General features: G+C 43.2%; 1 protein-coding gene across 1 annotated transcript; it reads right to left on the minus strand.

The window, feature by feature from the left end:
* Positions 1–1,109: 1,109 nt before the first annotated feature.
* Positions 1,110–56,535, minus strand: LOC120999918 (aminopeptidase NAALADL1-like). Its single transcript, XM_040430965.1, has 19 exons — positions 56,339–56,535; positions 42,943–43,115; positions 37,447–37,568; positions 35,896–36,015; positions 34,554–34,743; positions 34,072–34,165; positions 32,070–32,168; positions 21,125–21,210; positions 20,932–21,051; positions 20,762–20,847; positions 19,389–19,452; positions 17,154–17,221; positions 16,623–16,711; positions 14,382–14,472; positions 12,826–12,907; positions 10,867–11,037; positions 5,588–5,675; positions 3,811–3,903; positions 1,110–2,047 (listed from the first exon to the last, which is right to left on the minus strand). The coding sequence occupies exons 1-19, from the start codon at positions 56,533–56,535 to the stop codon at positions 1,861–1,863; spliced, it is 2,220 nt and encodes a 739-aa protein (XP_040286899.1). The 3' UTR covers positions 1,110–1,860.
* Positions 56,536–72,089: the final 15,554 nt, after the last annotated feature.

A 72,089-nucleotide genomic window follows, 5' to 3' on the forward strand; every position in this document is an offset into this window, starting at 1 on the left:
TCATTGGCCCACAAGCTAGAAGCAGGGAGGGATCATGACTTCAGATGGAAAAAAAGACGAATATTCAAAAAAGCGAATATATTCGATATAGTGCTATATATTTGTTTTTTAGAATATTCGTAATATTCTAAAACAAGAATATATAGCAATATAGCAAATATTCGAGATTTTTTTAAAATCAGTACACATGATCCCTCCCTGCTTCTAGCTTGTGGGCCAATGAGAAGGCTGCAATATCTTTGACTTTAGGAGTAGTGCTGATTGCGAACTTTCGTAATGCGAATTTTCATAATGAGAATTTTCGTAATGAGAATTTTCCGAATATTATAATTTTCTATATTGCTATATATTCTTAGTTTAGAATATTACGAATATTCTAAAAAATGAATATATAGCAATATAGCGAATATTCGGAAAAAAACCGAATATAGATCAATTTAGCTAATATAGTGCTATAATCTTTGTCTAATAGTTGTAATTTTTTTCTCATCTGAAGTTCAGATTGGAAAAAAATTACAACTATTAAAAAAAAGATTATAGCACTATATTAGCTAAATTGTTCTACATTTGTTTTTGGTTATTTTTTTGAATATTCGCTATATTGCTATATATTCTTGTTTTAGAATATTACAAATATTCCAAAAAACGAATATATTCGTTTTTTAGAATATTCGCCTTTTTTTTTTTTATCTGTACAGTTGTTCCACTTTGGCATACTCCTCCCCGACAAGCGTCCCTGTCACCATGGGAATGCCTGGGGGTTAGAATATACCATCAGATCTGGGTTTTCACAATCTCATTGATTCTCATTACAATAGCAGAGAGGGATCATGTGTACTGTGTACTGATTTAAAAAAAATCTCGAATATTCAAAATTACGAATATATATCACTATATTCTAAATATTCGCGAATTCTCAAAGTGCCGATATTCGCAATAAAAATTAGCAATTTGAATATTCGTGATCAACACTAATTATCACCACATACTGAAAGCAAAGGTTCACATACTTTTACCACTCACAGATATTGGATTATTTTCCTCATTAAATATTCTAATATTTTTTTATTCATTTGTTTTATTTGGTTAGCTTTATCTATTTTTGGGACTTGTGTGAAAATGTGATGTAGATTTAGGTCAAAAAAGGTCAGTCAGCCTCTTGTGGAATCAGAATGCTTAAAAGGGTTCAACAAGAAGTCACCCCTTTTGATACTGCCAGGCAGGTTGCTGGGGTTAAAAAAAACCTCACTTGTCACCAATAATCTGGTTTCAGCGCCAAGCTCCATTCTTCTCCACTTCCGATCCCCGCTGGAATGGAATGTGATGTGATCTTGGGACTGAAAACAGAGTGCCGGTGAGTCTTTTTCAGTTAAAACCCTGTACCCTGCATGTGCATATGAAAAAGGGTGCCTGGTCTTGAAAAAACCCTTTAAGCCCTTAAAGAAAAGTTCTTCATTTTTAGGTCCAAAATTTTATGAAGATTGATTTCTTAGTAGATTTTTAAAGCACTTGGAGTTCTGTGTTTCTGATATAGAGCTCCTAACCTCCTTTACAGATATACAGTAAAGCTTTCTGCCTAAAGTCACCACTAGGGGGCGCTTAGGGGATTACTGCATACAGAGTTCAATGTATAACCAGTTTGCAGTAAGCTCCTTCTATTGGTGGCTGCAGAAAGCCAGAATTGTCATGTAACCCCATGTGTTAGCAATCTCTACCAGAAAAATTATGCACTACCCTAAAAGACAAAGGATATTTATATTTAAAATGTGCATTTAAGGAAGTCTATATATGTATCAAACCAAATCAGAAATCAAAATGTGGGAGGAGAGGGTTTTCAGTTGTACTAGATCCTTTCCCATATTATAGTTTGGTGACAGTCTCAAGGGTTGATGCAGCGTTTTCCACAGCCTGGATGGCGATGGTTAACTGGTGATGGACAAGATCCCAGTCATGTTTGTGGTTGCTTTCGATGGCTGTCTGATAGGCATCTGCAAGACCTGGGAAGGTTGCCACAGAAGAAGAAATCCGGGTGGCCCAGAGGACATGGCTACATATGAAAGACAAACAGGGAACTTTTGTGATTATTACAGTCAGGGAAAACAGATGAAAGACATGCATGTAGAGCCTTGGTCACAAATTAAAAAAATCCTATCAGGTTCATTACAGTAAGTTTTCAGGACTGGGTCGCCATTGTGCGGCATAATGTTAGGTACACGGAAACCTACTGTATCACTGGAGCGAAACACACTATGAAAGCATGGTGAGGAATGAGGAGTATTGTTGAACCAAACCAAAAAGCCTGGTGATGTCAATCAGGATCCATGGAAACGGCATGGTGGAAAGACATCTTAACCAGGTTTTGTGAGTCCTTTACCAGGAGTTATGGTGGTCTCAAACTGTAGGCATGGTGAGCTCAATCCAATCTTATGATAAGATTAACCACAATTCATGGAGATCTCAATCAGTTTAATGGTGATTTTAGTTCAAACACATGGTCTACTCTACTACAAATGAAAAGAGAGATGCTCACTTTAAACAAGCCCTAAAACTCTTTATGTAGCTAGGATCAGGTTGAGGGACGTAACTTGAGATATGCCGCAGTTGTTGTTGGAGGTGACAACAAGCAGCACGTTTTTGGATGGGTATATAGATACAGACCTAGAGCAGCAAACTGAATCCACATGGCTGCTATGTGACCTGTAGAGAGGGCTCTTGGTTGGTTGCATGTCCTTTGCTCCCGAATTAGGAACTTCAGAGGAACTACAGTATTTCAAACAAAGGAATGGGATACTGCCCCAAGGGGGAAAAACTTTCAACTCTTCTGTAAAACTAGAATTGGGCCAATTTAGATTTTTGCTATGGGAGCACATTACTTATGTATGACACAGAAGAAAGCCTAGTTACAACTAACCCCTGGCAATTAGCCTGCGGCCGACCATATACCACCAAGGGAACCCATGGCTGTCCACATACCACCAGGGGAACCTGCAGCCATCGACATACCACCAAGGGAACCTGCAGCCATCCACATATCACAAAGAGAACCTGCTGCTGTTCACATACCACCAAGGCAACCCGCGGCAGTCCACATACCAACAAGGAAACCTGAAGCTGTCCACATACCACGAAGGGAACCTATATCCATCCAGATATCACAAAGGGAACCTCCGGCCATCCGCATACCACCAAGGAAACCTGTGGCTGTCCACATCTCACCAAGGGAACTTGTGGCCGTCCACATCCCACAAGGGAACCTGCTGATACCCACATACCACCAAGGGAACCTGCATCTGTCCACATACCACCAAGGGAACATGCTGCCATCAACATAGCATCAAGGGAACCTATGGCTATCCACATACCACCAAGGTATCCTGCAGCTGTCCCCATACCACCAATGGAATCTTAGGCCATCCACCTGCCGGGGGGGGGGGGGGGGGTATGTATTATGGCACCCAATATAATCAACTGCCAGCATGTGACAAAAAAAATTATAATGTACTTACCAACATTTAAAAAGTAAAAATTGGACCATTCAAGTCCCCTGAACCCCTAAAACACCCCAGAACGCCAACTTACATAGGCCCTCACCTTTTTTCAAGGCCCAATTCTAAGAATTGTCCTAGGAAAATCAGGACTATTGGCAATTGTGTTATAGTAATATAGTAATAGTAACTTTAAGCCATAAAAAGCCATAAAATGATGTAATGTCTAGGTAGAAGTGCTAGTGAATTAGAAATAATATATTTATATATAAATAAGGACAATTAATTAGTTCACATGCAGCAGCAGTTGGATAAAGCGATCTACCTGAAGTACAGCCGGTCTGGAAAAGCAAACTGGTTTAAGAAGGCTCTGTCCAAGAGCATAAGCTGGTCATTAATCATCCGAATCTTCAGTGGCCTGGAAATCCAGAGAAAGCAGATAGATCACGTGTACATTAATATATACATGTTATACAGCTCCAAAAGCCCAAAAATTCCATTTCACAGGTCAACCTTGAACATGAATCGACTATCAGTGTCTAATAGTGGGTGTGTGACCCCTGAGGACCACCACGAACAGCCGCCAGCTTCCGATTTATTGTTTACACGGGCACAGCGGTACATAAAGCTGCGCCTGGTACTGCAGCTCAGTCCTATCCAAGTGAAAGGGACTGAGAAGTAGTACCAGGAACAGCCACACTGGTATGTGCACTACTGTGCTTGTGTAATCAATGAAGGTGGCATGGCCAGGGGGGGACATACATAGAAATCATACACAGATTATACATACATTGTACTGGTATAGATGGTGTATCTGTAGAGACCAGTACATTATGAATGGAAAAAATATTATTGAGGCTTTTAGAAAAAATCCTTCCATGGACTATAGTTAAGCCTGTTGCTTAACTGGTACGGCTTCTGCTTCCTTATACAGTTTGAGACTGGGTTGTGACAATCTGGGAAACAAGATCATGAAAGTTTAATATACAAGGGTATCCTGAAGGCCTATCCCCCTTTAAGTCAGAGCTCCAAGGCTCCATAGAGCAGCCTCAGAAATGGAGAGGGGCTGAATGGTCATTCTCTATAGAAGAGCAGGGGCTCCTCCTTGTCCCAGGTGGGCTCTACAGCAACTGTGTGGTCTGTCTCCATTGACAGTATGGCACAGTGCAGCCTCTCCATACAATGATTGGTAAGGTTAGACTGATGGTCTAAGGATAGGACATCTGTGTTTAAAGGGGTTGTCCACCTTTGAAATCCTTTTGTGCAACCTCCCTACCAGACATGTGGAGCAAGGTATGCTTCCCTCCTTTGGCTGCCCAAAAGGGTTATGATAGGGAATAAGGGTCTAATTGGCAGGGGTCCGATGGCTGGTGCCCTTGCTCATCATGAGGACTGGGTTCTCCTGCTTGAATGGAGTGATGGACACATGAGCATGCTGCTGCTTCATTTAACTTTGTGGGGCTATCGAAGATAGCCGAGCTCTTGTACTCGGTCCCATAGTCCTGAATGAAACGGAAACATGCATGTCTACCACTCTTCAATCAAAGGGAGGAACACATCCCCCATTCTCTTGTCAGGTGGTCCTGTAGTCAGACTCCCACCCCTATCTTGTAATGGGACAATCCCTTTAAGTGAATTGGATTGAACTGCAATCCCAAGCACGGCCACTATACAATAGATAGTGCTGTGCTTGTTATAGTAGGAAGAAGCTAAAGCTCTCTTCCCAGCACCGGCGGACCCTTCAAACAGCTGATCGTGGGGGCCCTCACCAATCAGATATTGTGACTTATCCTAAGAATAAGTAATTAATAGTTAGACCCCCTTTAATTTTGTATATATTTCCATTGCAAAACTGATAAAATAAGAGCCCTTACCGTGGTAACACAGTGCCCCTAGTGGCCACCGGAAATGAGTTCTGTGTGTAAATGAAATCTTAATACTCGGTATTTCCGTCAATGTGCATTTAGTGACGGTCTAACCCCCAACAAAAAGAAAAAAGGACATAAATATTTATTCCCAGATTGTCCCTTTAAAAATAATTCACGTTTATTTAAAGGAAAGGACTCATATAAATCAACGCATTACATTCATATGACACTTACATCTTATCTACATCTGCTAGATTTTTAATGGACTCTTCCAAAGACTCGGCTGCGGCCTTAAATCGATTAATGGCCCGCTTTAACGGCTCTGTAAAACATAATGAATCGTGTAATACACATTTACCAATACTGTAGTTGATACAGTCAGAACATTTAAGCCCCACTCTGGGAAAACACCCAAAACACACACAGAACCGCCCACTTGTATGTGGAGCTTTAAGGGGTTCTCTGGGAATTAAGAAAATGAAAATACATAAATATTACCTTATTATAAATATATTCCCAAATACCTTTCATTAGCTATAATGGCTTGTTTTGTCTAGGGAGCAATGATTAGGAGAAACAAAATGGCCGCTGCCCTATTAACACACACAAAACCTGTCCTAATCACACAGCAGGACAAGTTACAACACTGAGGTAAAGAGCTGCCTCATCCTCCTCTCTGCTCTGACTGTCAGGGATTATGATCCTGAATACAGTTTAATATGACATTTATCTGAATCTTTGTGGGAATAGAGTTCATCAGGAGACATGAAGTACAGAGAGGACAGACTGTGGTAATGGAGACTGCATACAAGTGCTGCTGCTTATTAGCCACATCTGCTCATGAACTCAATTCCAACAGAGATTCAGCTAAAGATCTTATCAGCTGTATTCAGGATCATAATCCCCGACAGGTAGAGCAGAGAGGAGGATGAGGCAGCTCTTTAGCTCAGAGTTGTGAAGTAACTTGTCCCGCTGCGTGATTAGGACAGGTTTTGTATGTACTAATAGGACAGCGGCCATTTTATTTCTCCTAATGCTCTCTAGACAAAACTAGCCATTATAACTAATGTAAAGTATTTGGGAATATATTTATAATGAAGTCATATTTAAGTATTTTCATTTTCTTAATTCCTGGAGAACCCCTTTAAATAAGCCCCGCCCATTTCTAAAAATTAGGCACAGTATCTGCAAATTTGGGTCTGTTGGTAAACGATGGTAATACAGGCCGCCATTTAGAAAGGAGCTATAAGTCATGTGATATGTATAGAGGGGTTATATTGGTTGCCATTATTGGTATGCAGCAGGTAGTTTTTGACCCATGGTATAGGCAAACAATAAAGACAGTATGTCTCTAAAAAAAACTGATATAGACTAGTCCCTCAGTATAGTACAATAAAATTATTGAAGTTTCATTTTTACTGTGCTCCATGCATCAGTATGTTACAGTGACATAACATTTATAGTTTATGTTCTAATTATAGTTTACAGTTTATGTTCTACTAATTTTTCACAATAAGAACATTAAAAGAGTTCAACTAAAAAGTTTTTGGTTTTCCATGCTCAAAGACCCATAACGTTTTCATTTTCCTGTTGATGGAGCTGTGTGAACACTTGTTTTTTGAGGGATGAGTTGATGTTTTCTTTAGTACCTTTATGATGTACATATGACTTTTTGATCACTTTTAATCCCTTTTTTTTAGAGGGGGATGAACATAAAAAATAGCAACACTCACATTTTTTATTTTGGTTTTTTAACACTTTCATGCGGGTTATACAATGTGATAATTTCATAGTTTGGGTGCAGAGATACTAATTATGTGTAGTATTTATTAAAAAAAATCTTTTTTCAATAAAAAAAAAACATTTGGTAAGAGAAAAAAATGTTTTACTTTTCTACAAACTTTATTGATTTGTTTTACAATTATTTTTCATTTCATTACAGGACTTAAACATGTGATAGTTTAAACCCTTCTATAGTACCCTAACATACTTCTCCATTGCAGTGTAATAGGCCTGTCAGTGCTTTACTGACAAGCAGCTTATTGGGTCCTACCTTAGGTAGGACCTAAAAGGCTCCAGTACATAGCAGACAGTGGCTTTTCTTAGTCTCTGATGACAACCTATTAGCATTAGAGATTAGCAAATTTCTTGAAATTCATTTCGGGTCTTATTCTAACGGATCAGTTAGAAAATTTGACGACAAAGACATTAAATGCAAAGACAGCAATAGTATATATAGCTATGGGTAAACGAGTGGTTGACTTTGAAAACACTGCTTCATCAGATTTATGCTTTTTCAAATTAAAAAACATTCCAAAAATGGTTCCTTATTCAGGGCAGGTGCCTGCCCATGTTTAACCCCTTAATGACCGAGCGATTTTCCATTTTTTTTATTTTTTTTTTTTCATTTTCATTTTTTACTCCCATCCTTCCTAAATCTGGGAGTAAAACTTTTTTATTTTTCCATTTACAAAGGGGGACTTGTTTTTTTCAGGACAAGTTGTATTTTCTAATGGTACCATTTACGGTTGCACACAATGTAGTGGGACGCAGGAAAAAAATTCTAAATGGGAAGGAATTATTTAAAAAAACACAATTCCATCAAGTTTTATGGGTTTTGTTTTTACAGCGTTTCCTATGCGGTAAAACTGACGTGTATTTTCATTATATGGGTCAGTATGATTACGATTAGAGATGAGCGAATTTCATATTTTGAAATTCGTTCACACTTCGTTTGGTGGTAAAAGGTGAATTGCGTTATGGATTCCGTTACCACCGAGTCCTCTCCTGCATAACGGAAACGGGACGGATCCGTTTTGCAGCCCATAGACTTCTATTATGGCGGAATGAATAACGGAATGCCTCTAAAGGCATTACGTTATGCATTCCGTCATAGAATTGCGTTATGGTCCGTGGTAACGGAATCCATAATGCAATTCACCTTTTACCACCAAACGAAGTGTGAACGAATTTCATAAGAGGAAATTCGCTCATTTCTAATCACAATGATACCACATATATATCGTTTTTCTTGTGTTTTAATACTGAAAAAAAATAAAAACTGGAAAAAAAATGTTTTCTTTACATCGCCATGATCTTACTCTGACGCCCTAAATGTTTATTTTTTAATTGTTTATGTATTTTATTTTAATGTTGGGGAAAGGGGGCTGATTTGAATTTTTATATTTTTTTTTATATTTTTCAAAACATTTTTAACTTTTTTATAGGGAACTATAACAAGCAATCATTAGATTGCTTCTCTCATAGACTCCAATGCTAATGCATTGGAGTCTATGAGAACTGCACCAAGTTCCTATGGACACATGGCACACAGGCAGGCTTTACGTAGGAACTAATGTGTGGCAGCCTCGTTTCACTCAGGAGGACTGAGGCTGCCGCACACTACATCCAGCTACCCCGATCCTAGGGGGAGCCGGTGCATGGCCAGATGTGCACGTTCCTGGTTTTTATCCTCACAGATGTCGTGGTCACATTTGACCACGACATCTCAGGGGTTAAATGTGTGCAATCATCGTAATTGTTGATCGCATACATTAGCTCCGAGTGCCTGCTGTCTAAATACATACACAGTGGTATGGGAAAAAAAACTGTGACTTGTTTTGAAAAAAACTATCCCAAAAAAATACCTTAACGGGGCAGATGCCTACCTCTTTTTATACACATGGTAGTATCGGAGGAAACTTTTTAACCCCTTAGATGCCACTGTCAATAGCGATCACGGCATCTAAGCTGTGGCTTCCAATTGGCATCTGTCCCCCATTGGCACCCCATGAATGAGATTGCGGGGTGCCGATGTCTGTACACGGCAGCATGGGGTCTAATGAAGGTCCCGTGCCTGCCTATAGGGTTTCCCATCAGGCTGCGACTCTCTGGCGCACCCTTATGGTGCCTGTCTGTATAACACAGACAGTGTAATGCATTCGACAGCATAAGAGTACAATGCCAACGCCGCAAAAGTTATAATGTTAAAAACTCAGTGGCAGTATTGCTGTTTTTTTCCTTCCCCCAGAAACAGTTATTAAAAGTTAATCAGTAAGTTATGTGTACCCTAAAATGATGCCATTAAAAATCGACTGAAAAATAAAAGTGTTATAGCTCATGGAAGGCGACAATGAAAAAAAATCTCTTGGTCATTAAAAGTGTTTTTCCTAAAAAATGTATTGATGACCTTGCTCAGGATAGGTCATCAATAGAGATGAGCGAATCGACTTCGGATGAAACATCCGAAGTCGGTTTGCATAAAACTTCGTTCTAATACTTTACGGAGCAGGAGCTCCGTACAGTATTAGAATGTTTTGGCTAAGATGAGCCGAAGTTATTGCTTTGCGAAGTCTCGCAAGACTTCGCGAAATAACTTCATAAATTAATTTGTACTGTAAAAAAACATTTCCAGAACTCGGGTTCGGTTCCAAGTGCTACCTCCAAGTGGTTCGAAGCAATAACTTTAGCTCATCAGAGCCAATACATTCTAATACTGTTCGGAGCTCCTGCGAATCGACTTGTTTTATGCGAATCGACTTCGGATGTTTCATCCGAAGTCGATTCGCTCATCCCTAGTCATCAATATCAGATCGGTGGGGTTCTGACTCCCGGAACCTCTGCCGATCAGCTGTTGGGAGAGGCCGGGCATTCTGTAAATGCTACAGCCTCTTTCTGTCACCATACATCGGTCACGTGGCCTAGTTGCAGCTCACCCCATTGAAGCGATGCAATACCAAGCACAGCCACTATAAAATGTACAGAGCTGTGCTTCGAAAGCTTCCGGGGAGCCAGCTACACTCACCAGAGCTCAGTTGAGAGTGGCGGTTCCCTGTAACAGCTGATCAGGACTGTCGGGACTCAGACCACCGCCAATAATGACGACCTATCCTGATGATAGGACATTATTATCCATTCCTGGATAACCCCTTTAAGACCCAAAACAGGCTGGTCACTAAGGGGTTAAAATAGTTGTCTTGTGTCTTATTACTGTGTCACATTAGTGGCTAAGCTCACAATGGCGGTTCTCCTTCACAGCTAGCACACAGCCTGATAGACCTGCCAATATCCTCCCTTCTGATTGGATGTTGGGCTCACTGCAAAGCATTATGGGCAAGACCGCCGGCCAGGGTCCCGCCGGGGGTCATGTGATCCTCCCTGCCCTGTTTTCCTCACCAGTGTACTGAATTTTAAATGTAAAATGGCGGGAGCTGTTTTGCTCAATTCATCAGAAGCCAAAACTTGAGATTCATTTTGGAAGAAGAATTTTTGTGAAATAGATGACGGATCCATTTTGGATCACAGGGGACCAGTGGGCTTACAGAGGGAGCTCTGTGTGTACTGGAACTGATAAAATATAAAAGCCATCATGGGATCACATGGGTAAGGTCTGGGACTTTGGACCACCATTGACTTTCGGAATAAGGCTAAGTTCACATGGGATGTAGATCTTGTGTACTGACACATATGGTAGTAATGATAATGTGAGTATTATAGGAGTATTAGAACCTTACCTAGAGACATGCCATGCATGTGGAGATTGGCCTGGAAGCTCTCCGCTTGCCTATAAAACTCATCCAGAGTTTCACCATAGTCTCTCGCCCCCAGTGGCAGGATGAGGCTGTCTGACAGCCGCAGCAGGATGTTCCCGGCAGTACGTGCCACTGTCTGATGGCTGGTAAAACCTACAAGTGAAAACCAGACATACGTGGTGACATTTTCCATAGATTTGGATGTAAATGATGATGTCTCACGTAAAATATTCTACAGTTTTCAAACCAGCACCTAGATCTGAATACTATTTTAATTGCATGTATTTAAAACTGAGATGGCCGCACATTTTCAGTTTCATCGTCAGGTCTTTAAAGGCTATGGACACCTTCTTAGGATTTTATTCATTTTGGGCTAAAAACATTTTTTCAAGTAGTCTTTATTTAATATATTCAGCCATTTCTGAGTTACATGGGTTAAACATCAGTTTGTTTGCAAGCTGTGTAGCTCTTATCTCTGGTCTCCAGACCTCATAAACACTCATTATAGCTAATTTCTTATCAAACTAAGAATATAACGGAAATAAGTGCTTATGAGGTCAGGAGATCAGAGATCTGAGCTACACATAGGTTGTCAGATAGAAGAAAACAGACTGTGACAGCTTGAAAACAAACTCATTTTTAAACCCTGTATCTCAGAAACGGCTGAACATTTTTAACAAAGACCAATTGAAACTGTACAGACAATCCTTTGATTCCAGTCAGACCCATGTAGTGAACTACCTGTGGCAACCCCTTTAAGAGGCTCTGTAAAAATGAAAGCTGCACTTTGGTTGCTATGGGTAGAAATACCATTATGGCTACATGGCTGTGACATCCAATGACACTGCCTGCATCACAACCGATGAAAGTGAATGTAATCGCATGGTGACACACAACACAACAGTCGCCACAGCTCCAAGCCTGCTGGTCACAACAAACATGACCATGTTTACTTGCATCAGCTACACTGCAGGCAGCATCGCTGGAGCTTAAAGGGGTTGTGTCATCTCAGACAATGGAGGCATATCGCTAGGATATGCCCCCGCTGTCCTATAGGTGCGGGTCCCACTGTCGGGCCCTGCAAAGTGGTGGCTGGAGGACTCCGGTTCGGCCAACATCAAACGCTCTCCCCATAGAATTAAATAGCAGCGCGCCACGCATGACTGGCTGCCGCTCCCATTCACTTCTATGGGCCCGATGGAAATACCCGAGCCAACGCTCTGCTATTTTCGGCAGCCCCATAGAAAACGAATGGAGGGTGGCTGCGCATGCACAGTGCACCCTCCGCCACTTTCGGGGCTCCGTTCTCAATATAGGTGTGGGTCCCAGCGGTGGGACCTGCACCTATCAGACAATGAGGACATATCCTAGCGATATACCCCCATTATCTGAGATGACACAACCCCTTTAAGGAGTACTCTTCGCTTCTAGTTGGGCACTGGGAAGTGACAACCCAACTAGGGGACACAAAATGGTTATCACTTTTTGGCCTAAAGGTTTTTAAGGATTATGCACTTCAGTGTATTAAAGGAGTTGTCCAGAACAAATTATTATAATTTTTTTTTTTAAAGGTGCCAAAATTACCTCATTAATCCCTGCCTCTGCCATTCTGACACTGCAACCTCAGCCAATCAATGGCAGGACACCTCGCAGGAAGGTGACAGCCTGTGCAGCCATTTCTAAACATTTCATGTGTAGAGCCAGGACCAGGAAGAGGACAGCAGTGAAAAATGTAGCAGCCTCAGAACAACCCTGTGTCTATGCTGAACCGAACACTGAACTAAACTATAGTGACCTACCTACAGACCCACTGTAGTGCCGAGGGTGGTCCAGGGTATGCAGTCATAACACCAATACCAAAATGTGGTGTATTATGGCTGTATAGCTTTAATTATGATATTTCACTGTATTATGTAATTAATAAGGAATGTATAAATTTACCTGGGTCTATAAATTTAGATGCATAATCAAAAGTGTCGAAAGCTGTGTGGTAGGCAGGATATATACGAGCTGACGTCACCCTCTGTAGGTTTAGGAGAGAAAAAAATATAAACTAGTGCAAAATATCCCCAGAAACAGACAGTATTATAGTAGTTATATTCTTGTACAGTACAGATCAAAAGTTTAGACACACCTTCTCATTCAAAGAGTTTTCTTTATTTTCATGACTATAAAAATTGTAGATTCACACTGAAGGCATCAAAACTATGAATTAACACATGTGGAATTATATACATAACAAACAAGTGTGAAACAACTGAAAATATGTCATATTCTAGGTTCTTCAAAGTAGCCACCTTTTGCTTTGATTACTGCTTTGCACACTCTTGGCATTCTCTTGATGAGCTTCAAGAGGTAGTCCCCTGAAATGGTCTTCCAACAGTCTTGAAGGAGTTCCCAGAGATGCTTAGCACTTGTTGGCCCTTTTGCCTTCACTCTGCGGTCCAGCTCACCCAAAACCATCTCGATTGGGTTCAGGTCCGGTGACTGTGGAGGCCAGGTCATCTGGCGCAGCACCCCATCACTCTCCTTCATGGTCAAATAGCCCTTACTTTCAAAGTTTTCCCAATTTTTCGGCTGACTGACTGACCTTCATTTCTTAAAGTAATGATGGCCACTCGTTTTTCTTTACTTAGCTGATTTTTTCTTGCCATAATACAAATTCTAACAGTCTATTCAGTAGGACTATCAGCTGTGTATCCACCTGACTTCTCCTCAACGCAACTGATGGTCCCAACCCCATTTATAAGGCAAGAAATCCCACTTATTAAACCTGACAGGGCACACCTGTGAAGTGAAAACCATGAAGCTCATCAAGAGAATGCCAAGAGTGTGCAAAGCAGTAATCAAAGCAAAAGGTGGCTACTTTGAAGAACCTAGAATATGACATATTTTCAGTTGTTTCACACTTGTTTGTTATGTATATAATTCCACATGTGTTAATTCATAGTTTTGATGCCTTCAGTGTGAATCTACAATTTTCATAGTCATGAAAATAAAGAAAACTCTTTGAATGAGAAGGTGTGTCCAAACTTTTGGTCTGTACTGTACATCGGAGGCAGTATTATAGTATTTATATTCTTGTACATAGGAGCAGTATTATAGTATTTATATTCTTGTACATAGGATGCAGTATTATAGCAGTTATATTCTTGTACATAGGAGCAGTATTATAGTAGTTATATTCTTGTACATAGGAGCAGTATTATAGTAGTAATATTCTTGTACATAGGAGCAGTATTATAGTAGTTATATTCTTGTACATAGGAGCAGTATTATAGTAGTTATATTCTTGTATATAGGAGGCAGTATTATAGTAGTTATATTCTTGTACATAGGAGGCAGTATTATAGTAGTTATATTCTTGTACATTATATTATAGTAAGTATATTCGTGTATTATATCAGTTACATTTTTGTACACAGCATATACATAACACATATCAGAAATTGTCTACAAATTGTTAACACTTGTCTTGGTTTAACTTGCATATTTACCCTGTCATAGGTGTATGACATGTCCATGCATGTAATCCCCAGATAATGTACAAACGGAGCATAGTCGCTGCCAATTCCCAGTGTTCCAACTCTAAAGTGAAAGTAATATAAATGTAAATAATAATAAAAACATTGCATGTTATCTCCGACCCTGGCAGTGAGAACTGAATGCCAGTTATATAATACAATAGCTCTCAATCGTCCCAGATCTGGTCGGACAGTCCAGAATTTCTGTGGCTCTCCCTTGTCATTGTAAATAAATAATAATGATAACATTGCATAAGAAAAATGAACCCCCTTTCTCCCGTATGCATTTTGGGCCTTAGTGATCAAGCCGATTTTTTATTATTCTGTAATGTAGCTGTTTGGGTGCTTTTGCTTTTTTGTTGCAGGACAAGTTGTAGTTTTTAATGGCATCATTTTAGGGTACACAGCAATAACACCATTGTCTTTTTATGTAATAAATTTTGCTACGTTCACTTTGTGGCACAACTAGCATGATGACTTTACTCTTTAGGTATTTATATATTTGTATTTGTTTTACTTTGTTTTTCTATCTCGTGATTTGGTACTATGATTTCCGTCTGGTTCTGACTACGGTTTGGCTTTTCTGAGTACCCTCTGTATTCTGATTTTGTACTGTTTTGTCTGCCCGGACTACCACATTTTCTGTCTTCTATGTCGCTTGCGTGTCTGCTTTTCCCTTAGCAGCGCAAGGAACGTCGACCAGATGCAGATTTGCCACTTAGGGCTTGCACTGCAAGTAGGCAGGGAAAGCTGGTTAGGTGTCAGTCAGGGCTCACTGTCTGTGTGTTTTCCAGCCTACTGTGCTGACATTATAATCTTGCCGTACATTTTTCCAGATGACTTAGTGTGATGGATCCTTTGGCAGCACTAGTCATCCAGATGGAGGGTATTGTCCAGCTAGCTCAGGACTTGGCGGACAGGGTACAGCAGCCGAAATCCCATCTCCCTCTCAGTTCAGCTCACTCAACTGTAGAGCCCAAGGTACAGCTCCATGACCAGTTTTCTGGGGACCGTAAATGTTTTACCATCTTTAAGGAGCACTAGTCATGGACCTATCAGGTTCTGATCCTGTCACTTGATGCTCTATTTAAATTGCTTGCTGGCAATTCACCTTTATCATCTTTTCTCATCGGAGCAGTGAGAATATGATGTTTTATTCTGCCATATTCTTCTCTCCGCATTGTGGTTCTTAGCAGCCTCTCCCCTTTATTTTGAGTGACAATTGTAGTGGTCTCCTAGTTGGCTACAGCTGTCACACAGAACAGAGGGGAGGGGCTGTAAAGCAGGTCAATGCAGAGAGCACTTCCCAGTGAAGCTCCACCTCCTGGGCCCATGTAAGAGGAGAATCTGACAGATTAAAACTTCATATTTACACTACTTCTGATGATATAAATTTTTTAAAAAAAATGTTGTTCTGCTCTTTCCAGCCTTTTCCTCGTGCTGGCAGCGGGTTTGTATGATCAAAAATGCTGACTGGCTCCATTTAAATAGTTGCAAAGCAAATACAGTGGAATAAATTTATGAAGTCACTTATGCCATTTTCTGTTGAGACTTTTTTTCTTTTTTAACGCCACTTTTGCCTTTTTACAAAAATTGGGTTGTGCTCAGCAAAGGGCACATGGCCAGCCACAGCCTGATAGATTTACTATAATTCACTCCAGTATCTGGTTTAAATTGTAGCTCAGCTCTATGCCGTCTGGTGTAGATTTTATTTTTTGGTGCACGGGCTGGCAATAGATGTACCAAATACGGCGTATCTTATGCCATCTGAAATTTGACTAAGGCCTCTTGCACACGATCGTGTGTCCCCAGTGGCTGTTTTGCGGCCAGCATATGGCAGGTCCGGAATACACGGGACCCCAGCCGTGTGCATTCCGTATCACGGATGCGGACCCATTCACTTCACTTCAAGATGCGGTGCGGAACGGAAGCGCTACGGAGTGCTTCTGTGGTGTTCCGTTCCGTGCTTCCGTTCCGCAAAAAGATAGAATTTGTCCTATCTTTTTGCGGAACGGACGGATCGCGGACCCCATTTAGGTGAATGGGGTCGCGATCCGCACGTGGCTGGCCCGCAGAACGGGCACAGGCAGCACACGTTGTTGTGCAAGAGGCCTAAGACTGACATGTGAAAGCCAACCTTTGTAATTCTGCCCCATTAAGGTTCTCAATGAAACAATTCTTCATGTCAGAGATGCACGAGGATGGAGAACTCACTGGGGGATGACGCCGTACTGTGAACTGGTGCGGTTGAAGTGACTTATCCAATTGTCGTACACTGTGAGGTCATTCATTGGGGTTTTTACCTGGGGCAAAGAAAAATATAAGACATAAATGACGTTACAATACTGTAGGAGGCTATAAATCACTACATTTTGTTATTAAAGTGTGGGCATTATACATTATAATTTATGAGTCACCGCTATATGGTCTCCACGTGGCACTGCTTTGCCAATACCACAAAGCATTTTTGTCTTTTGTACTAATTTTTGGGTCATGTCTTTCTCTTTATATTAAAAGATGCTTTCAAAATGTTGTTGGTTGCCCCCGGAAACAGACATCGGTCAGCTCCACTCTGCTGACAGTCATGTGACTTAACAGCTCTTCTCACTGCGCAAGGTTTTGTTCTCATTGCTTTCCCTTACTAACTGAAACAAGAGCCTAGCTGTCACCTGACCTCCCACAATGCACTGCACAGCAAAATTCTTAATTTAGGTTTAGGCGCCTTTCATTAAATAATGGAGTTACCTGCTTCGATGCAGCAAAGACTACACCTTGTGCCGGAGGAGTCCCCTGAACCCTCAATGTTGCGTTGGCTGAAAGAAGAAAATTATTTGTCACATTTCTGCGTAGTAAAACCAAATCCTATACAACAAAATCATGCGCTCACTGGCCGCCGTGGACAGGCAGAACTTAGCGGCCGTGCCGTGTGGTCTTACCAGGGTTGCCAACCGTCCAGAAATTTCTGGACAGTCCATAAATATAGGCAACTTTTTTCCCGGTAATGAATTATTAGCAGTATATTGAGCTATAGACATGTATTACTCACAATCTTTATCATTCATTATGGTTTTCCAATTTGTCCGTAAAAATGTTGGCTGTACATGATTTTGGGATAAGTTGTCCAGAAAAAAAGAAAAATTCTGGTTGGCAACCCTGGCTCTATCAATAAATTATCTGACAGATTTTCTGACCAATCATTGGCCAGATGGCCGTTTACACAGACAGATCTTTTGTTATACACGCCAGCCATTGGTCTGATTGGACAGAAATTGGTCAGATAATCTGTTGGTGTAATACAGGCCTTACCCTAATTGCTGATTATCTTCTTTTATTATTAGATATTACTCTTGTAGAAGATGGCTGATGTGTTGTATTAGAGAACATATGGCGCATTTAGGGTGCTACTACACGGTCATTAGTGGCTGGGGTTCGTTTTTGAAATTTACTGTTGATTGCCAGGGAGGGACCTGAAACAACAGCAAATTTTGCAGCCAGTAATGAACGCATGTAATAACACGTAACATAAAATAGGCTCAAAGCTCTCTATTAATTAAAATGCTGATAAATCTGCTGCAAAATTTGTTGCCGATTTTGCTGCAGGTTTGCCGTGGATTTCACCTTGTGCATTGCGAAGAGTGAAATCCACTATGAAAATTGTAGACACAAATTTACATGCTGTCGATATAGAAATCCACCCCACAGGTCAATTGTTACTAGTGATCAATGCAAGAGGTCTGAGGGCCACATGGCTTCTGAGCTACTGATTGTTTAATGGGATGGCCATATGGCGTGGCCTTGCTGTGGATGGGAAGCAGCCGTCCTTGTGATCTTTAGGTGCAAGGCAACCGCAGGAGCTGCTGGATATTAGTGTAGTGATCACACTGCTAAAAAAAAAAAAAGGGTTAAAATGTGTGGGTTTTAGGATATGTTTGCATTTGTTTCCTTCATGTTAGATTGTCCTTAGATTCAGTTGCTAGGTGGGGCTGCTACCCCCTACCCCCCAGGAAGGAGCTGGGACAGCGAGGTAAAAGGAAGCAGCAGAGAGCACCGCTGGGGAAATTATGCAGCCAGCTTGGGGGACAGAGCATTATACCACCTGCCTCTGAGGAAGCAAATAAGGATTTATTCTGAAGGTAGAGCAACCTTTAAAAGGAATAGAACTTAGTCTGATATAAAGGGGGGAATAGAATGTCCCGGTCTTGAACTGGGTAAAAAAAAAAAAAAAAAGTGACAGATCCTTCTATAGGTTACGACCACACAACACGGCCAAATACAGAGTGGCTGTACAAGCTGCAGCGGGATCATATTAACTAATTGTAACCGAATTCTTTCTTTATTGCTCATTCTTAATGGCCACATGGTTTTGGGGGTCAGTGTGTGGCTATTAACAATGAGTAATATGATCCTGCTGAAGCTTGTACGGCCGCTCGGTATTCAGACATGTGGCCATATCCTATAGAAGAATGCAGGTTCTTTAACCATTTAAAGTTTGATTAAAAACATTTTTTATTTGGTCAAATTATTTTTGCATCCTTTTTTTAGCAGTACGTGGTACAGTCTGTTTTTCATTTTTTTTGTACTTTTTTTTAGAAGCACAACATGCTTATTAAAATACTTTTTTTAAATTGTGTCCCCTTTCAATTACGGTCATTTTTATATAGGAGATATATAGTTTTCGGTCATTGTGGGCAGGACTAGAAGCTGCCGTGTGCGCTAGTTGGATCTTTCTTTCCTTACTCCCTCCCTCTCTCACTACAGAGCAGATCTGGGCCTGCTAAGATCCAACAGCTCCTGCAGTTACAAGGCACTCAGTGATTACATAATCGCCAGGATGGGAGCAGAACTGTATACATCACATGTGTATACAGCAATGGGATAGGCAGGGATGGTAATAAATTCCGGAACCTTGTTTGTCTTTATACTGAGGAGATGTACAGATGACCCTTTTGCCCCAAAAGTTCGGATTATTGTTAAACTCACCAAACACAGCGATGTCTACATTGATATAAGCCACAGTTCTGTCCCTTAGTTTGCTGTAGTAATCCTTAAATACATAAAAAGGGAAACATTGTAATTATACGTGATATATTATAGTGAAATTGTGCAGTTTAAGGCTAGTTTCACACTAGCAATATAGACTTTATCAGGCTGATCTTTCTACATTCCCACATTGTCGAAAGCATAAATGTCTCTGTCCAACCTCATTAACTATAATAGGGACCGGCAGAGATTCCGCCGCAACGTGACAAATATGCCGGACGGAGACTTTCAAGCTTCTAATAATGCCAGAATGCAGCCTGCCGGATCCCTAACGCTAGTGTGAAACTAGCCTAAGGCTCCATTCACATCTGTGCCAGTTTTACTGTTTATTATTTTGTTTCATTTTAAGAATAAAATGCCAGCGCCAGATCCATCATATAACAGAAATTAATGGTAGACCCCATTGACCATGTTGCTGTATTTTGTCTGAACTGTTTAGCGGAATCTCCAACAGATGCCCGAAAGCAGATATTAACATAGCCTTATATAAAAAAATTAAATAATAAAAATATACTCATTGAAAAGTAATGCAACTTCCCTACTATACTTTGGGGGAATTTATCATGAAGGGAATCTTTAAATTGTCACTAACTTTTCACATAACTTTGCATAAATCAATCTCTGTAGGAGGATAAAATTATACATGTCAATGCAAGTCTATTGAGAGGGGAAGGAGGAGTGAACACGAGCTGAGGAGACAGGCACAGACAAGCGATACTGTGCAGCCATGGGCAGACTGGCCATAGACCTTACAGGGAAATTTCCCGGTGGGCCGATGCTCAAGGGGCTGCCCAAGCCCACCTCTCTGCTGCTGGCCAGGTACATAATGAGCTCTCAGGGGTAATTAATGCTGTAAGAATCAGGTACTCATGTACCCAGCCAGTGACCACACATGCCCTCTGAATTCAACTGCTGTGGCCCACATCTCATCTCCTAAGCCCCATGCTTCATATCTTAATCAGAGACAACTGGAGGATGACAGAAAATGGCAGATATTGATGGCCACAACAGAGGGACAGCTTTTGGTAAATATATTGTGGTATTTGGTTCTGCTGGGACGGTATTTTGCACTAGTGTGTTGCCCTGCCTTCTGTCAATTTTTACCCCCTACAATATGTGGTCACGTTTAGTTTTTTTTTCCCAGGGCCATTTTAAATTGCCAGTCCGCCCCTGTGTGCAGCTACATAGAAAGTTTATAGCTCAGCACAAGTGCTTTATCCACAAGCATACAGGTCAATATTTCTCTGTAATGTCCTCCATTATCCTAGGACTGCTTCTGAGTGACTTTGAGACAGTTATTACCATTAAATTACCTCAGCAAACTCAGTTGAGCCAACAAGTCCAAACTCTTCTGCTCCCCAGCTGCCAAAAATGATGGTTCTTCGAGGACGCCATGTACCTAAAACATGTCATAGTATCAACACAGGACCACTATTATTATTAAGAAGTCAATACTCATTGAGCTACACTTGAAAAAACCTACCATTTTTTAGCTTGGTGCCCAAAATTCTGGTTACCTCCAGCATCACTGCAGTTCCACTACTTGGATCGATGGCACCATGTACCCAGCTATCCCTGTGGTTGCCATACATAATGTACCTGTCTGTATACAGAGAAGTTGCATTCATAGCAGAAGTTGTTATCACCAATCTAACATATCCACATTATGACCTCACCCGGCTCTACGGCTCCTCTGATAAGCCCCATCACGTTTGCTGAAGATCGTATTGTTCGCTTGTTGTAAACATTAACTTGAACTTCACTGAAACAGAAGTTCAAAGGTGATGAAATTATTATATTGATGTTATGTAACATGTTTTTTTTGCCTCAAAGAAAAGTGTCTCCCATCTTATAGCATGATGGTTTATTGCTATGCCTCGAAAATCCCTTTCTGAATGAATCAGTAGTGGGTATGTCAGTCCACCATTCTACTCACTTCTGTGGGACAGGCATAGACTGTTCACCTTCGGTCTCATAGAAATCAATAAAGTGGTGGACCAACGAGCACTACAGATCCATTCAGTCAGGAAATTTTGGGACTCTAGTTTTTGGGATCAATTGGGTCCAAGGGGTCGGACCCCCAGTGATCTAGCATTTATCACCTACCCATTGCATAGGTAATAAATACTGTTTACGGGATAACTCTTTTTCCCATTTCTGTCTCGTCACACACCAGGGAGAATGCTTACTTGTGCCAATGCTGCTGTGATCACAGGACTTACAGACATACATATAGCTTCCAAATTAGGTTACCACATGTAAGTTATTTTAGCTAGAAGTTTCTCAATATCTCTTAACAGTGAGGAAGTAAAGTGATGTAGTAAGTCTTCTCTACACTGCCCAATATAGAAATGAATGGAACATGCAGCCTGCAAATTAGTAAAGCTAATAAACAGTATGGAGCACCCATTTCTTAACAGTAGGATTAGAAACCTGAATTTACAAACTAAAATGCAGATCCTAAAAGAGGTTTTTAAGTTAACTGAAGTTAAACTTTAATTGACGTTAAACTTTAATTGTTTAACCTTAAAGCCAATATGGTGACAAGCTATTACCACAGTTGGTGACAAGCTATTACCACAGTAAGCTGCAGGGAAACATAGTAATACTTTGTATACAGGGCCCATTCTAATGAATGTGTGAAAACGGTTATGCAAAGTCAGAAGCCAACCGCTAATAGAGGGGCATCCAATATGGGTGACTCCCCTCTATGATGTCCATTAACTTTAAAAGCAATATGAACAGCAGTTTTCCAGGTGGGACAACCCCTTTAAAGGCCAAGTTATATGAAGACAATTGCAGATATTAGAGGTTTGTGATGTGATGCCCCTTTAGTTCCTTCTTTGGTCATCTCATGGTGTTGCACAGTTAATTTTTCAAAGTTTTTATTTTTTTGTTATTTGTTTACATAACAGGAAATCATACAATTTTTAAAATTCTGAATACATATAAATAAGGCAGTTGACCACTATATGTACAATAGAATTGTAGAGCCCATGGATCAATCCTGTGTAATGTATACATGGTCTATATGAAACATGGCATCATATGACACTCTTCTCCTAACATTCGGTAAGCAACAGTATTACATGACACATGTAACATAACTAACTATGACTAATGGTGGAATAATTTGTATTGTGGCCATTACAATAAAGTACAGTCGTGGCCAAAAGTTTTGAGAATTACATAAATATTGGAAATTGGAAAAGTTGCTGCTTAAGTTTTTATAATAGCAATTTGCTTATACTCCAGAATGTTATGAAGAGTGATCAGATGAATTGCATAGTCCTTCTTTGCCATGAAAATTAACTTAATCCCAAAGTAACCTTTCCACTGCATTCCATTGCTGTCATTAAAGGACCTGCTGAGATCATTTCAGTAATCGTCTTATTAACTCAGGTGAAAATGTTGACGAGCACAAGGCTGGAGATCATTATGTCAGGCTGATTGGGTTAAAATGGCAGACTTGACATGTTAAAAGGAGGGTGATGCTTGAAATCATTGTTCTTCCATTGTTAACCATGGTGACCTGCAAAGAAACGCGTGCAGCCATCATTGCGTTGCATAAAAATGGCTTCACAGGCAAGGATATTGTGGCTACTAAGATTGCACCTCAATCAACAATTTATAGGATCATCAAGAACTTCAAGGAAAGAGATTTGATTCTTGTTAAGAAGGCTTCAGGGCGTCCAAGAAAGTCCAGCAAGCGCCAGGATCATCTGCTAAAGAGGATTCAGCTGCGGGATCGGAGTGCCACCAGTGCAGAGCTTGCTTAGGAATGGCAGCAGGCAGGTGTGAGCGAATCTGCATGCACAGTGAGGCGAAGACTTTTGGAAGATGGCCTGGTGTCAAGAAGGGCAGCAAAAAAGCCACTTCTCTCCAAAAAAACCATCAGGGACAGATTGATCTTCTGCAGAAAGTTTGGTGAATGGACTGCTGAGGACTGGGGCAAAGTCATATTCTCCGATGAAGCCTCTTTACGATTGTTTGGGGCATCTGGAAAAAGGCTTGTCCGGAGAAGAAAAGGTGAGCGCTACCATCAGTCCTGTGTCATGCCAACAGTAAAGCATCCTGAAACCATTCATGTGTGGGGTTGCTTCTCATACAAGGGAGTGGGCTCACTCACAATTTTGCCCAAAAACACAGCCATGAATAAAGAATGGTACCAAAACACCCTCCAACAGCAACTTCTTCCAACAATCCAACAACAGTTTGGTGAAGAACAATGCATTTTCCAGCACGATGGAGCACTGTGCCATAAGGCAAAAGTGATAACTAAGTGGCTCGGGGAACAAAACGTTGACATTTTGGGTCCATGGCCTGGAAACTCCCCAGATCTTAATATCATTTAGAACTTGTGGTAGGTTGTGGTGGCTCACTAGCAAGTAGTTAAGGTATGGTGCTGCAAGCTCATATAGAGGGAATCACCCCACCCTCTCTTAAAGGCAAATGTAGTAATAGAGTAATGAGCGAGCACTCATACACTTGGCAACCAAATTGACATGTGCAGAAAATATTTATTATATCCCCATAAAATACAAGTAATAAAATTTATAAGAACAATGTAGCAATAATATACAACATTACAATCACATATTGTGGTAGATATGATCAACACTATATTCATATGACTCAATAGTGTCGATAAATTCAATAATATATATCACACCAAGAAACTTCAAGTATATGCTGTTATTTGGGAAAGAGGGGGTATTATCTTCTAGCGCTCTATCCCAATTTGGGAAACTGAATGTCACTGAAAATGTTGTAGGTGTATTCACTGGGAGCGCAATATGTTCATAAAGTGTCCACAGGAATCCTGAGAATGTGAAAAGTCTCTTATAGCATATCCTTTTAAGGTCGATATGAGCTTTGGATTGGAGAAAACTTTAAATCGATGTTTGGCTTACCGTCTAGCGTCTGCTGTCTCCCTATTGCTTCAATGGAGCTTTAAATATTTGCCGGCTTATTCAGTCGCTCCATACAGCAAGCTGGTTTAAATTTCGCAGGAGTTCCAAAGATCGCAGGAGTTGCCACTCTGTTCCGCAATTTCCTTTGGTGCAGCTTTCGACGATAAGAATAGTTAATCCTTTACTGTAGAGATTTTCTTCTGTATGGCCATACAGTATTATCGGAGGCTTTTCAATGCAGGTACATCACTTGTTTCACCATACGCGTTACGGGTAGATTCACTCTCCCTTCCTCAGTGGTCAAGTGTCTGCCTGCTCTGCCTCCATTTTTATCCATTCCTTTGATTGCTTCCCAAATCTCGGACACCTGTTGTTCATGCTACTCCCAGTTTGCAAGGGAATCCTCCCACATAATCAAGGGATAATTCTATACAGCCTTGATTTAAAAAAAAAAAATCCTCTTGCAGTTTCCATGCGTTTTTTATGCGTTTTTTGGGGACACATGCGTTTTTTGGCCCAGATGTCCCAATTGGTGTGATATATCATTATGTGAAATATAAACTTGATATCTGATTGCCAACACTTATAAAATGACTTTTTATAATAAAATATTATTAAACAAATTTTCAAGATTAAAATATCAATATAAGAATATAAAACAATAAATAATAAATGTGAGGAATCTTGAAAGTTTCATAGGAATCCTAGAGTTTGATACAATTATTCGGATTTGATAGAGAAAGAAGGGTGGGTATCTCGGAGCCAAGGACACGTCGCAGCGCCGATAGACGGCCTAGCATGCGACGTGCCGTCGGCCTCGAGACATCCAACCTACATAAATCCAAAAATTTCCAACTCCGAATTAAGGCCTTTCGGTTGTAGAGATCCAAATTCATAAATGCGTCTGGATTCTATCCTAGACATTTGTCTGATAAAATCACCGCCTCTCCAGTGTTTCTCCACCTTCTCCAGTGCCGTAAACACCAGACTTGATGGATCCTGATTATGCATCTCTTTATAATGTTTAGATAGGGAATGTAAAAATGCAATTAATAAGAGATGGCTCGTATGGAGCAATAAAAAAAGAGTTTATAACGAAAGGAATAGAGTATATCCTGAGCCACAACTACTTCTTTTTTGAGGGGGAATTCTTCCTGCAGAAGCGGGGTACCGCCATGGGGACCAGATTCGCCCCCAGCTATGCTAACTTTCAAGATTCCTCACATTTATTATTTATTGTTTTATATTCTTATATTGATATTTTAATCTTGAAAATTTGTTTAATAATATTTTATTATAAAAAGTCATTTTATAAGTGTTGGCAATCAGATATCAAGTTTATATTTCACATAATGATATATCACACCAATTGGGACATCTGGGCCAAAAAACGCATGTGTCCCCAAAAAACGCATAAAAAAACGCATGGAAACTGCAAGAGGAAAAAATTAAAAATAAAAAATAAAAAAATTTTTTTTTTTTTTTTTTAAATCAAGGCTGTATAGAATTATCCCTTGATAATGTGGGAGGATTCCCTTGCAAACTGGGAGTAGCATGAACAACAGGTGTCCGAGATTTGGGAAGCAATCAAAGGTATGGATAAAAATGGAGGCAGAGCAGGCAGACACTTGACCACTGAGGAAGGGAGAGTGAATCTACCCGTAACGCGTATGGTGAAACAAGTGATGTACCTGCATTGAAAAGCCTCCGATAATACTGTATGGCCATACAGAAGAAAATCTCTACAGTAAAGAATTAACTATTCTTATCATCGAAAGCTGCACCAAAGGAAATTGCGGAACAGAGTGGCAACTCCCGCGATCTTTGGAACTCCCGCGAAATTTAAACCAGCTTGCTGTATGGAGCGACTGAATAAGCCGGCAAATATTTAAAGCTCCATTGAAGCAATAGGGAGACAGCAGACGCTAGACGGTAAGCCAAATATCGATTTAAAGTTTTCTCCAATCCAAAGCTCATATCGAGCTTAAAAGGATATGCTATAAGAGACTTTTCACATTATCAGGATTCCTGTGGACACTTTATGAACATGTTGCGCTCCCAGTGAATACACCTACAGCATTTTCAGTGACATTCAGTTTCCCAAATTGGGATAGAGCGCTAGAAGATAATACCCCCTCTTCCCAAATAACAGCATATACTTGAAGTTTCTTGGTGTGATATATATTATTGAATTTATCGACACTATTGAGTCATATGAATATAGTGTTGATCATATCTACCACAATATGTGACTGTAATGTTGTATATTATTGCTACATTGTTCTTATAAATTTTATTACTTGTATTTTATGGGGATATAATAAATATTTTCTGCACATGTCAATTTGGTTGCCAAGTGTATGAGTGCTCGCTCATTACTCTATTACATCATTTAGAACTTGTGGTCAATCCTCAAGAGGCGGGTGGACAAACAAAAACCCACTAATTCTGACAAACTCCAAGAAGTGATTATGAAAGAATGGGTTGCTATCAGTCAGGAATTGGCCCAGAAGTTGATTGAGAGCATGCCCAGTCGAATTGCAGAGGTCCTGAAAAAGAAGGGCCAACACTGCAAATACTGACTCTTTGCATAAATGCCATGCAATTGTCGATAAAAGCCTTTAACCACCTCCGGACCGCCTAACGCAGGATCGCGTTCCAGAGGTGGCAGTGCTGCGCAGAGTCACGCATATACGCGTGATTTCCTGTGAACGCGCGCACACAGGCGAGCGCGTTCACAGGATCGGAAGGTAAGCGAGTGGATCTCCAGCCTGCCAGCGGCGATCGTTCGCTGGCAGGCTGGAGATGTGATTTTTTTAACCCCTAAAAGGTATATTAGACGCTGTTTTGATAACAGCGTCTAATATACCTGCTACCTGGTCCTCTGGTGGTCCCTTTTGTTTGGATCGACCACCAGAGGACATAGGCAGCTCTGTAATAAGTAGCACCAAGCACCACACTACACTACACCCCCCCTGTCACTTATTAACCCCTTATTCACCCCTGATCACCCCATATAGACTCCCTGATCACCCCCCTGTCATTGATCACCCCCTTGTAAGGTTCCATTCAGACGTCCGTATGATTTTTACGGATCCACTGATACATGGATCGGATCCGCAAAACACATACGGACGTCTGAATGGAGCCTTACAGGGGCGTGATCAATGACAGGGGGGTGATCACCCCATATAGACTCCCTGATCACCCCCCTGTCATTGATCACCCCCCTGTCATTGATCACCCCCCTGTAAGGCTCCATTCAGACATTTTTTTGGCCCAAGTTAGAGGAATTTTTTTTTTTTCTTACAAAGTTTTATATTCCACTAACTTGTGTCAAAAAATTAAATCTCACATGAACTCACCATACCCCTCACGGAATCCAAATGCGTAAAATTTTTTTGACATTTATATTCCAGACTTCTTCTCACGCTTTAGGGCCCCTAGAATGCCAGGGCAGTATAAACACCCCACATGTGACCCCATTTCGGAAAGAAGACACCCCAAGGTATTCGCTGAGGGGCATATTGAGTCCATGAAAGATTGAAATTTTTGTCCCAAGTTAGCGGAAAGGGAGACTTTGTGAGAAAAAAAAAAATAATCAATTTCCGCTAACTTGTGCCAAAAAAAAAAATAATTCTATGAACTCGCCATGCCCCTCATTGAATACGTTGGGGTGTCTTCTTTCCAAAATGGGGTCACATGTGGGGTATTTATACTGCCCTGGCATTTTAGGGGCCCTAAAGCGTGAGAAGAAGTCTGGGATCCAAATGTCTAAAAATGCCCTCATAAAAGGAATGTGGGCCCCTTTGTGCATCTAGGCTGCAAAAAAGTGTCACACATCTGGTATCGCCGTACTCAGGAGAAGTTGGGTAATGTGTTTTGGGGTGTCATTTTACATATACCCATGCTGGGTGAGATAAATATCTTGGTCAAATGCCAACTTTGTATAAAAAATGGGAAAAGTTGTCTTTTGCCGAGATATTTATCTCACCCAGCATAGGTATATGTAAAAAGACACCCCAAAACACATTGCCCAACTTCTCCTGAATACGGCGATACCACATGTGTGACACTTTTTTGCAGCCTAGGTGGGCAAAGGGGCCCACATTCCAAAGAGCACCTTTCGGATTTCACCGGCCATTTTTTACAGATTTTGATTTCAAACTACTTACCACACATTAGGGCCCCTAGAATGCCAGGGCAGTATAACTACCGCACAAGTGACCCCATTTTGGAAAGAAGACACCCCAAGGTATTCGCTGATGGGCATAGTGAGTTCATAGAAGTTTTTATTTTTTGTCACAAGTTAGTGGAATATGAGACTTTGTAAGAAAAAAATTAATAAAAAAAATCATAATTTTCCGCTAACTTGTGACAAAAAATAAAAAGTTCTATGAACTCACTATGCCCATCAGCGAATACCTTAGGGTGTCTACTTTCCGAAATGGGGTCATTTGTGGGGTGTTTGTACTGTCTGGCCATTGTAGAACCTCAGGAAACATGACAGGTGCTCAGAAAGTCAGAGCTGCTTCAAAAAGTGGAAATTCACATTTTTGTACCATAGTTTGTAAACGCTATAACTTTTACCCAAACCATTTTTTTTTTTTACCCAAACATTTTTTTTTTTATCAAAGACATGTAGAACAATATATTTAGAGAAAAATTTATATATGGATGTCGTTTTATTTGCAAAATTTTACAACTGAAAATGAAAAATGTAATTTTTTTGCAAAAAAATCGTTAAATTTCGATTAATAACAAAAAAAGTTAAAATGTCAGCAGCAACGAAATACCACCAAATGAAAGCTCTATTAGTGAGAAGAAAAGGAGGTAAAATTCATTTGGGTGGTAAGTTGCATGACCGAGCAATAAACGGTGAAAGTAGGGTAGGTCAGAAGTGTAAAAAGTGGCCTGGTTATTAAGGGTGTTTAAGCTAGGGGGGCTGAAGTCGTTAAAAACGTATGAAGTGCGTGTAATTATATTTCACTACATCACAGAAACAACTGAAACAAAGATCTAAAAGCAGTTTAGCAGCAAACTTTGTGAAAACTAATATTTGTGTCATTCTCAAAACTTTTGGCCACGACTGTACATCGCTGTGTCTATTGACATGGCTGCCTGTCTCTAGGAGAGTTGTAAAATGGCTGCATGTCTCTAGGTGATGTCATGTTAATAAAGTTAAGTGTAAAAAGCAAACACATTCACACATTCAGGAGACACAGGGAGAAAAATGTTTGATCTGTTTGTACACAGATATTAACAGACATGATGGAAGCTGTAGGCAGTAATACTGTATATACTGTATATGTTTTGCTCCTCAATACACTACTGTTCACCTGTTAGATGCCTGGATAGTTAACTGAATACTGGAGGTCACATGACAGGTGTGAAGGTCACATGACTAATGCCGTGTTTAGTTCTATCCAGCTCTCAAATGGCTGTGTCACACAGGACTAAAATGGGCCATACTATTTTTTTTTCTTTAAAGAAAGGATACTGCACAGATATAATAAAGGTCTGTGAGCAAAGTTTAAATAAATATATATTAGAAAATTGTTCGACGTCCTATTCTCTAAACATTAAAACTGGAATACCCCTTTAAAGGGCATCTGTAGGCAGACTTGTACCTACACTGCGTGCAGAATTATTAGGCAAATGAGTATTTTGACCACATCATCCTCTTTATGCATGTTGTCTTACTTCAAGCTGTATAGGCTCGAAAGCCTACTACCAATTAAGCATATTAGGTGATGTGCATCTCTGTAATGAGAAGGGGTGTGGTCTAATGACATCAACACCCTATATTAGGTGTGCATAATTATTAGGCAACTTCCTTTCCTTTGGCAAAATGGGTCAAAAGAAGGACTTGACAGGCTCAGAAAAGTCAAAAATAGTGAGATATCTTGCAGAGGGATGCAGCACTCTTAAAATTGCAAAGCTTCTGAAGCGTGATCATCGAACAATCAAGCGTTTCATTCAAAATAGTCAACAGGGTCGCAAGAAGCGTGTGGAAAAACCAAGGCGCAAAATAACTGCCCATGAACTGAGAAAGGTCAAGCGTGCAGCTGCCAAGATGCCACTTGCCACCAGTTTGGCCATATTTCAGAGCTGCAACATCACTGGAGTGCCCAAAAGCACAAGGTATGCAATAGTCAGAGACATGGCCAAGGTAAGAAAGGCTGAAAGACGACCACCACTGAACAAGACACACAAGCTGAAACGTCAAGACTGGGCCAAGAAATATCTCAAGACTGATTTTTCTAAGGTTTTATGGACTGATGAAATGAGAGTGAGTCTTGATGGGCCAGATGGATGGGCCCGTGGCTGAATTGGTAAAGGGCAGAGAGCTCCAGTCCGACTCAGACGCCAGCAAGGTGGAGGTGGAGTACTGGTTTGGGCTGGTATCATCAAAGATGAGCTTGTGGGGCCTTTTCGGGTTGAGGATGGAGTCAAGCTCAACTCCCAGTCCTACTGCCAGTTTCTGGAAGACACCTTCTTCAAGCAGTGGTACAGGAAGAAGTCTGCATCCTTCAAGAAAAACATGATTTTCATGCAGGACAATGCTCCATCACACGCGTCCAAGTACTCCACAGCGTGGCTGGCAAGAAAGGGTATAAAAGAAGAAAATCTAATGACATGGCCTCCTTGTTCACCTGATCAGAACCCCATTGAGAACCTGTGGTCCATCATCAAATGTGAGATTTACAAGGAGGGAAAACAGTACACCTCTCTGAATAGTGTCTGGGAGGCTGTGGTTGCTGCTGCACGCAATGTTGATGGTGAACAGATCAAAACACTGACAGAATCCATGGATGGCAGGCTTTTGAGTGTCCTTGCAAAGAAAGGTGGCTATATTGGTCACTGATTTGTTTTTGTTTTGTTTTTGAATGTCAGAAATGTATATTTGTGAATGTTGAGATGTTATATTGGTTTCACTGGTAAAAATAAATAATTTAAATGGGTATATATTTGTTTTTTGTTAAGTTGCCTAATAATTATGCACAGTAATAGTCACCTGCACACACAGATATCCCCCGAAAATAGCTAAAACTAAAAACAAACTAAAAACTACTTCCAAAAATATTCAGCTTTGATATTAATGAGTTTTTTGGGTTCATTGAGAACATGGTTGTTGTTCAATAATAAAATTAATCCTCAAAAATACAACTTGCCTAATAATTCTGCACTCCCTATATGCCGCTGGCTGACCTGTTACATGTGCACTTGGCAGCTGAAGACATCTGTGTTGGTCCCATTTTCATACGTGCCCACATTGCTGAGAAATATGATGTTTTAATATATGCAAATGAGCCTCTAGGAGCAACGGGGGCGTTACACCTAGAGGCTCCCCTTTCTCTGCAACTGCCGCATCCTCTCCAATTTGAGTGACAGGGCCAGGCAGTGTAAACGTCATCATACCTGGCCTTATCAATCAAAGTGGAGAGGATGCGGCAGTTGCAGAGAAAGGGGAGCCTCTTTGTGTAATGGCAACGCCCCCGTCGCTGCTAGAAGCTTATTTGCATATAGTAAAACATCATTTTTCTTAGCAATGCGGGCACATATGAACATGAGACCAACACAGATGCCTTCAGCTGCCAACAGGTCCGCCAGTTTCATACGTACAAATCTGCTAACAGATGCCCTTTAAGGATAAAGGGTCAAGTGTTTGAATGACTTGGATCACTATTATTACAATGTGTAATACCTGTTATTGAATTCACCTGTCCTGAAGCCAGGTCCTACTTTGTAGGGACATCCGAGAGCTCCTTGCCAGTTGGTCGGTGCATCTGGTCCACCCAGTTCACTAAGGAAAGTATAATAAAAACAGAATGATAATGAGTGGTCACAGTACTGAAGCATACTAAGGGCTCATGCACACAAACGTGCGCCGGACAGACCCTTATTTTTGCCTGCAAACAGCGGTTCCATAATATATGGGCCCCATTCACCTGAATGGGTCCACAATCCGGAAGGAGCGGTGCGGAACAGAGGCACGGAACCCCATGGAAGCATTACAAACTGCTTCCGGGGGGTTTCTTTTCATGCCTTCACACCGCAAAAAAAATAGAACAGATCACGGAACACGGATCACGGAACAGCCGGCACATGTTCGTGTGCATGAGCCCTTACTTCTATAAAAGCCAATGGAGGCTCCAAGGACTCACCAACGGTGGATGACTGTTTCAGGGAAATATCGCAAGTTCATAGAATGGCCTGCTCTTACCCAAGAGACTACTACCCACTAAACCCCCCCCCCCTAGTGGCACTGGACCCTTTTCCAGTCCTGTGATGCCTTCTGCACTCTAACAGGATAACCCAATCCTAGTTGCCCTACTAGAGGTATATCTTTAAAGAAAACTTGTCACTGCTTTTGACATGCCTGTTTTAATAGCTTCATGCATTCCCCACATACTAACAACTCTGGAGCATCTATTCTTATGACTCTATGTTGTGCCATTCTGTCCACATCTCTCTTGTGACAGGGGTCAGAAGATCTAAGAGACTGGCTGCACGTGATGTGATCTGACAACCTCTTCGGTTTCACTTGTTTCTGTGTTGTTGCTGGGTATGACCACACCTCTGGTCTTAGGTGTAGCTTGAGTGGTCATTCCAACTCCTCTATTTAGTCTGGCCTAACCCATCATGCTATGCGGTTGATAGCTCATTTCTGGTTTTGAAGAGCTGGTGTCTGGTTCTCCTCTGAGTTCCTGCTCGTCTGCGTACCTTGGAGTTAAGTGTCTTTTCCCTATTTCTTGTTCATTGTATTCCCCTACCTTTTGTTATTAGGCCTGAGGGAGTCTCCTGTTCCTCCATCTGACACTATTTCCAGGGCCCTTTAGGGTCAGATAGGGCCCTAGATTACAGAGTATGAACATTCCTACCATCAAGGTCTGTTCCTACTTATAGTAGTCAGGGCTCGGTTTAGGGATACACTAGGTGGTGACCCTTTTCCCTGGTTTCCAGGCCTAGTACCTTTTCCCTTCCCTCTTGTGGTCGGTGTGGAGTGATCTACCCACACAGCGCCGTGACACATTCCTTTACTATTTCTACCAGAAGTTATAATTGCTATTAGCCTTCAGTAAGGGTACAGAGGGGAGGTAACCAGTTGGGGGGGTGTCCCTGCACAGTCTGAAAATGGCAACGCTGATTGGATAAAGTGAGTTTGTGAAGGTACACCCCCCCCCCCCCAACTGGTTACCTTCCCTCTGTACCCTTACTGAAGGCTAATAGTAATTCAATTATACCTTCTAGTAGAAATAATAAAGGAATGTTATAACATAGAGACATAAGAATAGATGCTCCAGAATTGTTATTACATGGGGAATGCATGAAGCTATTAAAACAGACATGTCAGGAGTGGTGACAGGTCCTCTTTAAGTACCTATACCCCAGTGAAAATTTAGTAACAGTCCCTTATGCTTGATATTTGGGGGACAAGATGGATAATTTTCATCTCTAAATGGAGAAAGAAAAGCTCCCTCGCCCAACATTAGCTCCATATTAATTCTGTAAAGCTTACTAGAATTAATACCATATTTCAAACCATGAGATGGCCCAGTTTGGAAGATTGGTGGCGAAGTTAAAGAATATCTCAACAATGAGTTGTATCTATAAAATATGTTATGCAGGGTTTATTATTGTATATACATCTGACTGGCTATTTTTCCACATATCTAACTATGAAGTATCATAGGTTATCATATTACCATATCAAGGTCCGAGCATCTCCAAAACCAATTGGTTGTGCCGGTATATGGGAAATGCCTTTTATCTCAGACTCGGGAATTCGGTAAGTAAATTCTAAAATAGACATATGATAAAGTGAGTAATAAGAAGTGAAGCACTGTGGGTAAGATGCTTTTACACGGTACAGACAATTAAAATTGGCCACTTTATGAATAAGACAATAACTCTATGAAATGGGTTTTCAAGTTTTTTGTACTGATGGCCTATCCTCTTACATCCCGCACCCATGCCCGTCAGATGTTCTGCAGTAGCTCCAGCTCCATTGAAGTGAATGGATGGAGCTGCAGTTCCATGTTGACTTCTGAAGCTACTGCAGAAGAGCTGATTGACAGAGGTGTGGATAGTCAGACCCCACGGGTAAGATATTCATGGTCTATCCCAAGGATAGGCCATTATTGCAAATGGACCAGAAACCCCTTTAAGAATGAAACCAACACATTACCTTTAGCTGGATAGTAGGGAGTCAGCTGGTCTCCAAAATTCTCCTTGAATGAACCCCGTTCTACGCCAGATGGGGGCATATACCAGGAGTTCGGGTAGGTTTCAACAGGATTGCTCTTTCCGTCATTTATATCTTTGGGATCAGTGTATATCACAACTCCAATAACTCCAAATTTGGCAGCATTTATTGCCTGAAAGTCCATAAAAAGATCATTTAAGCTTTGTTGCATGTATATATCTTCAGCCCAAGCCTTACCAGGTCAAGAGAGCTCAGTGCACATCCCCTGTGGTAAGGATGATGATGTGCCTGTGGGGAAAAGGACCCATGTGCAGATTTACACCACCAAAGAAGAAGTCTGCAACCAAAATTGTACTCTTAAAGGGGGCGTTGTCCAGCTTCAGCACCAATTTTAGCTAGACCAGTGCTGAGGGTACAGTCCAGCTCCTTATGATCCCAGGCATGTAAACTAGGATACTAGGGGACATGTTAAGACTAAGGCCAGTGATTGGCCGCAGTGGCATATGTGACCCCATTCAAAAGTTTACACACTGGGGGTAGGCTTCAGGTACAGCGTTGTCCAGGCTCTAGCTAAAGGGGAGAGAGGGAGAGACTGTCTGCTGGAATAATTGCCAATGCTGCTGTAATCACAGGACTTTATTAGCTAAGTTTCCTCTACAGACACACTGAGAGTTTGCTGTTCACTGCTGTGGTACTTACATATTATAACTCCACCTCTCCCAGTCCTTTACTGTTTATCTCTTTCCCCACAGAAGAAGTTGCATGTGCGCTTGGCAGCTAAAGGCATCTGTGTTGGTCCCATGTTCATATTAGCCCATGTTCATATGTATCCCTAATTGACAGGGCAAGGCATTATGACGTTTTTACTGCCTGGCCCTGTCAATCAAAGTGGGGAGTGCGCAGCAGTTGCAGAGAGAGCAGAGCCTCTAGGTGTAACAGCAACGCCCTGTTACACCTAAAGGTTCATTTGCATATATTAAAACATAATTTTTCTCAGTAATGTGGGCACATATGAACATGAGACCAACACAGATGTCTTCAGCTGCCAAGTGCACACATAACAGGTCAGCCAGTGTCATAGGTGCAAAACTGCTGACAGATGCCCTTTAATATTAATGGAGAATGCAGACCGCGAGTGAATGAAATAGTATAGATGACGCATCTTTTAATTCTAGATTAGAAACTAGTGTAAATAATGTTTATACCCTGAGGTTGTTAGGTGGATCACTGATCACATATGATATCTGTGCCTCACACTCTGCACAGTAATTTTTTTATGACATATCACTTACAAAATATATAAATACATTGAAATCTAGCTCACCTTGTTTACTCTGCCTATTCCTCCATAGCGTACAATTGCAATGGTGCCGTTCAGATTTATAATATTATCCAGGTACTGAAAATCACTTATCTTGCCTTCATTGGCGTATACAAGTTGTCCCTGAAGAATAAAGTCAAAGACAAAGTATAGAGAAGATTAGCCATGGGCCTTGTAATGAGAACTGCAGGCAAGGAAAATTCATGGAAAAACAGATGCATTGACCATGTTGAAGATGCCCTCAATCAGGGCTGATTATGTTTGGTCTACAGCTCCAAATCAATAGTAACCCAAGGGTTTTATGTGCATGGAAGAAAATAACTCTGACACACGCACTGGGGGTCACAGCAAATTCTTATTTATTACAGGAAGTACAGCAGTTTAAAAAGACATCAGAAGGGCATTCCCCCTGAGGCATGTGGCATTGTTACATTGGCTAGAATATGAAAATATGAAAAGAGATAACACTTGGCATCTGCCCATTGTGCATTGTTTTACTAACTCTTGTATGCAAACTATGTAAACATCTAAGTCCAAGCACCATATTGTAATGGCTTCACTCTAACAGCAGTACAGCATACGTCATACAGTATATGACACATCATGGAGGAGGGTCCTCTTGGAACTTAGGGTACTTTCACACTAGCGTTATTCTTTTCCGGCATAGAGTTCCGTCCTCGGGGCTCAATACCGGAAAAGAACTGATCAGTTTTATCCCTATGCATTCTGAATGGAGAGCAATCTGTTCAGGATGCATTAGGATGTCTTCAGCTCAGTCTTTTTGGCTTTTCAGGACGGAAATAATACCGCAGCATGCTGCGGTTTTATTTCCATCCAAAATTCCGGAACACTTGCCGTAATGGCAGATCCGGCATTTTTTCCCATTGAAATGCATTAATGCCGGATCCGGCAAAACTGATTCGTTTTTGCGGTCTGCGCATGCTCAGACCGGAAATTTTTTAAAAAAATATAAATGCCGGAACCGTTTTTCCGGATGACGGCTCCGGCATTTCAATGCATTTGTCAGACAGATCAGGATCCTAATCCGTCTGACAAATGCCATCAGTCTTCATACGTTTTGACGGATCTGGCAGGCAGTTCCAGTGACGGAACTGCCAGCTGGAATCCTCTGCCACAAGTGTGAAAGTATACTTAAGTGAATAAGGCGTTAGCTGAGAGCTGGAGGATATGGGGGCCATCTTACTTAATCAAGAATTATATAATTATATCCAACTCTCTATCACCATATACAAATCATACCCCATTACTTTCACTAGTAACATTAAGATTATCTAAAAATATAAAGTTTATATTCACCTTGCTACCATTTGCCATTACTCTAATACAAATAAAAAAGAAAAAAAAAATAATATGAAGCAACTTTGCAAATGTCTTGTTTAAAAAATTATATTTTGTGCATTCAGCTCCCATGGATAGCTGTGCATCACCATGGTTACAGACTACAAATAAAGCCTGTCTGTAGTCTGATCCTTCAGTCATGTGCCTCTTTTTATAGCAAGAAGCCCAATAGCTAAATTGAAATGCCAAGCATACCTTAACTGTACCATTGGGTGCAAAGGCAAGAAATGGCTGCAGAATGGTTGGGTCTTTCTGGTCTTCGTGGAGTTCGGACTCTGTTTTTTGTGATACGAACTGGACGTTACCTTCTGTGTTCACTGTACAAACAAAAAAAAGATTATATTTTTATTTTACGCACTTATATAGCGCTACAATATTCCACAGCACTTTACAGACATTAGCATTGAGCTGTCCACAACGGGGCTCATAATCTAAGGTCCCTATCAGTATGTCTTTGGAGGAAACCCGCGCAAACACGGGGAGAACATACAAACTCCATGCACATGATGTCCTTGGTCAGATTCGAACCCAGGACCCCCGCGCTGCAAGGCAACAGTGTTAACCACTGAGCCACTGTGCTGCCTTTTAACTGACACATAGGATGTATTGTTCCTTAGGGAACCTCTGTGCAAATAACACGGAGCGCCACTGAAAGAAAATGGCGCCTAGTGAAAAAAGGTAAGACGCAGAAGGCCAGGTAGGGGGATAGATCTGCAATTAATGGCAACCACCTGTCCCATGCCGTGTTGTTGATGCCGTGTTCAACGTATCACAAGGGAGGTGGATTTCTGTACTTTTTCCAACCATGATCGTCATCTCGGCAATAGTGATTCACAGTTTTAAGGGATAGCCGATGGTATTCCATTGCATTATAATATACAAATACAACATAACATTTAAAAGTGACCATGTAAACAGTGAAGTCTAATAAAATAACAATCTAAAAAATTTTGACGAAAAATAAAAATATATATTTTTTTTTCAGTAACAAATCATTACAACCTATAAAATAAACTTAACACGGTTTTTCCAGATCGCTCAAAAAAGGCTTCAAAAGTCATGGTGTACCTACGAGGATATGAAAATGTGTTCATAAAAAAATCATTGTTTGCCGATAGCCTTGTTACCATTGCATGCTGTATGTCTATCCCACAGAGTACAGTGGAGACTGTACATGCGCATTCTCTGCTGCTAAACCGATTGAGATGCTGTGGCATGACCTCAAGAAAGAGATTCACACCAGACATCCCAAGAATATTGCTGAACTGAAACAGTTCTGTAAAGAGGAATGGTCAAGAATTACTCCTGACCGTTGTGCACGTCTGATCTGCAACTACAGGAAACGTTTGGTTGAAGTTATTGCTGCCAAAGGAGGTTCAACCAGTTATTAAATCTAAGGGTTCACATACTTTTCCACCTGCACTGTGAATGTTTACATGGTGTGTTCAATAAAAACATGGTAACTTTTAATTCTTTGTGTGTTATTAGCAGGGCCGGTGCAAGGATTTTTGCCAACACAAGCAAAGCTACATTTTGGCACCCCCCCTCGCAGCTCACCTGGCCCTGGTCCCGTCTGCAGCACCAGGCTTCACCTCTGTGTGGTCCTGGTATGCTTCAGACAATCGCTGGTTTGAGGACCGTATTTTTGCCCTCTAAGACGCACTGGCCCATAAGACGCACCTAGGTTTTAGAGTAGGATAATAAGAAAAAAATATTTTCCATTGCACCTCAGGTCAGACCAGCAATCAGACCCCCAATGTTAATCAGACCTCAGATCAGTCCCCCAATGCCTCAGATGAGCCCCCCATGTCAGCCATCATGCCCCCATGTCAGCCATCAGTCCCCCATGTCAGCCATCAGTCCCCTATGTCAGCCATCATGCTCCCATGTCAGCCATCATGCTCCCATGTCAGCCATCATACTCCCATGTCAGCCATCATACTCCCATGTCAGCCATCATGCCCCCATGTCAGCCATCATGCCCCCATGTCAGCCATCATGCCCCCATGTCAGCCATCATGCCCCCATGTCAGCCATCATGCCCCCATGTCAGCCATCATGCTCCCATGTCAGCCATCATGCTCCCATGTCAGCCATCATGCCCCCATGTCAGCCATCATGCCCCTCATGTCAGCCCCCCATGTCAGCCATGATGCCCCCATGTCAGCCATCATGCCCCCATGTCAGCCCCCCATGTCAGCCATCATGCCCCCATGTCAGCCATCATGCCCCCATGTCAGCCATCATGCCCCCATGTCAGCCATCAGCCCCCCATGTCAGCCATCAGCCCCCCATGTCAGCCATCATGCCCCCATGTCAGCCATCATGCCCCCATGTCAGCCCCCCATGTCAGCCATGATGCCCCCATGTCAGCCATCATGCCCCCATGTCAGCCCCCATGTCAGCCATCATGCCCCCATGTCAGCCATCATGCCCCCATGTCAGCCCCCCATGTCAGCCATCAGCCCCCCACTTCAGCCATCAGCCCCCCATGTCAGCCATCAGCCCCCCATGTCAGCCATCATGCCCCCATGTCAGCCATCATGCCCCCATGTCAGCCATCATGCCCGCCATCAATCATGTCCCCCCATGTCAGCCATCAGCGCAAATAAAAAAATAAATAAATAACTTACCTCTCCTTCTCCTGGACGCCACCGCTCCTCACCACCAGCGCTCTCTCTCTTCTTCCTGGTTCTCGGCTGTCAGCTGTGAAGGCTGCGCACAGTGAGGTCACATGGTGCGCAGCCGTTTACAGCAGACAGCCGAGTGGAGGACCAGGAAGCGGTGAGTACAGATCCTTCACCGATTCCAGTTTCTCTGGTACTAATGAAGCGCTTCCAAAATGGAAGCGCTTCATTAGTATTCGCCCCATAAGACCCAGGGGCGAAAAATACAGGGTATTTAAAAATAAATAAAAAAGTTTAATTTTTTCCGCCCCCCCCCCCCCCTTCCCAAGCGCCTTAGGGGAGCCGCTTGGTCTGCCTTATTATAGCACCGGCCCTGGTTATTAGTTTAAGCAGACTGTGATTGTCTATTGTTGTGACTTAGATGAAGATCATTTCACATTTTATGACCAATTTGTGCAGAAATCCATATCATTCCAAAGGGTTCACATACTTTTTCTTGCAACTGTATATATCTTTTAGGCTACATTCACACGACCATATGTTTTTTGCTGTCAGCTAAACACTGATCTGCAAGAAATACAGATGATGTACTTTTAGCATCCGTTTTTTGCTTTTTTTGCAAATCTATTGTAACAATACCTATCCTTGTAAGCAAAACAGACAAGAATAGGACATGCTCTATATTTTTTGCGGGGCTACGGAACGGACATACAGAGGCAAACAGCACATGGTGTGCTGTCCGCATTTTTTTCGGACCCATTGAAATGAATGGGTCCTCATCCAATCCGCAAAAAAAAACGGAACGGACACAGAAACAAAATACGTTTGTGTACATGTAGCCTTATATTTATTTTTCTTTTATACTATGACCTTTGCACTTACTTTTCACTTCTGGGGCATTGCCCTCTGCTTGTACTTTTTTATTGTTTTAATTGTTTTTAATCATTTATGTGCAATAAATTACAGTTTTATTGTCCATCCCCCCAGAAGACCATATTTTTTTTTTTGTTTTTTTTAACTTTTCTGCTAAACGGACCCTTCTACAGCACAGCAACAATGACGACTCATAACGGGGAGTTAACAACAGCTTCTTTTGTAGTGCCCTAGAGCAGGGAGTACTTTGACATTTGGACATTTTTAGACATTTGCCTATTTCCCCTATGCAAAGTTAAAACTTCTTACTTTAATTCACCTAAAAGGGTTAACTTGCACTGTTTAATACTGTGTAACTTTATATATATGTTGTGATATATATCCTGTTCATTATCACTGTATTTACATGGCTCTGTGGAAAGGGTTAATGAATACTGAGAGACTGTTAGGGCTTTGATTGAGAAGCTGGAAATTTTCCACAGCTGCCATAGGGTTTAAAAAAGACCATGTTTTGGAGGGAAAACCCAAACTTGTTTACCACCATGTTTTGGAGGGAAAAACCCAGACTTGTTTAGAACCAAAAATCAGACAGCCTGACCTTTTAAATGTCTGGTTTTAGCTTTGTTGTTATATCTGGAAACTTGTTTTTGTCTGGAAAACCTGCTGTGTCATTGCCATTGAGTATCATTGAAGCTCTAATGTAAGTCTATACCAGACGGGAGCTGAAACATTGTATCTGTTTGTGCTGAGTTTCTCTACTCCACCCCTCCCACTAGAAGGTTCTAGTCTAGCAAAAACTGTATATAAGGAGAGCAGTCGGAGCCCCTAGTGTGCTGCAGTTAGAGACCAGTGTTTGGAAGAGGAGACTCTGCAAGACTACTGAGTGACCATAGGAAGATGCTGAGACGGGGATATGCTGCCACAGACCCTGGATCACCAGCCTTGGACCAGGGTACCAGCCTTCTGAAGAGAAAGAGGGACAGCTATCTCAGGCCTTTCCTCAGCATCAAACCCTTCTTCTGCCTTGGAGGAGACTGGAGAAGCCAGCCCTATGCCTCGCCTGTATTGTTTTGTACCTGAATTCCTCCAGTAAAGAAGCACCCTGGTTTACTACAGACCCTGACTCTCTGGACTTATTTCCCATTGGGATGCACCACACCTTACCACCCCTTCCGGAGAGCAGCAACACGTGGTGACACCTCAACAGTGTCCAGGGGACCCAGCGTAGCGTTGGGGCCACCCCAAACCCGACCACTGCACTTTACTATGCAATGAGCATACAGGATATCGCTGGATCGGGACCAAGACAGGAAACAGAGCCATGGTATGTACTGAAATAGAATAAAAAATACACACAAAAGAGAAAACCTAACACAAAATGATCCCTTTCAAGTGAGAAAGCCTGTCATTACCCTGCACCACCGCAACTCTGTAGACGGCGTGCAGGTAAACACCGAAGAGGCTGTACCACTCACACAAGCAATGCGACCAACCAAGAATCAGATTCCAACCGATCTGATATCGATGATTGATCTTAAGGATAGGCCATCAATATTCTGAAGCTGGAATACCCTTTAAGGGCTTAATATCTATGGCCACCATACGGTTCTTTCTTCTTATGTGGAATAGGATAGGTAATCAATATTAGATTGGTGGGGGTCTGACTCCTGGTACTCCCGTAGATCAGCTGACTGAAGTAGCCACAGCATCACATCCCCTTTGTTTACAGGGCACAGCCAGGGGTGCACCACCAATGAGGCCAGGTGAGTTGATGGCCTCAGGCAGCACCAGGTAGGTGCAAGAGGGGAGGGCAGTGGAAGGGCCATAGGCAATGAATGTTTTCATTGTGGCAAAGGGGTTAGGTTAATAAATTGGCATTGGGGGGGCGCCGTTTAGTTTTTGCCTCAGGCAGCAGAAAGGCTAGGTACACCCCTGGGCACAGCTCTGTAGTTTTGGCAGCAGCTGTGTCCGGTGTTGCTCCAGTCCCTTTCACCTGGGTGGGACTGACCTGCAGTGAGCTGTAATACCAGGTACCTTTTGTCAGATGATCGGTAGGACTGCTTCGAGTCAGCCACACCTACCTCATATGGATGGCCTAGTTTAAGGATGGGCTATCAATAATGTACTGCCAAAAAGTCATTTAAGGTTATTGGTTGCTATATACAAAACAAATGTTAATAGCTCCACTTACAAACTTTGACACTGTTTGGATTCTTCTCATCTGGAAATGACAGGAAGACATTATACCGTTCCTCCTTGGCTTCATCGAGACCAGTCTTTGAGTCACTCCAGTGAGACAGCATCAGACGAACCAGCTCTTCGTCTGCCTCACTCGTGGCCGGATGAGGCTTCTTAGCCAGGATACTACAGAAAAAAAGATAACCGTGATATATGTTTTTAGTATAAGCCACACATAATCAAATTGTAGTAACTTGTTTATAGATTAGTAATATAGTAATATAGTTGTGTTCAAAATTATTCAACCCCCACTGAAATTTAGTGTTTTGGCCAGTTTGACATTGATTTTGATCATTTCAGTCATCTTGTTTACAATTAAATCAGAGAGGCACTTGTAAGTCAGACAAATATAACATAACATTTATAATGAAATAACCACAAATGTCTTTTCTGTGCTCACATCATTATCAGTTTTATTCAACCCCCAAGTGACATTCAATCTTAGTACTTAGTACAACATCCTTTTCCAGTTATAACAGCTTTTAAACGTGAAGCATAGCTTGACACAAGTGTCTTGCAGCGATCTACGGGTATCTTCGCCCATTCTTCATGGGCAAAAGCCTCCAGTTCAGTCACATTCTTAGGCTTGCGCGCTGCAACTGCTTTCTTTAAGTCCCACCAGAAGTTCTCAATCGGATTTAAGTCTGGTGACTGCGATGGCCACTTCAAAATGTTCCAGCCTTTAATCTGCAACCATGCTCTAGTGGACTTGGAGGTATGCTTGGGATCATTGTCCTGTTGAAAGGTCCACCGTCTCCCAAGCCTCAGGTTTGTGACGGACTGCATCATATTTTCATCCAATATCTTCTGGTACTGAAGAGAATTCATGGTACCTTGCACACGCTGAAGCTTCCCTGTACCTGTAGAAGCAAAACAGCCCCAAAGCATGATTGACCTCCGCCATGCTTCACAGTAGGCAAGGTGTTCTTTTCTTCATAGGCCTTGTTCTTCCTCCTCCAAACATAGCGCTGATCCATGGGCCCAAACAGTTCTAATTTTGTTTCATCAGTCCACAGAACACTATCCCAAAACTTTTGTGGTTTGTCCACATAACTTTTGGCATACTGCAGTCGACTCTTCTTATTCTTTGGAAACAGCAAGGGGGTGCGCCTGGGAGTTCTGGCATGGAGGCCTTCATTATGCAGTGTGCGCCTTATTGTCTGAGCTGAAACTTCAGTACCCACATCTGACAAATCTTTTTCAGTTCCTCAGCAGTCACACGGGGACTTTTCTCCACTTTGCGCTTCAGGTAGCGCACAGCAGTCAAAGTCAGCATCTTCTTTCTGCCACGACCAGGTAGTGTTTCAACAGTGCCCTTTGCCTTGAATTTGTGAATGATGCTTCCTATGGTGTCTCTTGGTATGTTTAACATCTTTGCAATCTTCTTATAGCCATTGCCCTTCCTGTGAAGAGAAATCACCTCTTCTCTTGTCTTCCTGGACCCTTCTCTTGACGTCACCATGTTTGTAAACACACCAGTAAATGTCTAGAAGGAGCTGAGTATCACAGTCCTTTTAAATCTGCCTAATTGGTGCTTATTATGCTTGATTGCTGCTCCTTGACATCCACAGGTGTTTTCAATACCTGATCGAAAACATTTGAATGAACCTCTGTTCTTAAGAGTGGTAGTCTTTAAGGGGTTGAATAATTGTGTCAATGAAGAAATCACAAAAAAAAAACATTTAATACTGTATTACAAAAACAATTGATGTCATTTTAGTTGCATTTGGTTCTTTAAAAAGTCCTTGTAAGATTTCATTCTGAACACAATTACAAATGTACACTAAATTCCCTAAAACCCTTTACAGCATTGGGGGTTGAATAATTTTGAACACAACTGTATATACTATATAGTAATATATACTATAGATCCAGTAATGCTTGTGTGGTGCTTGCGTCTAGGGGAGGCGTCTAATATCACAGTAAAAGAAAAGAACGGCACTTCTGAATTTCAGCGTTTCCTGGTTTACGGCTACATTTTAGTATACATGTGACGCATTTCAGCTCTAGTCTGAGCGTTCCTCAAACGTTTGAACCCCATAGTGCAAACAATTGTGGGACATAAGCATTTCAAAAGGGTAATTCCTAAAAACATAAAAGTACTTTCTAAATCCTGCCAAAGACATAACTGTTGTCAAAAGCAATGTCTCTCAACCGCACCATCATCATTTAGGTCGACCATACAGAAAAGTTACTTCTCTGGAAAGAGCAGAATAAGCAGCTCACTGACATCATTACAGATACTCCATATGTACAAGAATATAACTACTATAATACTGCTCCTATGTACAAGAATATAACTACTATAATACTGCCTCTTATGTACAAGTATATAACTACTATAATACTGCCTCCTATTTACAATAATATAACTACTATAATACTGCTCCTATGTACAAGAATATAACTACTATTATACTGCTCCTATGTACAAGAATATAACTACTATAATACTGCCTCCTATATACAAGAATATAACTACTATAATACTGCTCCTATGTACAAGAATATAACTACTATAATACTGCTCCTATGTACAAGAATATAACTACTAATATACTGCCTCCTATGTACAAGAATATAACTACTATAATACTGCCTCCTATGTACAAGAATATAACTACTATAATACTGCTCCTATGTACAAGAATATAACTACTATAATACTGCCTCCTATGTACAAGAATATACCGTATTTTTCGCCCCTTAAGACGCACTTTTTCTCCCCCCAAAATGCGGGAAAAATGCCCCTGCGTCTTATGGGGCGAATGCTGTCAGTTTTGCATTGCAAACTGCGATGTACGAGCGATCCGGGAGGGACTGGGAGGAGGAGCTGGGGGCCGGCAATAGCGGCGGGGCGGTGCAGTCAGTGTACTATAGCCCCGTCGCTCCGGTATACTAATATCAAATGTCTTATTGAATTAATAGTTATTAAACATGCCCCCCAACTCCTAATAGTACCTTACACCCTAACCGCTTTAGTAGAATGCAGGCAGGCAGGCCGGGCGGGCGGCATCGTAACTCCCTGATGTCACGTGCCTGCGCCACCTACTTTATGAATGAAGCAGGCGGCGCAGGCAAGTGACGTCACTGAGGGACGCGCCGGCCGGCATTGTACAGAAGCGGTTAGGATGTAAGGTACTATTAGGAGTGAGGGGGCATGTTTAATAACTATTAATTGAATTAGACATTTTATATTAGTATACTGGAGGGGGGGGATCTGTGGATGACATTTTTATGGGGGACATCTGTGGATGGCACAGTTATGGGCTGGGGGGGTCTGTGGATGGCACTGTTATGGGCTGGGGGGGTCTGTGGATGGCACTGTTATGGGGTGGGGGGTCTGTGGATGGCACATATATAACAGTGCCATCCACAGATCCCCCCCTGTAACAGTGCCAGCCACAGATCCCCCTGTAACAGTGCAAGCCACAGATCCCCCCCATAACAGTGTCCGTCACAGATCCCCCCCATAACAGTGTCCGTCATCCACAGATCCCCCCATAACAGTGTCCGTCATCCACATATCCCCCCATAACAGTGTCCGTCATCCACATATCCCCCCATAACAGTGTCCGTCATCCACAGATCCCCCCATAACAGTGTCCGTCATCCACAGATCCCCCCATAACAGTGTCCGTCATCCACAGATCCCCCCATAACAGTGTCCGTCACAGATCCCCCCCATAACAGTGTCTGTCATCCACAGATTCCGCATAAGTGTCCGTCATCCACAGATCCCCCCATAACAGTGTCCGTCATCCACATATCCCCCCATAACAGTGTCCGTCATCCACAGATCCCCCCATAACAGTGTCCGTCATCCACAGATCCCCCCATAACAGTGTCCGTCATCCACAGATCCCCCCATAACAGTGTCCGTCATCCACTGATCCCCCCATAACAGTGTCTGTCATCCACAGATTCCGCATAAGTGTCCGTCATCCACAGATCCCCCCATAACAGTGTCCGTCATCCACAGATCCCCCCATAACAGTGTCCTTCACAGATCCCCAGTAATAGTGCCATCCACAGACCACCATTAGTTTCAAACCCACCAAAAGCACACCTTTTGGTTAAAAATATTTTTTTTCTTATTTTCCTCCCCAAAAACTTAAGTGCGTCTTATAGGGCGAAAAATACAGTAATTACTATAATACTGTTCCTATGTACAAGAACATAACTACTATAATACTGCTTCTATGTACAAGATGATAACTACTATAATACTGCTCCTATGTACAAGAATATAACTACTATAATACTGCTCCTATGTACAAGAATATAACTACTATAATACTGCTCCTATGTACAAGAATATAACTACTATAATACTGCCTCCTATGTACAAGAATATAACTACTATAATATTGCTCCTATGTACAAGAATATAACTACTATAATACTGCCTCCTATGTACAAGAATATAACTACTATAATACTGCCTCCTATGTTCAAGAATATAACTACTATAATACTGCTCCTATGTACAAGAATATAACTACTATAATACTGCTCCTATGTACAAGAATATAACTACTATAATACTGCTCTTATGTACAAGAATATAACTACTATAATACTGCTTCTATGTACAAGAATATAACTACTATAATACTGCTCCTATGTACAAGAATATAACTACTATAATACTGCCTCCTATGTACAAGAATATAACTACTATAATACTGCTCCTATGTACAAGAATATAACTACTATAATACTGCTCCTATGTACAAGAATGTAACTACTATAATACTGCTCCTATGTACAAGAATATAACTACTATAATACTGCTCCTATGTACAGAATATAACTACTATAATACTGCTCCTATGTACAAGAATATAACTACTATAATACTGCTCCTATGTACAAGAATATAACTACTATGCTGGCTGTGTAGCGTGATGGCTGCAAGTTGCTGAGCTCCTCATCCTTACCGGCGAATTAACCCTTTTAAGAAGCTTACAGCACCGCTCTGATGGGCAAAACGGGAAAGGATCGATCCAAGGATCAAGCGGATCCTACCCCTGTGAGATCCAGACAGCCTGATATGGATCATTATTTACAAAAGCATGTGAAGCTTCGGTCGGCTGAGGCCCCCAAGATGGCGCCCGCTCCAGCCCAGGCATCCGACAGAGAGGAAGACACAGATGGCGGCAGTGTCTCGGATGCCTCCACCTGCAAATCGAGGAGGCAGAGGGGCTCATTCACAAAAGCGGCACTCCTGGAGGTGCTTAATTCAGCTTTGGCCCCGATAAAAAGGGATTTATCTGAAATTAAAGAAGACCTCCGAAGCATGGGTCACCGGGTGTCGGACCTGGAAGGCGCACAGGAGGCGGCTCTCCAGAGGGAAGAAAAGGCTTACAAAGCGATCAACTCCCACACTGACCTGCTTAATGAAGCGCTCCTGAGGGTTGAGGATCAGGAGAACCGGAGCCGCAGGAGGAATCTGAGGATTCGCGGGCTCCCAGAGTCATTTGCGAGTGAAGCGCTGGAGAAAGTGGCGCAGGAGATATTCGCTGACCTGCTGGGACCTGAGAGAGCGGAGCGAGTAATCATAGAAAGGATCCACCGGGCGCTGAGGCCCAAACCGAAGAATACAGAACCCCCACGTGATGTCATCTGCGGCCTCCTCAGCTTCATCGACACCGCAGCGATCATGAGAGCCGGCAGAGAGAAGGAGCAGCTGCAGTATGGAGGTACGCAGATCATGTTTTTCCAGGATCTGGCCCCGTCCACGCTTGCTAAACGGCGCATCCTCAAGCCGCTCCTGGATGCACTCAGAGCTGCAGCTACCCCGTTCCGGTGGCTATACCCGTTCGGGATCGCGGTCCTCAAAAACGGACGCCAGATCTCCATTCGGTCGCCGAAAGATCTACAGGCCAGCTGGGCTCAGCTGGGGCTAGGCCTGATCGAAATTCCTTCATGGATGCCGGCCGACATGGAAGATCCACCTCTCCCGCCACCCCATGCGGCTGAATGGCGCCCTGTCTATAATAAAAGGTCGCCCAGGGCTAGGGCTGAAAAGTCTGACCACCCTCCTACCTGAGCATAGAAGATGTCTGAGGAGTTTTCTGTTTTGTTCCTGTGCCAAGAGAAGTCCCTGGGACTGATTGCCTGGAGGTGAAGTGAGGTGTAGTTTTTCTGTTCCCTGAGGGCTTCAGGCCTGATTACAGGCCAGTCATGTCCGCCTGTTGCGGAAAATAATGTCTCAGCGTGCAGTTATGGTCTGATTCATTTACAGTTCTGGACCTTGCCTGTTCCCTGCTCGTGTTCTAATATGCAAGGGTTAACCCGGTATTACCTCTGGGTCACCCCCTTTTCCTTGTGAGATGGCCAGTATTTGGCCCTCTGTAGCTCTGCGGGACCCCCCACCTGACAGACCCCGGCTGGTAGCCGTGAAGAGAAAGGGTCGTATGGTCAGGTGCTCAGTAGAGCTTTCTATGCAGAATGTATTTGCACTATTGTTTAATGTCTTACCTGTTTGTCTCCCCTCCTTTCCTCGTGTGTCTCCCTCCCCTCCCCTCCCCCACCATCAGATGTCATATACGTCATATATTGCATATTCAGATGCTGACTGTCTGCTTTCTATTTCAGAATGTCGTCTATTGTGATTTCTTCCTTTAACGCCCGGGGAATGAACGAGCCTTGCAAACGGTCCCAAATCCTGGCCCTTTTACAGAGGGATAAAGTGTCTATAGCATTCTTCCAGGAAACCCATTTCCGTGAGGGTAAGATCCCCAAATTGCCCCCCAAAAGATTTTCTCAATGGTTCCACAGCACGTATAGTTCGGCTAGCAGGGGTGTCAGCATAGCGATCCACAAGCAGCTCCCCTTTAAGCACTCTGCCGTCTCTGCAGACCCTGAGGGTCGTTACCTGTTTGTTAAGGGCACTATCGCTGACACTCCTGTTACCCTGGCAACTGTATATGCTCCCAACAGAGGGCAGGTTGCTTGGCTCGTTCAGACCCTAGGCCTACTATCCTCCTTTAAGGAGGGAATGGTTATTCTAGGAGGTGATTTTAATGCTACCCTTGATCCTTTATTAGATTCTTCTAATGGGAAGTCTGCCATTACACATGCCCGTTTGCGGCGCCTTAAACAGGCCCTGCAGAGGTTAGGAGTCCTAGATATCTGGCGCACCACAAATCCCACTGGTAGGGATTTTTCCTTTTATTCAGCTGCTAAACTATCTTACCATAGATTAGACTATCTATTTTTATCCAAATCCTGTGCTAACAAGGTTATCAATTCTCACATAGGGAACATCACCCTGTCTGACCACGCTCCGGTATTTTTGAGTGTGTCCCTGCTGGACCTCCCAAAGAGGGAATGGAATTGGCGTATTAATGAGACCATTATCTCTGACCCCTCCCATGCTGCCAAATTATCTTCTATCATAACGGATTTCTTCACATCTAATACCTCAGGCCCTGATGCTCCCTCCCCTTCCATTATTTGGGAAACCCATAAAGCGGTCCTGAGAGGAGAACTAATAGCCTTAGGTGCCCATATTAAAAAACAACGGGATCAGGCTGTGGCGACACTTCTCTCCCAGATTCAGGCTCTAGAGCTAACGCACAAAGCCTCCCAGGCCCTTAGTTGTGCCTCGGAGCTTTCAGAAGCCCGTACTAAGCTCAAGAACCTGCTAAATGTCACGTCAGCTAAGCTGTTACTTAGAGCCAAGTTCCGCTCATATGCCCACGGGGACAAAGGGAATAGGCTAATGTCCGCTTTAGTGAAGAAACAAAAAACTGACTCCTTTATTGCTGCAGTTAAAGATGACAAAGGCGTCCTACATAAAGGGACTCCAGACATAGCAAAGACCTTTTGTGCCTTCTATAGGGACCTATACAACCTTAAAACACCAGATAATATGTCACCAGCTCAATTAGGTGAGGCAACTGAGAAGTTTCTCTCCTCCCTCCAGTTGCCTACTATTACCCCAGCTCAGTCAGCCCAGCTCTTAGCTCCTATCACAGACGATGAAATTGGTAAGGTTCTCTCATCCATACCCTCAGGGAAAAGCCCAGGCCCTGATGGTTTCACCATCTCTTATTACAAAACCTTTAAGCAGACCCTAATTCCCCATTATAATATCTTATGTAACCACTTACTCCAAGGAGGCTCCCTCCCTCCCCAATCGCTTTCAGCCCATATCACGGTAATCCACAAGGAAAATAAGGACCCCCTAAATTGCGGGAGTTACCGTCCTATCTCGCTTCTAAATACTGATGTGAAGTGGTGGGCCAAAATTTTGGCTCAACGGATTCAGTCGGTTCTCCCTGGCATTATCAACGAGGAGCAGGTGGGGTTCGTCTCTGGCAGGCAGGGGAGCGAAAATACGGTCCGTGTCATACAATTGATCACGCATGCTCGTCAGCACTCAATACCTTTAGCTCTTCTTAGTACAGATGCAGAAAAGGCCTTTGACAGGATCAGCTGGCAATTCATGTCTCGGGCACTGTCGAAGTTCGGCTTTCCGGACCAGTTTATCCAATCCATTTTCTCACTTTATTCGCTCCCCTCTGCCAGAATACGGATTAATGGAACACTCTCTCCAGCTTTTCCCATTACTAATGGGACGAGGCAGGGGTGCCCACTCTCACCTGCCCTCTTTGTTATTGTCATGGAGACCCTGCTGGCCAGGATCAGGCAAGATCCGGACATTAAGGGGATCACCTTGGGGTCGCATACCCATCTAACGGCCGCTTTTGCAGACGACCTTTTGGTCATAACATCCAACCCTCTAACCTCTTTCCCCAGACTTCAAGCCCTTTTTGAAGAATATGGAGCGGTCTCAAATTTTAAGATCAACTATACTAAGTCACAGGCCCTGAATATTTCTTGCCCATCTGCTACTGTAAACACGCTTAAAGGTTCCCCTGCTTTTTCGTGGGCCACTAAGTCAATCCCTTTTCTAGGTACCCATATCTCAGCAAAACCAGAAGATCTTTTCGAGTTAAATTATGTCCCCTTACTGAAATCCATTAGAGCACACTTACACTCTCTAAAACTTCCGTTTATCTCTTGTATTGGGCGGAAAAACTTCATTAAAGCTTTTATTGTCCCCAGACTGCTCTATCTCATCCAAACACTCCCTATCTGGCTACCCCATTCCTTCTTTGTGGAGGTCCGCAGGGTCATCTCAACCTTTGTTTGGTCTGGCAAGTCTCCTAGGTTGCCACTCTCACTCGGGAGAGGAGGTTGGGAGGCTTCGGCCTACCCGACATCTACCTTTACTATAAAGCATCGATGCTGAACAGAGCTTTGAGCCTCATCTCTTGGCGCCCTCTCGGCCTTGTCTCCCGACTGGAGTGTGATTTGCTTTCATATAGGGACAAGTTAGTTCTATGGGGCGTACGCAAATGTACTGCTAATAATAAGTTTACCTCGCCCTTATGGAAGGGTCTGTTACTGGAATGGACTAAACTATATGGGTCCTCGACCCTTAGGTTCCCAAGCTTGAGTCTCCCCTTAGAGCTGCTGCAGGCACATGTTCACCCTACCACCTCTGATGCAACAGGAATTTGGGCTTTACTATCTAACTTTAAACTGAAAGACATCATAACTGTATCAGGTGCCTTTAATTGGAGTAAAATATATGAAATCCCTAGGGTTCAGGGAGCCTCCTTCCTAGCGATTATGGCTTTTAAGAAAGATTTGGCGCTTTTGGAATCTTTTCCCAGGCCTACGGTAGATCCCTCTTGGTTGGAGGGGAAAATCTCTAACGCCCTTCGCCCCAAGAAACCTCTCTCCACATTCTACAGGGAGCTACTCTCCTCCGCACCTCCAGATCTGTGGTTCCTTGCAGCCTGGGAGAAGGAGCTGTCCCTGTCCCTGTCAGAACCTGAAAAAGCGTTCATCCTCACACACTCACATGGTTTCAACCGTTGTATTAGAATACAGGCAAACTCTTATAAATTACTTACAAGATGGTATAAGACACCGGAGTTCCTTCACAAGCTCAATCCCGCTATCCCAAACAGTTGCTGGAGGTGTGGAGGAGACATTGGTTCTTTATCTCATATTTGGTGGAGCTGCGAGAAAATAAAACCGTTTTGGGTTGAAGTAGAAGCAGCTATTAACAGGATATGTAATAGCCAGATTACCTTAGATGCAAAACTCCTGCTGCTCTGGTGTCCAAATGGCACGCTAACCCCCTCAAAGTACAATCTACAAACCATGCTTATTACAGCAGCTCGACTGCAGGTCCCTCTATTGTGGAAAAATGAATCAGCTCCCTCGTTCTTGATGTGGACGGAAAAAATTGACCAACTATATCGGTTTGAAGAATTAGCCCACTGGGAAAATCACTCTAGAGCAGTTTTTGTAAAACTATGGTCTCCTTGGAAGCTATACCGCAAATTCTAGGCTTAGATATGTCTTGACTTAAGATTTTGATTGACATCTAACTCTCCCCCTCCCCTCTCTCCCCCAACCCACCTTCCTTTGTCTTGTTATAGCCCCCCCTCGTCAGATATTTGTTTACATATGTCACTTTATTATTTGAAGTCGTGTATGCAATCATCTTGAATATATTGTGTTTGCTGACTATGCACTTATCCAGCTGCGTCTGGACACAAGATGTATGACTCTCTACATGATTGTGTATTTTTCTCAAATAAAAAGAAATTTGATAAAGAATATAACTACTATAATACTGCCTCCTATGTATAACAAGAATATAACTACTATAATACTGCTCCTATGTACAAGAATATAACTACTATAATACTGCCTCCTATGTACAAGAATATAACTACTATAATACTGCCTCCTATGTACAAGAATATAACTACTATAATATTTCTCCTATGTACAAGAATATAACTACTATAATACTGCCTCCTATGTACAAGAATATAACTACTATAATACTGCCTCCTATGTACAAGAATATAACTACTATAATACTGCTCTTATGTACAAGAATATAACTACTATAATACTGCTTCTATGTACAAGAATATAACTACTATAATACTGCCTCCTATGTACAAGAATATAACTACTATTATACTGCCTCCTATGTACAAGAATATAACTACTATAATACTGCTCCTATGTACAAGAATGTAACTACTATAATACTGCCTCCTATGTATAACAAGAATATAACTACTATAATACTGCTCCTATGTACAATAATATAACTACTATAATACTATCTCCTATGTACAAGAATATAACTACTATAATACTGCTCCTATGTACAAGAATATAACTACTATAATACTGCCTCCTATGTACAAGAATATAACTACTATAATACTGCGCCTATGTACAAGAATATAACTACTATAATACTGCTCCTATGTACAAGAATATAACTACTATAATACTGCTCCTATGTACAAGAATATAACTACTATAATACTGCTCCTATGTACAAGAATATAACTACTATAATACTGCTCCTATGTACAAGAATATAACTACTATAATACATCCTCCTATGTACAAGTATATAACTACTATAATACTGCCTCCTATGTAGAAGAATATAACTACTATAATACTGCTCCTATGTACAAGAATATAACTACTATAATACTGCTCCTATGTACAAGAATATAACTACTATAATACTGCTCATATGTACAAGAATATAACTACTATAATACTGCCTCCTATATACAAGAATATAACTACTATAATACTGCCTCCTATGTACAAGAACATAACTACTATAATACTGCCTCCTATGTACAAGAATATAACTACTATAGTACTGCTCCTATGTACAAGAATATAACTACTATAATACTGCTCCTATGTACAAGAATATAACTACTATAATACAGTCATGTTAATGCTCCGTGTCTCTGCTGTCCGGAACGGGGCTTGGCTCTCTTTCACGCAGCAGATTACCCGCACGGCATCCGCTCCTGTGAAAGAGCCCTAAAGAGCTGTATATAGTGGTTGGTGAAACTACAATCAGCAACACATTTTACAAACACATTAACCCTCCACCAGCCCGGAAAGAACTGATTGTTTAACAACAAACAAATTATAAAATGCAGAAAAATAAAAAACCAAAAAAATACAATTGTATAAAAAAAAAACATGCAGTGTTAAAAAAAATAATGTTGTTGCACAGATGTAGTTGAAGAAAAAAAAAATTGGTACATATACAAGAAGGCAAGGAAGTAATTTATGGTGGGGGTCACCGCCTCAAACTAAGGCTGTTACCCTCTGCAGACCTTAAACAGGGAGATGAGAAGTATCACCGCCATGTACATATAGAACAAGGTGCAATACCACTGAAAGGTGGAACAATGTTTTTTTTTTTTCTAAATTCACTCAGGCCGGAAAGATGTAGGCGATTTCTATCCTTCAAGGGGCCTGATGTGCAACCACGTACTGGATACTGCAAGTGGTACATGAGACCATATATACCACATTTTGGGTATGGTAGTTTATGTATTGACAGTTTTGGAAACCAGCTCCATTAGAGGTGGAAATAATCTGGTCAATGATTGTAACAAATTTACAGCGTGTGCATTTTTTATGACCTTGTTCACATTATGCAGCTTGTGTTCCATCTTTATAGCCTATCTTTATAGATTGAGTGATTGGCGGAATCCAATGTCGGATTGCTGCAAAACTCATCCTGACTGATAAACATCCTGCAGTTATGTCTCTGGCAGATACGTAAATGATTACAGGTGTGGTCGGATTAGACACTGGGTCTTCCCACAAGAGTGCTTCCCCTGCTGCCCTATAAAAAAAAGGCTCTCAGAGGCTACTTTTGGGTAGTCTACCCCTTGTTGAGAGATTGTTGAAAGCTAGACATGCCTCAACGATGCACACATTTTGCCCAGTTGACAGATTTTGAGAGGGGGCGCATCACATGACTGACAGGATGGACATTTCAATAGATTGCCCGCCACCTACGCCATTATGATCTAGTTGTTAGGAGGGGTTGGGAGCAGTGGTTACGTGCTCCCAACACCTTTATATAATGGCCCCCAGTTGTGCAATACCCCTGCCTTCCCCCCCATCCCCGCTAGTATAATAATAATAAAATACTCAACTCATCCACTTGAAAGTGAGGGAACACTTGTTTCTCAAACCCTTGTTATTTACTGGATGCAGCAGGCCCTGACGTTCCCAGAGTCATGTCACATGTGGGTGAAGTGAGTAGTTTTTCTTTTTTTTTTTTTTTTAATTTTAAAGACCCTTGTAGCTGTTAGACAGGTGCACTCCTATCTATATGGCTGTTATAAATGCGCACATTGTTTTATGGTGTCCATCTGGCCATGAAATGGCCAAAAATAGGACATTCATGTGAATAGTCCCATTGACTTTAATTGGTTCTTAAAAGTGTTGAATCTCACCTTAAATTCTCCCTGATCTTCTCCGTATCCACCTCTTTCATGAATTGTTGTATAAATTCTTCATCCAGATCTTGAGTAACATCCTGCTCCGTCCTTGGGACTGTATCTCCTGGAATACCAAAATGGCCAATCAAGAGTCCAATGGCTAATATCACAGCAGCCCCAAAACAGATGCCCACAACCTTCAACCAATTCATGGTCCCGCAGCCTTAGAGATGTCTCAGAAGTTGTTCTTCACTCTATGGTTACCCTTTATGGTTGCCCTATGATCGGATGAGGAGCAGCTTTTTCATAAGAACATGGTTAAAGATTATCAGGATGAATTCTTGGGTCACATCTCTGTGCCCTTTGCACATTCGTTGCTGAATAATTGAAGGGAAATTGAGATATGTATGCAACTGGTAATCCTTTTATTAAGTCCATAAAAGAGGTACAAAAAAGTAACTTGTCACGAGAGAGATTCTTCATGAACTATGGCATATTTTAGTTGCTTATACAGTAAAGGGGTTGTCCAGGACAAGAAAACCGGATCTTGCCTCCACAGATCAGATACTTATCACCTATCCTTTGGAGAAGGGATAGGTTTGTATCTTGGAACATTAACAAACAATCATTTAAATATCTAAGTACATTAAAGGGGTTGTCCTCTTGTAGGACTTTCTAAAACTTTCAACCCCAGTCTGTTGCACCTGTTGAATAAATCATACTCACCGCTCTCCATTCTTCCATTTTGTACATCTTTCGTTCTGAAAAAGATGCCAATCATTCGGGAAACAAGTGATTGTGGCATGATTATACAGGCCAGATATCGGCGTTCCTATGATAATAGTATGAGTTCCTAGATAATGCATGATTTTGATAAAACACACTGACTCCAATGACTCTACTGTATATGAAGTGGCCGGGTTTGGTGGGTTGGCCCCTAGTGCTACGATGGGACCCCCAGAGCACTGTCAAGGTGTCATCATGTCTTGCTGCTCTCCAGAGGGGATGGTACGATATGCTGCACGTATCTGGAAATACATCCAGAGAGTCAGGGTTTGCAGTGAACCAGTGTGCTTCGTTACTGTAGGAACTGAAGTGCAAAACAATACAGGCGAGGCACGGAGCTGGGACTGAACTGAGGCTCACCTGCTCAGCCGGGGCATCCTGGTGCAGTCCGTGTGTCATCTATCAGTGTTATAGTTAACAGAGCAGCAGGGAAAGTCCAGCTATTTGTGGGTATAGTAGCACTAATAGACCACTGTAATGTAGATACAGGCAGAGGCTCATGGAGGCACATCACACTGGGTGGGCAATGGACACTGGAGTCTGAAGCCCAACCTGGAGAAAAAAGCAGGACAGGAGGAGAGTCTAGCAGCGCCCCTGCCAAATTCAACTCCAGTACTCCTTCAGTGTTCTTTTCCCTAGCAAAGACGTGAGGCGGTGAGTATCTCACATCACATCTGAGTCTTTTCTTCTCTGCAGATTGCATGAACGTCTCTCAGGGCTCCCCTGGATGTCCACCGATAGTCCCTGGAATGGAACCTGTACATCAGTCACTTCTGGCTGGCTGCTGCCGAAAGACCAGTTTTAGTGTGGCTCTGCCTGACTCCTCCTATTCATTGCACCCCTGGCATTGCTGACTGCCTCAGCTCCCCCATCCATCTTTCTACCAGCACCAAACCATCCGAAGTCATCCCGTCATTGACTGTGCATGTGCAAAGTATTACATTTGCTGATAAAAAAAAACATACCGGAACCAGCCTTCTTGGCAAAATAGGCTGATTAAATACCAGTCAGCTGGCAACCTTGTGTAGTTTTAGTAAGGTATAATATGGCCTCTAGCCTCTACTATGTATGCAGAGGTTAGTTTTAGTAATGTATAATATGGCCTCCGGCCTCCACTACGTATGCAGGAGTTTTTTTTTTTTTTTTTACTAATGTATGATATGGCTGCAGCCTCTTCTGTATATACAGGAGTTAGTTTAAATTTACATGAAACCCTCTTTGCCTCGCAGCCAAACCTTTCCCTCTAGGTATACCGAACCCCTTGCAACTGTTTATGTCAATGTGTTCTTGCATAACTCATTTTTGTTTGCTTTTTTTAGTCAGAGAAACTTCCCAGCAGAAAATCTGTGGAAGAAACATAAGTCTATCCTAGGTTGTGCAGTATGTGCGATCAACCACCTCCAGTTTCCTGGTCATGGATGCAGGCAACCTCTGCTTCTCCTTCAGAGAATAACCTTATGAAGTATAAAATCCACATATAGGGTCCGAGCATTATGTGCCCCCTACCATTATTTGGAGACTACTCCTCTCATGTTTGCAGACATTGTGGTTCCTCCCAGGAGGAATAGATACAAAAGCAGCTATCAATAGTTCTTCGTGTAGAGTCAGATGTGGCTGGTTCTTCAGCAACACAAGTCTTCCTGAAGACGCAATAAGAAACAGAGTCCTCATACTCTAACTTCAGTGTGTCTGAGAGATGGGAGCCATCAGTCTAAAGGACCAGTTAAGAAGGTGCAGAAACAATCTGAAGCCAACAACTTTAGTTCTACCGAGATGGTATTTGGATTCCGCTAATTATACTCTCAGTTTGGCCCGTACAGTAGAGAAGTTCTATCTGTATGGTTAGAAGTTATGTCAGGAAGATGGAACTTGCAAGGCGACACCTTTAAGTTTGCCATGTTCCACCAGACTTTCTATTGAACCACAAAAAAGATCTTACAAGGGAAGTTCTTTATGAAGATGCATTAGATCCATTTCAAACAGATCTAATTCTGAAATTAGGTAGTATGCTCCTGGATGTTACAGTTCGCCTTCCGGGAGGGGATGTGCTCTGTGTATTACTCCTGCTATATGAGGAGCAATTCTAGAGGATTCTGAGCAGAGAAATAATCTGTCACCTGCGGCTTAGGTTCTTGACCTGTCATACCATATCCGCTTATTCCCTTTAACCCATTCTTTCAGATACTATATAATCTACAATTCAGTGTGTAGTGTACGGGGACTGTAATGCCCGTCACTACAAAAGTGTCACTTGGTGTGCTGTCGTCCCTCCTTAATTATGGGGAAGTTGGTATATGTCATCTTTATAAATTGTCATGTAATGTAATGCTATGTATTTCCCTGTTACTGTGAAACTTGCATGTACAGGCCTGCTAGGGGTGTCATTCCAGCTCTTAGTCACTAGAGGGAGATAGGGAGCCCTAGTTTATATAAGGCCCAGACAGGGAAAGGAAGGGCAGTGGAGTCTGAAGTTGAGTCTGAAGTTGAGTCTAAAGTTGAGTCTAGAGTTGTGGTTGGAGACTAGACCATGTCAGAGACAAGTCCAGGCCTGAAGCCTGCGGTCCAGGAGAGGGTTTTGCAGTCCCTGTAACCGGGTTCCAGATTCAAGGAGAAGGTTCCCCTCCTGAATTCCCATATGCCGAAACAGGAATACCTCAGTTAAAGAGCCTGAGGAAGCTGAGAGGGAGACAGAGGCAAAGCTCAGAAAAGCAAGAGGTACTCAAGATAACAGAGGAGGTACTTTATAAAGAGAGAACCAAGGATATACGCCAGAGTTAAGGTATTGGGCCTTGGAGAAGATTTTCTATGTCCCAGGATCAGTCAGGAATAGAGTGCAAGCTCCTGTACTGCAAGTCCTGTGTTTCACACTCTGAAGTCACCTTGCTTAATCTGTATTGCCTGCATCGACCGTATTGAAAAATCAACTGTATGCAAAGGAACTGTGCTTCCGTTAATGTCTCTATATGGAAACTACTAAAGTTGGAGTTTTGTTTTAACATCACGTGGTTCCTCAGTTATTCCTGCTATCAGCAAACGGCGTGCCACCGTTTAATTGGCACTGGCGTCACGAACATTTTCCTACCATCACCTGCCTATGCAGAGAGTCAGCCGTCTCAGGTTAGTGTCTATTGCACTACTACACCCAGGAACACATTTCTACACACAACTTGAGTACGCTGCACCTCTCTTTTGGCGTCACGAACAGGATACACACGCTTTATAGTGCAAGAAGCGTAAACTTTGTGCCTTATACAGTTGCCCTGTGACCAAAGTGACAAATTGCCTGTTTATTTAAAGTGGACTTTGTGAACTGAAAATCATACCAAAAGTGTTCCCAAAACCTCTAAAAAGCGCTGTGCAGTGTTGCGCTACCAAGAGGAAGAAAATCGCCACATTGGAGTGTGGTTTTGTGGACTTTTTACAATCCTGCTTGCTGTCAGTGAATAGACAGCGTTTCTTGCTAAAGATGGCCGCTGAGGCTACTGAAATAACTGCTGCGTCATCTTCATCCCGAAAAGGCGGGAAAAATTGGCGCCTTTCTGAGGAAATAGCGGGAAGGAGTTCAAGGTCAGGCGCCACTGCTTATCTGGACATTTGCATGTCTGCCAGCATGGACACCGCCTTCCATATACTGGAATACCTGGGGGGCGGCCTCCCAGTGCAATGGGAGGAGCTGGCTGATTTAATTGACGCGACCCTATCGCTCTCCGGAGAAGGATCGAGCATGTTGGAAAGTGAACAGAGCGTTGCTGCAGCGTCCGCGCCTGAGATCCCAAAAATGCATGATATTGGTGTAGAGCCAGAGGAGGCTCCACCGGCCTACTCTCCGGGACCGGAGAAACCCGCCTGCCCGCCACGGGAGAAAGAACCAGAGCCCTGCTATGGCTCTTGGAGAGACTTCTTTCAACCCTCTTTCAAGTGGTCGTCACTTATGGCAGAGATCCGGGAGGCCGCTATAAAGCGGAATACAAAGACCAAGATCTATTATGAAGAGTTGACCAAGACAATCCATGAAAGACACACCAACACCCAACCCCGCCTGGAAAGGAGAAAGGGAGTGGTGGTGTCCTTTGACAAAACCCGTGGCTACGGGTTCATACAAGATTACCTGACTGGCAGAGACTTATATGTTAATAGAAGGTCTGTCAAGAGAGACTACCTCCCTTCCTATCAGCACAGCCTCAGCGAGGGAGAGGAAGTGGAGTTCACCCCTGCCGAGAGCCTGAGAGGCCCTTATGCCACTGCCGTGACCCGTCCCAAGCGAGTACCTGAGGACTGGGAGGCAGAAGAAGAAGACTACTCTGGCTGCGAGCGGGAACCGGAACGCTCTCCAGAGCCGGCCCATCACGCCTTCCAGGAGCGGAGCTCCTTCATTGGGCCTAACGTCTTCTGGCAGCCAACCGTGTTGGAAAAATGGGTGAGCCCTTACCCTTCCCCCGAGCTGCCTCGTCGGGAGAAGACCATGCAAGAGATGGAAAATCTAAAGGGACTTCGAAATACCTTTGAGAACATCCGGAGGGGTCGGAGACCCGATGCATCACCAGAACCTGCAGAGGCCGAGTCCGCGCCATCGGTGACTGTACCTGCGCCGGCGGCGCCAGCAGATGACCGCGACTCTGACACGGAGAGCATCGGTGAGCAGATTGTCCGGCTGGAGGAGAAGTTGCGGGAGCTGCGCAAGATCGCGACCGCCAGAATCCCGCCGCCGCCGAAGAAGGACGAGGTAAGGGTGCCTGTCACCACCCGTAGAATACCTTCTGCTGCCACCGCTCCGCCAGTGCCCCAAAGAAGACCCCCTGTTGCTGTGAATTGCTTCACAGAGCCCACCGGACCGCTTGCGGCGGCGGTATCCACTCCACTTCATCCCACAATTATCATGCCGGGACCGGTACGGTCCACCCAAGGGTTTACCCCTAGGCCCATGGGGCCAATACCTATTAGGGGTCCCTTCACGTTGCAGCTTCCCCCTAACACTGTTATGTGGGCACATCCTCCTGTAGAGGACTACTACAGGCCGTATTTGCCAGCAGAGCCGGGTAATGACGATATACCCCTGTGAATCAGCCTGCTAGGCCTTTGATTTATTTCACCAAAGAATAATGCTGTTAACCCTTCCAGGACAGGAGTCCTATGTTCCCTGGTCGTTTGTTGCTGCTGCCAGTTTATCCACGGCTCAGTGGTGGGTGTTGACCACTGAAGTATTAAAGTCAACAAAGCCAAGTTTGTTTCCAGGACCTCCTGCCTGCTTTTGCTATCCCACGCCAAGTTGTGCCTGTTCCTGAGTTGCACCTTTTACCCTTATCCCCCTTTTCAGGTTGATCAGGGGTATTACAGCACTTGTCTTTGCTGTCATTTTATTGTGCAACTTGATACTAAGGAACCGTGCCCGGAGACAGACTCAAAAGAACCTGAGCCTCTGAGATTTTTGCTCTTTTAAAAGGAAATGTGCCCAGAGATGGACTCCACCGCATGAGAGCCTCTGTGATTTATTAGGAAAATAACCTGGGTACGGACTCATGTTTGTTCTTTGAGCCTCCAAGAACTTTTATACTGTTTTATCTATTTTGCTGTTCTATTATGGACTTATTCATTGTCATGGACTATCCTGGTTATAATGTTACGCTGTGCCAGGTCAGCGCCCCAGTTCCATTCACTATCCTGAGAGAAGAGAACGACGCCCCTTGTCATCACCCTTCACCTTTGCCAATTGGACCTGATATGAATGTAAATGCAGATGAATTACATGTATGTATGCCTGCATGTGTCTTTTTTCTGTTTCAAGTAGAGATTCCAGTTGGGCGAGCCCTGATGGAGTACGAGGTCGTACTCAGCTTAAAGCAGTGGGGTATGTAGTGTACGGGGACTGTAATGCCCGTCACTACAAAAGTGTCACTTGGTGTGCTGTCGTCCCTCCTTAATTATGGGGAAGTTGGTATATGTCATCTTTATAAATTGTCATGTAATGTAATGCTATGTATTTCCCTGTTACTGTGAAACTTGCATGTACAGGCCTGCTAGGGGTGTCATTCCAGCTCTTAGTCACTAGAGGGAGCTAGGGAGCCCTAGTTTATATAAGGCCCAGACAGGGAAAGGAAGGGCAGTGGAGTCTGAAGTTGAGTCTGAAGTTGAGTCTAAAGTTGAGTCTAGAGTTGTGGTTGGAGACTAGACCATGTCAGAGACAAGTCCAGGCCTGAAGCCTGCGGTCCAGGAGAGGGTTTTGCAGTCCCTGTAACCGGGTTCCAGATTCAAGGAGAAGGTTCCCCTCCTGAATTCCCATATGCCGAAACAGGAATACCTCAGTTAAAGAGCCTGAGGAAGCTGAGAGGGAGACAGAGGCAAAGCTCAGAAAAGCAAGAGGTACTCAAGATAACAGAGGAGGTACTTTATAAAGAGAGAACCAAGGATATACGCCAGAGTTAAGGTATTGGGCCTTGGAGAAGATTTTCTATGTCCCAGGATCAGTCAGGAATAGAGTGCAAGCTCCTGTACTGCAAGTCCTGTGTTTCACACTCTGAAGTCACTTTGCTTAATCTGTATTGCCTGCATCGACCGTATTGAAAAATCAACTGTATGCAAAGGAACTGTGCTTCCGTTAATGTCTCTATATGGAAACTACTAAAGTTGGAGTTTTGTTTTAACATCACGTGGTTCCTCAGTTATTCCTGCTATCAGCAAACGGCGTGCCACCGTTTAATTGGCACTGGCGTCACGAACATTTTCCTACCATTACCTGCCTATGCAGAGAGTCAGCCGTCTCAGGTTAGTGTCTATTGCACTACTACACCCAGGAACACATTTCTACACACAACTTGAGTACGCTGCAAGTGACTCTTTTGGCTTCTCCCAGTTCCTAGCACTTTTATGGAAATGGCCATTATGGTGGCATCATCTGTCTGACTCCTACGCATTCATGTGATATTGCGCTTAAACGGTTGACTGTGGATCATCAACAACTCAAACACTCTACCTCCAAGTTCAGCTCACTACCATCCAACTGTATATGGAAGGTTTTTTCCTTTTGTCATGAAGTAGCCTGGCCATCTCACTTTTGCCATAGATACAGTACATGCCCCTGGCGAAGAGCCACCTCAGAGATCTCCAGCAACTTATCCTCAGATCCTGTCATCAGATTCCTGCTATCTTCAGGTTCAGTAAGGCTGAAGGAGAAGTACCTCATAAGAGAAAGGCATTAATTATAATAGCCAAATAGTTTATGGTGACCATCCGTCCTCTTTTTGCCAGAAATGAGATTTGTCAAAGGGTTATATGGGGTTGATCCTGGGGATGGGAAGGGCATTAAGGCAGAATATCTAGCTCTTTGCTGCCTTCGGACACAAGGAAATCAAAATTATAGGTAAGACAAAATTTCTTATTCTTGTGCATAGAAGGCAGTGTTATAGTACTTATATTCCTGCACATAGAAGGCAGTATTATAGTTAAAGTCTTGTACATAAGAGGAGTAATATAGTAGTTATATAATTTAACATAGAAGAAGTATTATAGTAGCTATATTCTTGTGCATAGGAGGCAGTATTATAGTTGTTATATTCTTGTACATAGGAGCAGTATTATAGTAGTTATATTCTTTAACATAGGAGGCAGTATTATAGTAGTTATATTTTTGTGCATAGGAGGCAGTATTATAGTAGTTATATTCTTGCACATAAGGGGCAGTATTATAGTAGTTACAGGGAGTGCAGAATTATTAGGCAAGTTGTATTTTTGAGGATTAATTTTATTATTGAACAACAACCATGTTCTCAATGAACCCAAAAAACTAATTAATATCAAAGCTGAATATTTTTGGAAGTAGTTTTTAGTTTGTTTTTAGTTTTAGCTATTTTAGGGGGATATCTGTGTGTGCAGGTGACTATTACTGTGCATAATTATTAGGCAACTTAACAAAAAACAAATATATACCCATTTCAATTATTTATTTTTACCAGTGAAACCAATATAACATCTCAACATTCACAAATATACATTTCTGACATTCAAAAACAAAACAAAAACAAATCAGTGACCAATATAGCCACCTTTCTTTGCAAGGACACTCAAAAGCCTGCCATCCATGGATTCTGTCAGTGTTTTGATCTGTTCACCATCAACATTGCGTGCAGCAGCAACCACAGCCTCCCAGACACTGTTCAGAGAGGTGTACTGTTTTCCCTCCTTGTAAATCTCACATTTGATGATGGACCACAGGTTCTCAATGGGGTTCAGATCAGGTGAACAAAGAGGCCATGTCATTAGATTTTCTTCTTTTATACCCTTTCTTGCCAGCCACGCTGTGGAGTACTTGGACGCGTGTGATGGAGCATTGTCCTGCATGAAAATCATGTTTTTCTTGAAGGATGCAGACTTCTTCCTGTACCACTGCTTGAAGAAGGTGTCTTCCAGAAACTGGCAGTAGGACTGGGAGTTGAGCTTGACTCCATCCTCAACCCGAAAAGGCCCCACAAGCTCATCTTTGATGATACCAGCCCAAACCAGTACTCCACCTCCACTTTGCTGGCGTCTGAGTCTGACTGGAGCTCTCTGCCCTTTACCAATCCAGCCACGGGCCCATCCATCTGGCCCATCAAGACTCACTCTCATTTCATCAGTCCATAAAACCTTAGAAAAATCAGTCTTGACGTTTCAGCTTGTGTGTCTTGTTCAGTGGTGGTCGTCTTTCAGCCTTTCTTACCTTGGCCATGTCTCTGAGTATTGCACACCTTGTGCTTTTGGGCACTCCAGTGATGTTGCAGCTCTGAAATATGGCCAAACTGGTGGCAAGTGGCATCTTGGCAGCTGCACGCTTGACTTTTCTCAGTTCATGGGCAGTTATTTTGCGCCTTGGTTTTTCCACACGCTTCTTGCGACCCTGTTGACTATTTTGAATGAAACGCTTGATTGTTCAATGATCACGCTTCAGAAGCTTTGCAATTTTAAGAGTGCATCATCCCTCTGCAAGATATCTCACTATTTTTGACTTTTCTGAGCCTGTCAAGTCTTTCTTTTGACCCATTTTGCCAAAGGAAAGGAAGTTGCCTAATAATTATGCACACCTAATATAGGGTGTTGATGTCATTAGACCACACCCCTTCTCATTACAGAGATGCACATCACCTAATATGCTTAATTGGTAGTAGGCTTTCGAGCCTATACAGCTTGGAGTAAGACAACATGCATAAAGAGGATGATGTGGTCAAAATACTCATTTGCCTAATAATTCTGCACGCAGTGTATATTCTTGTACACAGGAGACAGTATTATAGTAGTTATATTCTTGTACATAGGAGGCAGTATTATAGTAGTTATATTCGTGTACATAGGAGGCAGTATTATAGTAGTTATATTCTTGTACATAGGAGCAGTATTATAGTAGTTATATTCTTGTACATAGGAGCAGTATTATAGTAGTTATATTCTTTTACAAAGAAGGCAGTATTATAGTGGCTATATTCTTGTACATAGGAGGCAGTATTATAGTAGTAATATTCTTGTACATAGGAGGCAGTATTATAGTAGTTATATTCTTGTACATAGGAGGCAGCATTATAGTAGTTATATTCCTATACATAGAAGCAGTATTATAGTATAAATGTAGTAGCAAACGGCAGCTTCTGCTCGGACCTCCAGGGCACGGATAGTGCAGGACTGCACTCACACAGCAACAAATGTAATCGATTTCCAGCCACCGGTGTTGGTAAAATCCATTCAGTTTTATTTCTTCTCCATTAAAAAGCAGTTACAAAATGGTAGCTACATGACGGAGGTACTGGTTAATACCACTCGACCCCTATAAAACATACCTCCAACCCACCTCTAACAATCTGCCTCCCTCAACCCTCTCTACCCCAATAAAGACACTGACACTGCTTTATTGGATTCATTTTGGCCACAGCAGCCTATTTATTACAAACATACATAAAATATTATATCAAATATTATGCAACCTCATAAATGCCAACCAAAAACACATGTCCCTTTTTTCTGAGGGGGAGGTCCTTGAAGCCCTAAACCCAAAACCGTGCCGAGGTGAGCCAACTTACCCCCAGCCGTTGACCACTAGCTCGGAGGCACCCCTGATGGCTCACCCTGACAGTTCCGCCACATCCACCCAACAATCCTGGGAGTCCAGCCCCACCTGTAGGGCCCTCCCATCCTCATTGCCCTCAAATCACACCGACTCCAAGGACCTCCCACCGCCACAAACGCACAGGCTTGATATCCCTCAAGCCCGTGCGTCCCTCCACACCTGTACCGCAATCTCCCTGCCCTCCTGTATCGCCAAGCTCCACATATCCAAACCCAGGGCGTTTAGGTGCACCCCGTCACTACGCAAAAATCCCCCAACACCCCCTTCTAAATCCCTATGTCGCACCGCTAATCCCCCATTCCTCACCATAAACCTCCCAATAGCCCTATTAACCTTCACCCGGGCCTTGTTCAAACTCTCCACCGACCGAGCTCCCCGCCAGACCGTCCGCGGCACAATATCTGACCATACCGTGATCATTCCCGGATACAACGCCCATAACCTTAGCAAATCGGATTTAACATCTCTCACCAACTCCCTAAAGGGCCGAGCTCCCAAATCATTCCCTCCTACATGTAGCACCAAAACATCAGGTGCCCTGTCTTGCCTAACAAATCTATTGAACTCCAGAAGAACCCCACTCCACATCATCCCCCTCCTGCCAATCCACCTTACCACCGCCACTTCACGAGCCAACCCGAGCTGTAAACCGTCCGGCCTAACCGCAGCCCTGGCAGCTCCCCACCACACATACGAGTGACCCAACAGCCAAACCAACGCTGGGTCCGAACCTGCAACGACAAAGAAAAACACAAGAAAACAAGAAGCAAACCACGCCACCACTAAACCACTAATCCCCCTCACCCAATCACACCCTCTGGTCTAACGTATGACCTAAAACGTATCGATTCCCACCTACCGATCCTCTTTATGACGTCATCCCCCAACCCCCATCTAGCTGCCTCCGTCGCCCCAATTCTAAACGAGTGGCTGGAAAAACCTAACTCCCCCACACCCAACCCCGCCAAACACCTCTTAAAAACGGCCGCAAACTGGAATCGAGAAAGAAAAGAACCATCATCATGAACCAATAACGGATTGAACCCCTCACCCACCTTGTCCCCCATGAAATTCCCCGCGCAACGCACCGGGCACATCAAACAACCCGGAATTGCAAACAAAACCACCCGCCGCCCTTTTCCTTCCATATCAGTCTTAGATCGCCTGATCACAAATTCAACCCTATCCGGCCACACATCAACGTCATCTCTAAATAACCCCCCTTTTCTATTCACTGTCGGGCTAACCAATTCTCCAAGCCGCAACGCCCCAAAGAACGCCAATGAAAACGCCAACCTGAATAACTTTACTTCCCCCGCTGAGCTGCACACCTTCCCCAACTGCTCCCCCATCCTAACCAGCAACGTAAATGACACCGGCCGCCGAGAGTCCACCCCTACCTTCTCCCGCCGCCAACCCTTCATGGCCCGCGCCACCAAAAACGATTTAGTCACGTCCCTCAAATTCCTGAGCCTAAAACCAAAAACCAGCCCTGCCAAGCAACTATTCATCCTAGAAACGGACCAACCCTCATCCCTGCAATGCCCAATGAACAACAACATTGGTATCTCCAAATCCTCATCGCCCACCCCCAAACTCCCCTTCCACTGTTCCCAACACTCCCAGGCCTTTGAATACCGCTCCCACGTACCAGGTGCCAAAGACGAACGAATCAGACCCGCCACAGCTACTCCAGAACGTTCCACAGCAAGGCTGGACACTCCACCCCCACCTCCGCCGCGCCCGGAGCTAGCTGACGAAAATGGTCCCACTGTGAACGAGAGAGAGCATCAGCAATACAGTTGTCAACCCCAGGCACATGAACAGCCACCACCCAAGCATTGAGTACAAGGCACTCCAACACCAACCTCTGTAACAACCGAACCACCAATGGCGATGAGGCCGACAAACCGTTAATCGCCTGAACTACCCCCAAGTTGTCACAATGAAAACAGACTTTCTTGTCCCGGAAACACTCGCCCCACAACATTACCGCCACTACAATTGGGAAAAGTTCCAATAGGGCCAGGTTCCGTACCCAACCCCTGTGCACCCACCTATCCGGCCACACTCCTGCACACCATTGCCCCCCACAATACACGCCGAACCCGCAACCCCCAGCCGCATCCGAAAACAACTCAAAATCTACCGCATCAACAACCTCCCCCATAAACAAAGACCTCCCGTTATACTTATCTAAAAACGAACCCCAAACCGCTAGATCCGCCTTCAACTCCCGCCCCAACCTAATGAAATGATGCGGGGCCCGCACCCCGGATGTTGCCCCAGCCAATCGCCTACAAAAGATCCTGCCCATAGGCATGATCCTGTAAGCGAAGTTCAGCTTACCAAGGAGCGACTGAAGTTCCCTAAGCTTTATCTTTTCCAACCGCCCCGCCCTAGCCACCTCCTTACTGAAATCCTCCAATTTATCCGATGGCAGCCTACACTCCATCCGCTCTGAATCAATCACGATCCCCAAAAAACTCAATTCAGTTGTAGGCCCCACCGTCTTCCCCCCTGCCAACGGAACTCCAAACCGCCCAAACACCCCGCACAGCGTATTTAGCAAAACTGAACAAACCCTCGAACCCGCTGGGCCCACGCAAAGGAAGTCATCCAGATAATGGATGACGGAGTCACAACCCGACGCATCCCTAACCGCCCATTCCAAGAAAAAACTAAAGGCCTCGAAATACGCACAAGACAGGGAGCAACCCATCGGCAAACAACGGTCCACAAAAAAACCCCCCATCCAAAAACACCCCAACAAATGCGAACAATCCGGATGCACCGGCAACAGACGGAACGCTGCCTCAATATCTGTCTTAGCCATAAGCGCCCCTTTCCCAAGCCGCTTCACCCATGCCACTGCCGCATCAAACGACGTATAAACCACAGAACACAAAGCCGGGTCTATGCCATCGTTGACCGACGTTCCCCTAGGGAAGGACAGGTGGTGAATCAGCCGGAATTTATTGGGCTCCTTCTTCGGGACCACCCCCAGCGGAGACAGACGCAGGTCCGCTAGAGGCGGCACCGAAAAGGGGCCGGCCATCCTTCCTAACTTAACCTCCTTCCCCAACTTATCCGTAACAACCCCCAGATGCTCCAATGCCGAACGCAAATTCTTTTTAACTAAACGAGCGCCTGACTGAACAAACGGTATCCGAAAACCTGACGCAAACCCCGCTTCCAACAAAGCCGCCGCCTGCCTATCTGGGTACCTATCGAGGTAAGGCCGCATCCTTTCCAGCCGCACTGGCGTCTCCCCCTTTTCCAAAACCATCCGCCCCTCTCTGCTTACCTCCCCGAAAACAACGCAAGGCTCCGTGTGACCCGCCGCAAGTAGAGCATTCGTGCTTAAACTTGCACTTTGCCCCAAACTTGCAACTCCCTTCGTTAAAAAGGAAGCACAGCCCCTTTGTGGATGCCACCGCAAATCCGGACTGCCCCCCACCACTAGATTCCCCCCGAAAGGACTGCCCAGCCCTAGCTGGCTCTGTCACCTTCAACCACAAGGCAATATCTTTGTGGTCCCATTTGATCCCCGGGCGCACTGCCTTCCGCTGCCTGAACTGCTCGTAGTACCGCAGACACGCAATCCCCCCTGTTGAGGAACGGTTGAGACGTATGCATATATATCCATGCATGCCTGCAAACACGTGCGGGCATGTATGGTATATATGTGCATACATTAGCCATAGCATCATGGGACGATGTGCGCAAATGTGCCCAGCATCTGCGCACGTCTGCCCATGGTGATCCCCAGGGGCTCATGGTGGCCCCTGTGGGAAATATGTGCCCCCTTATGATGTAGGGGCTTGTGCCCCCTTATGATGTAGGGGCTTGTGCCCCCTTATGATGTAAAGGCTTGTGCCCTCTTATATTGTAGGGGCTTGTGCTCCCTGATATATATGTATGTGCCCCCTTAATAGATATATATGTATCATATAATGCCCCCTGTATCATATTATGCCCCCTTATCATATCCCCATACCATATAAACCCCCCCCCCCCTACATGGACACAGATGCATCAATGTAAATGTGCCCCAAGCATTTACATTGATGTAATCTGGGTGAAGGCGCCAGGATGACCGGACAAGGTCCGGTCATTCTGGTGAACTCAAAAGGATTCAAATTCAATAGAATTTGAATCCATTTGTTCTAATTATCTGCAGCCCTGCTGGAGATAATTAAGCATAATAGAGAGAGAGGAGATACCTCCGCTCCCTCTGCTATGTGCATTCTGGCATCGCAATTACCATTGCGATGTCCGGAATGCTGAGAGCTACAGGCGGGAGATCAAAGGATCTCCCGCCTGTCAGCAAGTGCACGCGGCCCTGCGGCGCGCGTGCAGGGACGCGCGGGCAGGCGCGGTGACGTCATCTCACCGCACCGGCCCACGTGTCCTTCACTGTGGTGCGCGCTCGCGCGCCGCTGTGTGGGCGGTACGGCAGTGCGTGCGGCCGGACATATAAGTCCGGCAGGCCCCTGCACTGGAGGTAAACATCTGGGCCCCCACCTGGAAGAGGAGCGCGTCCTGCGCTCCGGGAGTCAGGGCCTCCCACGTGGCAGCTGACCGGACCGGACCCCCCCCCTTCAGATAGGAGAGCGCGGTCGGCGCTCAAGGCTGCCCTCAGGAGAGAGGATCGGGACCCCCCCCCCCCCTGGACGAACGAGCAAGTATACTAGTATCACCACCAACGATATTAACCCTTAAGTCCCCCACCCCTTATTCCTGTTCCCCTGTTGTACCCCTGATCCTGTGGCCATGCAACCCCTGATCCACCCCTATCCCACCAACACACCACCTCCCCTGATTAACCCTTTATAACCCTGATCCCTGGTTAACCCTATATCCCCTGATCCCCTACTGACCCCTGGAACCCTA

The sequence above is a fragment of the Bufo bufo genome, chromosome 4 (assembly GCF_905171765.1).
Source record: "Bufo bufo chromosome 4, aBufBuf1.1, whole genome shotgun sequence".
Taxonomy (NCBI): Eukaryota; Metazoa; Chordata; class Amphibia; order Anura; family Bufonidae; genus Bufo; species Bufo bufo.

Excerpts from the sequence above, each read along its gene's own strand:
- LOC120999918 (XM_040430965.1), bottom strand. The coding sequence starts at position 56,535 with ATGAATTGGTTGAAGGTTGTGGGCATCTGTTTTGGGGCTGCTGTGATA. Across the intron at positions 43,116-56,338 it reads AAGATCAGGGAGAATTTAAG|TATCCTGGCTAAGAAGCCTC; the intron begins GTGAGATTCAAC and ends TTTTTTCTGTAG. Across the intron at positions 19,453-20,761 it reads GCTCAACTGAGTTTGCTGAG|GATTACTACAGCAAACTAAG; the intron begins GTAATTTAATGG and ends TATGTATTTAAG.